The 70,253-nt window shown below is 45.5% G+C and overlaps 3 protein-coding genes across 4 annotated transcripts; 1 reads left to right on the top strand and 2 right to left on the bottom strand.

Annotated features, from left to right (window-relative positions):
• The first annotated feature begins 13,963 nt into the window (after positions 1–13,963).
• On the top strand, positions 13,964–27,382 carry ATG4D (autophagy related 4D cysteine peptidase). The gene is made up of 11 exons (XM_083420238.1): positions 13,964–14,141; positions 15,624–15,925; positions 18,369–18,452; positions 19,604–19,777; positions 20,250–20,583; positions 21,544–21,608; positions 21,750–21,898; positions 22,955–23,033; positions 23,908–23,984; positions 25,274–25,393; positions 25,981–27,382. The coding sequence occupies exons 2-11, from the start codon at positions 15,706–15,708 to the stop codon at positions 26,161–26,163; spliced, it is 1,485 nt and encodes a 494-aa protein (XP_083276364.1). The 5' UTR covers positions 13,964–14,141; positions 15,624–15,705; the 3' UTR covers positions 26,164–27,382.
• Positions 27,383–28,660: 1,278 nt separating this feature from the next.
• Positions 28,661–40,140, bottom strand: LOC310667615 (galactosylceramide sulfotransferase-like). The gene is made up of 2 exons (XM_083420363.1): positions 39,382–40,140; positions 28,661–30,945 (listed from the first exon to the last, which is right to left on the bottom strand). Exons 1-2 carry the CDS (start codon positions 39,498–39,500, stop codon positions 29,805–29,807), a joined length of 1,260 nt encoding a protein of 419 aa, XP_083276489.1. The 5' UTR covers positions 39,501–40,140; the 3' UTR covers positions 28,661–29,804.
• Positions 39,922–68,477, bottom strand: KRI1 (KRI1 homolog). 2 transcript variants are annotated; one of them, XM_083419849.1, is made up of 19 exons: positions 68,332–68,477; positions 67,105–67,178; positions 65,455–65,560; positions 65,183–65,288; positions 61,497–61,548; positions 61,058–61,092; positions 60,366–60,462; positions 57,886–57,963; positions 55,612–55,739; positions 54,538–54,658; positions 54,228–54,323; positions 52,696–52,866; positions 50,857–50,932; positions 49,200–49,312; positions 46,805–46,946; positions 45,557–45,687; positions 44,130–44,194; positions 43,572–43,667; positions 39,922–41,950 (listed from the first exon to the last, which is right to left on the bottom strand). In XM_083419849.1, exons 1-19 carry the CDS (start codon positions 68,414–68,416, stop codon positions 41,521–41,523), a joined length of 2,202 nt encoding a protein of 733 aa, XP_083275975.1. In that variant the 5' UTR covers positions 68,417–68,477; the 3' UTR covers positions 39,922–41,520. The 2 variants fall into 2 exon arrangements, with proteins under 2 accessions (XP_083275975.1, XP_083275976.1); XM_083419850.1 differs by having other exon boundaries at positions 65,183–65,285.
• Positions 68,478–70,253: the final 1,776 nt, after the last annotated feature.

Here is a 70,253-nt window from a genome sequence, read left to right as displayed (position 1 = left end):
AGCACAGCAGATAGAAGGTACGCTTCAGTGTCTCTTTCTGTTTCTAATTTCCTCTCTCTCCGTTTTTTGTTGTTTTTTTTTAAGTTGAAAGTTCTCAGGTCCCTAAATGACACCACACATTTTGTGGCCTACATTCTGAGTGTCAGCATTTACCCATTCCAGCATTGCCTCACCTTGTGGTTACACCATCTTAGTCCAGTTTTGTTAATCTCAGCAAGCAGCTTCAGCAGTAACCTCCACATCTTATCTCTTCCTTTGCTTAGACGCTACCTCATCTTAGAGTCCCAGAGTGAGAAACTATATTTTCTTAGCTCGTTTCATCTTTGCAACAGCTCTGAGGTATTTCCTATTTGAGCTCTCTGAGGTCTGAACTCAGGATTATCAGGTTTAAAGTAAGCACTGTCTGACTCTCTGAAACTTCACACAAGCAGTGAGTTTCCTGAAGGACAGGCTTGCCAGTTTTTTAGCAGTATGTGCGGACAGGGCCAGCCCACCCTCTGAGGGTCTTCTGCTGGTGAGAAGCAAAGTTACAGGGAACTAGGCAGAGGGCCTTCTCGGTAGTGGCACCCGCCCTGTAGAACGCCCTCCCAGCAGTTGTCAAGGAGATAAAGAATTACACAACTTTTAGAAGACATTTGAAGGCAGCCCTGTATCAGGAGGTTTTTAATGCTTGATGTTTTTATTATGTTTCTAGATATGCTGTAAGCCGCCCAGAGTGGCTGGGTAAACCCAGCAAGACGGATGGGGTATAAATACTATTACTATTATTATTATTATTATTATTATTATTATTATTATTATTAGACAGTGAGGTGAGGTGACCACCTTGGGTTGTGACAGGATCAATAGGGGTAGCAGATCCCGATGGAGATCTTTATTCCATCCTTGCTCCTGCTGTGGATCGTCGCTCACCCCTTCTTCCCTAGTGGACAGGGGGCGCCATTTTGTGGCTCACCTCAGGTGCCAAAATGTGTGCAGGTATTAGTAGGTGGTCACGTTTATTTTCAAAAGTTTCACAGTCTGTAGTTGGCTAATGTTAAAAGGCACAAGAAAAGGCTGGGATTCTTTTGACCAGTTACCCAAACCACTGAAGGACTTTCCTGTGAGGAATTATTCTTTGCTGGGGGGTTTTCTAGAAAAGACACAGCTACCTTCCTGGAACCTGAGACAACAGCTCCATATAACTGCTGTGGACCTCATATTTTCTAGGGACCATTGCACAGCTGGGTTCAGCAGAGAAGTCCACCAGCAGACAGAAGACAGCTTGCATTTTCATTACGGAGCTGCCTTTGTGTACATTAAGGGCAGGGGTTTGTGTGGTGGGTTGCAGCTCCTATGTGTGTTTGCGTTTGAGAAAGAGATTTATTGCATACTTGTATCAGAGGGGAGTGAGAGGGTCTGTTTTGTGTTCTATTTTTTATTTGAGTGGTTTTGGAGAAGGGAGAGCATGCCATAGAGCATATTTTGCAGCACTCAGGATGACGACAGCAGGACTTTGCGTGCCTCTTTATCACTGCTGCCGACAGGGCTAAAAATGAGTGCCTGAGCAACTGACACACTAAACCCCCCTCAGTTCACATCAAATCCAGAGAAACAGGATTTATTGGGACCGGGGAGAGAAATCTTCCCAGGCTGCATCTGTGCTACATTGAAGGACATCATGTGGGTCTTGGGTCAGGAAACACAGAGTCTCCTACTGTGGATGTAACAGACCATATTTTTGGCTGCCCACTCAGTTGTTGTCCTTTTAGGGGCATCTTAGAAGATCTCTGGCCCCATGTGGAAGAAATTAAATAATGGTGCGAGATGAAATCCCAGATTGCCTCACAGATGCAGTCCCAGAATGCTTCACAGGCAGAAGCAGTAAAAGGTAAAGGGACCCCTGACCATTAGGTCCAGTCACGGATGACTCTGGGGTTCTGGCGCTCATGTCACTTTATTGGCCAAGGGAGTTGGCATACAGCTTCCGGGTCATGTGGCCAGCATGACTAAGTCGCTTCTGGCGAACCAGAGCAGCACATGGAAACGCCGTTTACCTTCCCGCCGGAGCGGTACCTATTTATCTACTTGCACTTTGTTTTTTTAAATACTTTTATTGGTTTTTAACATACAAAATTATAAAACATACCACACAATTTATCACAAATACATTCTTATTGGACTTCCATCAGCACCTCTGATAATCCTCCATCTTAATCACTTCTTACGCATTTCCTAACTTAATATTGCCTTTACATTCTGAACATATCACGTCTCCTTCTCCATTTTTGCAATATTTCTAATATTATTCCTCACAGAACTTCTTGCAAACCTACAAACGTCGTCTGGTCGTCACAAATACTTTTCAAATAATCTGTAAATTTACTCCAGTCCTCGGTAAACTTCTGGTCCCGCCGGTTTCGGATCCTTTCTGTTAGTTGGTCAGGTTCCGCATAGTCTATTAATTTCATCCTCCATTCTTCCATTGTTGGTAATTCTTCTTGCTTCCATTTTTGGGCCAATATCTACTTGCACTTTGACGTGCTTTCGAACTGCTAGGTTGGCAGGAGCTGGGACAGAGCAACGGGAGCTCACCCTGTCACAGGGATTCAAACTGCTGACCTTCTGATTGGCAAGTCCTAGGCTCTGTGGTTTAACCCACAGCGCCACGCAAATAGGCATCGAACCCAGGAGTCCTGTCCCATTTCTCAAAGCACATCTCCTTTACAGAAAAGGAGGGAAGATGTGCTTCCCATGGTTTCTGTTATGTACTGGGCCAGCAGGGGGATACTGTAGATAGCTATGCAAATGAAGGATCGAAAGTGACATTCAGTGATTGGATAGTTTGTATGCAAATGAAGGATCGAAAGTGACATTCAGTGATTGGATAGTTTTAGAAAATAGCAACAGTTACATTGTTCTGGAGCTCTATATAAGCAGGCTGACTGAGCTCCCCAGTTAGTTCTGTTCTGCCTCTGAATAAAGAAGAGCTGTTTGAAGAATCGCTGTGTCGTCTGATATGTTCACCCACAACTTAACAGTTTCTGTCTGGGATTCCAGATAGAGATAATGGTTAGGGTTGCCATATTTCAATAAGTAAAAACCAGGACACCCTCAAAGCAGTTGTGCTTTCCCCCCTTTTTTTACAAGAATGCCCCCCAAAAGAAGAAGAAACGATTTTTTGATTGACTTGCCTAAGATCCAGGACAAAGTGCCGCCTTTCGGAAATTCTGCCCGGACGTCAATTCTGCCTTTGAAATCCTGGTAATGTCCGGGAAAATCTGGACATATGGCAACCCTAAAAACGGGAAGAACATTTCCTCTCATATTCTGGCATTCCAGACCTCTCTTGGGACTGCCCATGTTTGCATCTTGCCCTGTCACATCACTACATCAGAGAGACTGTGCGCCCCTTGAACGATCAGGAAACAACACAATTCGAACCCTATTATGCCCCCGGTGACATCATCAGTGGTGTTTCAGGGTCTGAATTCCTGTCCCAAAGTAAGGCACCAATCCACTTTCCCTGGCTGCTTTTGTGGCACTGGCCCCTCCTCCATTGCAAGCACAGTGGTACCTCGAGTTACAACCGCCTCAGGTTACAAATGCTTCAGGTTATAAACTCCGCTAACATGGAAGAGTTACCTCAAGTTGAGAACTTTGCCCCAGGATGAGAACCGAAATCATGTGCTGGCAGCGCAGAGGCAGCAAGAGGCCCCATTAGCGAAAGCACGCCTCTAGTTAAGAACAGTTTCAGGTTAAGAACGGACCTCCGGAACGAATTAAGTTCGTAACTAGAGGTATCACTGTAATGGGACTGGCAGGCAGGGAGGGAGAGAAGGGAGGAATGGAGGTTCTTTCTCTAACCCTTTGCTCCTTCCTCTTTTCATCATCTGCCTTCGCCTTTCACCTACTTTCTTGTCACAAAGCACACACACACTCTAGCCAACCCCCATTCTTGGAAGATTGCTATTGTGAGCTGTGCCAGAGAACTTCCATTGAGGGCCAAGGCCCAGTTCATAACACTGGGGCAGTTTACAAATGTGTCATATTTGTATTTTGGATTAAGCAATTACAGGGTTCAGCGGGATCACTAGTGTGAGCCGGCAAAGCACTACTGAGCCTTCTCTCTGCTTTTAAGCCCTTTGATGCAGCATTCCATCCTTGCCCTTTCTAAAATCAGCATCTGTTTCTCAGCTGCTTCATGCTATGCTTTGTTAAGGGTTGTTGGGAATTGCAACTCTGTGAGGGGTAAACTGCAGTGCCCAAAATTCTTTGAGGGAAGGGCTATGCTAGTTTAAAAGTGTACACATCTTAATTCTCAGATTAGTTGCTTCCATTCACTCTTGGCCTGGGGATTTCTGGTTTGGCTTGTCATTGCTGGTGGGCTTTTTAATTACAGTAGTACCTCAGGTTAAGAACTTAATTCGTTCTGGAGGTCTGTTCTTAACCTGAAACTGTTCTTAACCTGAAGCACCACTTTAGCTAATGGGGCCTCCTGCTGCTGCCGCACTGCCAAAGCACGATTTCTGTTCTCATCCTGAAGCAAAGTTCTTAACCCGAGGTACTATTTCTGGGTTAGTGGAGTCTGTAACCTGAAGTGAATGTAACCTGAAGCATATGTAACCCGAGGTACCACTGTATGTACTTTTCTCTTTGTAGCCGGAGCTACATTATCATCATCACAATTGTATTATCACAATAAAACAAATGAACAAAGACCGAGCAACTAATTAAAGGGCTGAAAGCTAAGTGAACTGAGACTTTTGCTGAACATGACTTCTGAGTAAACGCGTGTTTGGATCTTGCCCTTAGGCTTTGTGGGATTGTTATGGGGAATATACAGTAATGCCCAGTGGAACTATTGTTTGAATTCTGCTTCTGTCAAGCAGTAAAATGCCCTGAGGTGGAAATAAACTATTTCAAATTCTGAACGTGACAACTGAATTTTGACTGATGCTGATTGGGAACCTGTGCCTTTTTCAGTCTTTGTGCCATTTTCAGTAGCTGGGTGGTTCAGTTTTGGATGCCAAGTGATGGCGCACCATTTAAGGATGGATTGCCAATCATTGAATTGCTATATTTGTATCCTCAACTGATGTGATAGTGATGAGAACCAGAAGCTCTCATAATTTCCTTTGTTTTTCTGTGATCTCTTCTTGAGGTACTTAATCTTAACTGCTTACAGTAGTCTGTCCTTTTGAGAAACCTGAAGGCTCCAAAATATCTCATTAAAGACACATTTTTTTAAACCCCCCACAAATAATAACATACTAATCCCTAGCTTTCCTGATTCAGCTTTAAAAGAAGTTGTTGCAACACTTCCAAACAAGGCTCAGAGTCATGTTTGGCAAGTAAGAGGTGCCACGAAGAACATCTCTCTGTCTATGAACTGTTGAAAGTGGGGTGCAACTCAGTTTGTTGAGATATAGGGTTTGCAAGAGGTTAAAACAGACTGCATAGGACAGGCTTCCTCAACCTCAGCCCTCCAGATGTTTTGAGGCTACAATTCCCATCATCCCTGACCACTGGTCCTGCTAGCTAGGGATCATGGGAGTTGTAGGCCAAAAACATCTGGAGGGCCGAGACTGAGGAAGCCTGGAGTAGGAGACTTCCAGCTTCCTAGACTATCTCAGTATATTTGATCTTGTGCTGTGCAGAATGGAAATCTCAGGTTGCATCATCCCCCACTTCCACCCTCCCTCCTCTCTTTGGACCGCAACACAAGGTCATCTGGGATCTAGCTCTCCTGAGAACAAAGGGGGAAGCGTGGATGCCTTTGTTTCTACAACTAAGTTAGTTAGCTAGACTAGAGATCTTCTCTATCCAAATATCTATGTCCAATAACGAAACCATCTTTCTTATTTCCCCATTAAAAGTCTTGGTGTGATTGCTTGTTCCTCCAAGGTATTTCTCTGTAGAAATTCAACCTTCTGTTGATGCACATAAAGTGGATACGCTGTCATGCACCTCCCTCTCCAAACACATCATATAGCTTGAATAGGTAAGAAGATGTTATTGATAGCAAGGGGAAATAACAGAACAGGCAGGGACAGTTGGAGAACCTCCCATAGCTGATTCAGATGGGGAATAGACCTAACTCAGTAGCAGAACATCTGGTTTGGCTGCAGAAGGTCCTGGTTTGATTCCTGGTATCTCCAGATACCCCTGGAAAAGACTCCCTGCCTGAAACGCCGGGCAGTCAGTGTAGAGTCTATTGAGGGAGAAGAACCAAGCGGTCTACTTTGGCAGAAGACAGCTTCCTTTGTAACTATCTCAGATGACTGCCTTCTCCCTTCCTTAAATTACAGTATTCAATGATGGATTTGGAAGCCAAAATATTTCTCAGGGTTTGGGTTTGTTTTTGTTTTTTGCTTAATTTCTTTCCCCAAGTTTTACTTATTTGGCAGAACAGTTAAGAGAGGCCAATGCAACAAGACCTTTCCAAGACTGCATGATGTGCCAAAATAAACAGGGCTGTGAGCCAGCAGGATGAAGCTTATGGAACAGAACCAAAAGCTCTGGACTGGGCAATGGGAACAAAGGCTTTTCCTCGGTGCAAGAGAATCAGCCTCAGCCGACAATCCCGCTTCACTCCGCCCGGAAGTCTGAAGGGAATGGGAGGCAGCAACGTTATACAGACACCTGGTGGCTTGTGACACAACTTGGAGGGCAGAAGCCCAACAGCTGCTGCCACCAGAAAGATAGGGACAGAGAAACCGCTTTCTATTCCAATTAGAAAAGCAAAAAATAGCAAGCAAAAAAGGGGATTATGGAAGCCAAAGGGGAACTGGAAGGGCCAGCCATTCAATTGCCCTATAGTTTCCTTCCTTTACAATGGTTGAAAGGATTCCCTCTCTCCTCTTTCTTGTATCTGCCTTCCCAAAAGCCTAGAGGTGGATAACACTACTTATGCAGGACTGCTGCAATGGCCTCAAACAACAAGGAACAAGACTCCAAATACAGAGCTGCCAAATGTGGAAATCTGGACAAAGTTGTTGAGCTTTTCCTTGGACATTTTGCCAATTCAGCAAAAATCCGCCCGGAAGCCATTTCGCACCCTGATTCCCAGATGTATGGCAGCCCTACCAAAGGCACCCCCGAAATGTTTTGCTTCATGAACCCACATTTCAAGACATGCAGATCCTTCCCTATATCTAGCCCTGGGCACATTAAAAAATAAATTAGAGGAAAACGCGTTCCAAAGCTCATAATGTAAAATCCCAGAGGCAATTTGGATTGCTCTACAGCACCACCTGTTGCTACATGTGTATAGCACAGTTATAAAATATAATTGCAGGTAGGTAAGCCGGTTGTTGATATTTCTTTCGGAATTAAGATTGCCGGAATAAATATCAACAACCTCAGATGTGCAGATGACACAACCTTGATGGCAGAAAATGAGGAGGAATTGAAGAACCATTTAATGAGGGTGAAAGAGGAGAGCGCAAAATATGGTTTGAAGCTCAACATCAAAAAAACGAAGATCATGGCCACTGGTCCCATCACCTCCTGGCAAATAGAAGGGGAAGAAATGGAGGCAGTGAGAGATTTTACTTTCTTGGGCTCCATGATCACTGCAGATGGTGACAGCAGCCACAAAATTAAAAGACGCCTGCTTCTTGGGAGAAAAGCAATGACAAACCTAGACAGCATCTTAAAAAGCAGAGACATCACCTTGGCAACAAAGGTCCGTATAGTAAAAGCTATGGTTTTCCCAGTAGTGATGTATGGAAGTGAGAGCTGGACCATAAAGAAGGCTGATCGCCGAAGAATTGATGCTTTTGAATTATGGTGCTGGAGGAGACTCTTGAGAGTCCCATGGACTGCAAGAAGATTAAACCTCTCCATTCTGAAGGAAATCAGCCCTGAGTTCTTAGTGGAAGGACAGATTGTGAAGCTGAGGCTCCAATACTTTGGCCACCTCATGAGAAGAGAAGACTTCCTGGAAAAAACCCTGATGTTGGGAAAGAGAAGGGGACGACAGAGGATGAGATGGTTGGACAGTGTTCTCAAAGCTACCAACATGAGTCTGACCAAACTGCGGGAGGCCGTGGAAGACAGGAGTGCCTGGCGTGCTCTGGTCCATGGGGTCACGAAGAGTCGGACCCGACTAAACGACTAAACAACAGCCATGTTGGTCTGCCGTATCTGAAGAAGTGTGCATGCACACGAAAGCTCATACCAATAACTTGGTTGGTCTCTAAGGTGCTACTGGAAGGATTTTTTTTATTTTGTTAAAAATATAATTGACAGTCTAGCTGAGTCCTGGGGACGCAAAATCAGAGAGTGGATGTCAAGCATCCCAGCCTGCTTCTTCTTGAGGTCCCTTCATATTTCCTTTAACTAGGAATGGCTCTTGACTCTCCTGTACTTTTAAGGGGCAGAAATTATACACACATGATATATACATTCACAAAAGCAGATTCCCCTAGACTTCCATGAAACAAAGCTTCAGAGTCTTTCTCTCGTTCGCTCGCTCTGAAAAACTCTCAGATAGTTTCCTGGGGCCTTTGCTGTTTCTAGAACTCTGGGCTTAATTATAGTCTCCTACTTTCTGGCAGATGTCACCCTCTTTGTTTTGCTGGGCTCAATATCTGGCTGTAGCCATGATGGTATGAAAGCATTTCAGCCCTCTCATTTTTCATCTCTTCTACCCTACCAAACCACATGCTGGGCAGAAAAAGAATTCTATGGCAAAACTTGATCCACACGATTGTGGGAGACAAACATTTCCAGAGCAAGGGATGGTGATGGAAAAATATCAGAGGACCTCAGCAGATCGTTAAGGTAACAGGACTGATTTAGAGCTGCAATGTGTTTTACTGCCCTAAGAAATAATATTAATAATACCAGTCCTCCTCCTCCTACTAATAATAAAAAGGTAAAGGTACCCCTGTCCATACGGGCCAGTCTTGACAGACTCTAGGGTTGTGCGCCCATCTCACTCAAGAGGCCGGGGGCCAGCGCTGTCCGGAGACACTTCCGGGTCACGTGGCCAGCGTGACATCGCTGCTCTGGCGAGCCAGAGCCACACACGGAAACGCCGTTTACCTTCCCGCTAGTAAGCGGTCCCTATTTATCTACTTGCACCCGGGAGTGCTTTCGAACTGCTAGGTTGGTAGGCGCTGGGACCGAACAACGGGAGTGCACCCCGCCGCGGGGATTCGAACCGCCGACCTTTCGATCGGCAAGCCCTAGGCACTGAGGCTTTTACCCACAGCGCCACTCAGAGAGGCATGTAGCATAATAATAAAGCCTGCATAATATCTATAAGAGTACAAGGAACAAACAATTTCTAAAAGCAACAGAAAAACGATTTCTGAATCATGGCTGGAATGAGATGACCCAGTTTGTTTTGGAAGGAATCATTTCAGTCCTCCAGAGAGGCTCACTTTCAACTGCATATGACTCAGAACCTGATAGATGACCGCAGACATTTTAGGATTTTGGGGCCCTCAAAGAATGGATACTGGGTGGGAAGTCTCTGGGTCAGGGGTGACGACTAGTCCCCCACACTGAGGGGGCCTGAGGTCACATGACATCACATACAAGTCATGCGCCCCTTTGCATGTTCCACCCCTGCCCAGTGGCGGCGGGCTGTGGGGGATGGCAGCCCCTTCAATAATGGGGGGGCTTACCTCCCTACCCACAAATATTGAAGGAGCTGAAGCCCCTTCTGCCCCCTATAGTTGGCGCCCCTGCTGTGGCTCAATTCAGACTTTAGCTGAAGGACAGTCCTTTGCAGTGACTGCTACATGCATGAAGATGGGAGAAAACTGTTATGTGCTGAAGTTCTCACCCTGGGCCAGCAGGGGGATACTGTAGATAGTTTTCACTCAGGTCCACATATGCAAATAAGGAATTGAAAGTGACATTCAGTGATTGGATAGTTACATAAAGTTGTTACTGTTGCTATATAAGCAGGTTGGCTGAACCCTTCAGCCCAGTTCTGTTCTGTCCTGTGAATAAACAAGAGCTGTTTGAAGAATCGCTGTGTCGTCTGATACGTTCACCCACAACTTAACAAAAACAAAGAGGGTCACAGTTGGAAAGAACACTGTAAGACCCGCTCAGAAATGAAATAAGCTGAAATTCCTTGAAACAGGACCCAAGTGCCTTACCAGGAAGGACTGACTTGGGTAGCTATTGGCTGATGTTGAAGTCAGCGGATGTCTAACTAGAAAGCCCTTAGAGCTTTTTCTGTCTCTAAGACATGTTGATACAAAGAAAGCGCAAGTAAGACAAATAAGCAGATATTTAGAAAAGGTAATGACAACCGCCTGTCAAGGAAGAAGCAAAGGAAGGGCTTAGCAGAAAACAAGTTTGTGCTGCCCTCAGATGCTATCAGGAAGTTATCCTGATAACACGGTAGTGTTCAATTCTTCTCTACCAGCTAAGGATGCAGATTACATCTCTATAAAGCTATCTAATTGGGACCAAGCCATGTACAGCTATTTAGGACAAGAATGACACGTCTCTGATCTTTCCCCCCACTGATATATATCTCCGTTTTAATTGTTTATCCAGCACTAATAGCTAGCTCTTCCAGGCTAACCTGTTCAGGAGACTTCACTGCCCTTCTGTGACACAGAGTTTTCCCAGGCTTAGCAAGCAAAACCCAAGCTGTGTACCACTAAGAGGGCAGAAAAGGTAATGGCTGCTATAGCAATCCTATGCATATTTACTTGAGGATAAATCCAACCAAACTCAATGGGACTATACTATTAAAACGACCACCGTTTACCCCTGTTCAAGCACCAAGAATTATCCTATATTATACAGCCTATAGTATGTGTTATTGCCCCAGCTCTATTCATTATTTTCATTGCAATGATCCTACACTTTGTTGAAGGGAAATTCCCCACTGGAGTAGAAATCATATATCGAACAGATGGAAAGCTCTTCAATCTGAGCAGGCTGAAAGCAAAGAGTAAGGTTATCGTAACTTCTATCTTAGAGCTTCAGTATGCTGATGACAACGTAGTGTGCACATGCTCAGAGGATGACCTCCAAACCATGCTAAATATCTTTGCAGAAGCTTATGAAAAGCTTGGCCTATCACTCAACATCCAAAAAACCAAAGTGCTGCACCAACAAGTACAAAATAACCCCTCTGCAGCGCCACAAATCCAACCCAATGGTGTAACGTTGGAAAATGTTGATCACCTCTCCTACCTAGGCAGTTATCTCTCCACAAGGGCCAACATTGATGCCAAAATCCAGCATCGCCTGAGCTCTGCAAGTGCAGCTTTTTCCTGACTGAAGTGCAGAGTGTTTGAAGACCGGGAAATTTGCAGGGAAACCAAAATGCTTGTTTACAAAGCTATTGTACTACCAACCTTACTGTATGCTTGTGAAACATGGACCACTTATAAATGCCATCTCCAACTCTTTGAAAGATTCCATCAACGGTGTCTCCGAAAAATTTTACACATCACTTGGGAAGACAGGAGAACTAATATCAGTGTACTGGAAGAAGCAAAGATCACCAGTGTCGAAGTGATGATTCTTCACCATCAGCTTCATTGGACTGGTTATGTTTTGTGGATGCCTGATGATCGTCTTCCAAAGCCACTACTCTATTCTGAACTTAAAAATAGAAAGTGTAATGCTGGTGGTCAGCAAAAGAGGTTTAAAGACTGTCTCAATACAAATCTTTAAAAAATGTAGTATAAACGCTGACAACTGGGAAACACTGGCCTGTGAGCGCTCCAGTTGGAGAACAGCCTTTACCAAAAATGTCATGGGCACTCAAACTCAGGACGCAAGGGAGAAACGTGCTAGGAGGAAGGCACGCTTGGCAAATCCACACTGTGATCAGCTCCTGCCCGGAAACCAATGTCCCCACTGTGGAAGGACGTGTGGATCCAGAATTGGCCTCCACAGTCACTTACAGACTCATTGTTCAAACCGTGTTTATGGAAGACAATCTTACTCAGCTACGAGTGATCGCCAAAGAAGAAAGAAACACAAGGAAGAATGAAATAAGCCATGGGGTGGGTTGGATACCAAAAAGGCATAGTTGGCTTACTAGAACCCTGACAAGGAGCATCCCATACTGCAACATGTTGTTGCAGGTCCCACTTCTAAATCTGAATTGTTAATCAACTCTCAAATTCCCGTCTTCTCTCTGAGATAAGAACACAGTATTTCAGCAACGCGATGGCTGTGGTATTCTTACTGGGGACTTGTGCCTCTGTTCCAGAATTTTGACTGTACATCCTTTGAGACTGGGGACCTTTTAATTTAGTTTCCCCCTGCCCCTTGCTTTTGTTACTATGTAAAATACCAAGTACACTGACTGAACTACAAGAAATCAGCAACCTTATTCCCAGCAGAGGAAAGCCTTCTGACTTTGCACTGCAACCACAGTGTGATAGTCCCTCTTCTGGAAATACGGCAATGCAAGCCTGTCCTCAGCTGTCCTTTTCGGGAAGTGAGAGGGAAGAACCAAAGGCCGTGTTCAGAAGTTCCTTATCCAACCCCGACAGTGGAGCTAAGGATTTCATTTCCCTATTACTAAATTGAAGAACTCCGGTCATTGAGAAAAGGTTGAAGAGCTCCACATAGACTTCCCATTTACAATTCATGGACTCTTCTGTGCACTGGTGAAAGCGATGACGTGTCCAAGGCTGGCTCTACCATTAGGCAGAGCAGGGCAGTTGCCTCAGGCAGCAGACGGAGGAGGGTGACAGTAGCAGCATCAGGCAGATCCGCCTCCTGGCCGTTCCCCTTGAGGCCTTCTTTGGCCATTCACCCCTGTTCCAGACATGAGCTTATGGTGTGCCACAGCCTGGGCCAGCCCCAGTTCCCATGCAAAAGTATATACAGTTGTACTCCAACTCCCAGAACCATTCGAAAACCAAGGCACGGCTTCCGATTGGCTGCAGGGGTGTGCTGCAGCCAACCAGAAGCCACAGAAGCTGTGTTGGACGTTTGGCTTCCGAAAATCATTCGAAAACCGGAACACTCACTTCCGGGTTTCCACCGTTCGGGAACTGATTTGTTTGGGAGCCAAGGCATTTGAGATTCAAGATATGACTAGAGAGAGAGAGAGTGGTTTCAAATTGAACAGCGCACACCGTGAATCTGGTTTGTGTGTCTATTTCATCCTTTAGTGCAGCTGTCTCTCTGTCATGGATGCATCAGCTTAGATTTCTGAAATTATATATAATGAAATGAAAAAGACGTTTAAAATAACCTTTGCAAAAAAAACCCAGAAGCTTTTCTTTTGGGAATTATAGGAACAGAACTACCTAAAATGTATAGAAACTTATTCATGTATGCTACTACAGCGGCAAGAATGTTACTTGTCCCAAAATGGAAAGAAGCAGAAGTCCCAGCGAAAGAAAAATGGATACATAAACTTATGGATATGCAGAAATGGTGAAACTTACCGGAAGAATAAAAAATCAAGATAACAATTTTTAAATAAAAGAATGGAAATGGTTTATTGAATATTTACAGATAAATGATAAACAGATAAAAACATTGGCAGGATTATTGTAATAACCGGCAGTTTCAGAAGGGTATATATTTAAAGAAGATGAATAAATGAGCAAATTTAAAGAAGATGAATAAATGAGCAAAATATGCAGATGATATTAAAAACAAATTTAAGGAACGGCAGAAAGAGGGGGAAGGAAGTCAAGTTTTGAAATGTTAAAATGATTGCTAAATTAGTGCAATGTATAAAATTAGTGAAACATATAAACTTGAAAAGTATAAATAAATAAACTATATATATATGATTTCTGAAATTGCAGGGGGTTGGTGGATCCCTTCCAATTCTATGATTTTTGCTCAACCTTGAGCCGCCCAAGATATTGTTGGACTACAACTCCCATCATCCTTGACCCCTAGTCCTTCCCGCTGGGGATGATGGGAGTGGTGGTGAGGCTCTCTAAGGTTGAGCTTTTCGTCCTCTACATTTCTATCTCTAGGTTCGCAGTGGGGAGAGCAGCCACTTCCGGCAGCCGTCTGAGGGCGAAGGACCACTTCCGCCCGGACGTCGGGTTGCTTCTCAGCTGCTTCCGGGGATCTAAGATGGCGGTGGCGCTGTCGCTGCCGCTCGCGGCGGAAGGGTCTCCCCAAGTCATGGCGGACTGAACGGCGGCTCGCCCCGGGGAAACGGGCTACCTCGTCCCATGCCCACCCAGGTTGGGTGTGAGGGGGTCCGGGGGGAAGCGGGGCTCGCCTGGGCCGTTTGTCGCTGCAGGAGGGAGAGGGGAAGGTTCCGTGGCGGTGGAATGGGCGCTGGTTGCTGGGGGCGAGTTGGGTTGCTAGGGCCACGCTTGCTGGGTTGAGAGGGAGAGAGCGGGAGAGGGTTCCTCGGCCGCTCCCGCATCTGCGAGGACTCGGCCGCTTAGTGGGGCATCGCCTGCATCTGGGAGCTCTCTGCCTATGGAGATCAAGCAGGCGCCTTTCCCTTCACTCTTTCTGCGACGCCTGGTGAAATAATAATAATAATATTAATAGTAATCATAATGATGATATGATTTATACCTCGCCCATCTAGCTGGGTTTCCTCAGCCACTCTGGGCGGCTCCCAACAGAATATTAAAAACACATTAAAAACTTCCCAATACAGTGGTACCTCGGGTTACAGACACTTCAGGTTACAGACACTTCAGGTTACAGACTCCGCTAATCCAGAAATAGTGCTTCAGGTTAAGAACTTTGCTTCAGGATGAGAACAGAAATCGTGCTCCGGCGGTGCAGCGGCAGGGGGAGGCCCCATTAGCTAAAGTGGTGCTTCAGGTTAAGAACAGTTTTAGGTTAAGAACGAACCTCCAGAACGAATTAAGTACTTAACCCGAGGTACCGCTGTATATTGCTTGAAATATGGTGCCTTTCACTTTCTCCCCCCACCCTGTTGTTACTGGTTTAGCTGGGGAGATGAAGGTGGTCAGTCTTTGGACTGATAAAAACCATGATTTACACCAGGGGCAGGCAACCTAAGGCCCATGGACTGGATGTGTCCCAATCACCTCAATCCAGCCTGCGGACAATCCGGAATCAGCGTGTTTTTACATGAGTAGAATGTGTCCTTTTATTTAAAATGCATCTCTGGGTTATTTCTGGGGCATAGGAATTCGGTCATTCCTCCCCCCACCCCCCCACCCCAAAAATATAGTCCAGCCCACCACATGGTCTGAGGGACAGTGGACCAGCCCATGGCTGAAAAAGGTTGCTTACCCCTGGTTTACACAGCTTTCATTTAAAGGAGGCAGAGGGTGCTTGGGGGGAGGGGGAGCTGTAGGATTTTCTCTGATTCCTTTCCACTCTCTTAGTCCAGTCTAAGATGAGCCACCTGCACAGTTGTTCTTAGTTCTGGTGCAAGAGATCCTTTAAACTAGAGATGCCAGGGATTCACAGCCATTGTTTGAAAAAGAGACAAGAGTTTGGGTGAATTCTCCCATTTGCTCTTTACAGCTTAGCGTCCCTTAAACGTTTTTCCTTGACACATCTCATACAGCTGAGCATGAAGGTTTGAGTCAGACAGACAGAGCAGGAGGTGGGGGTAACATGAGTCTTGTTTGCAAATGCATTGATTTGTACTTTAAAATGTTTGGGGCCTTTGGGCTTCCTTAGTTGCTTTGTTAGTGAGATTCTCACCCTTGTTTCTGATGCTTCTGCAGTTCTGCTTCCCTGGCGAGGCACATGGAAGTTTCATCCCAACCCCCCACAGAAGACGGAGCCTGCACTGGTCCCAGTTGTTAAATGAATTCCGTGTCACCCACCTCAGTGCAGTACTTAAGCCAGGATGAGCTGCGCCACTCAGACGGAAGGCAACTCTTTAATCCCAGGTCCAGCAGTCAAGGGGGGAACTACCCAGGGCTCTTCCCCGGAGGGGGTGCCGCACGCAGCCAACATAGCGAGCCTGACGAAGTGGACAAAATCAAAAGCAAGCTCTTCTCTGTCTGGAACAATGTGAAGTATGGTGAGTCAGACTTACAGTTGTTGCATGGAAATTAAGGGAAATTATCCTTCTTCTGCTTAGTCCTCCACTTGACAAGTTTAAATAATGTTTGTGCTTCCTTTAAGAGGGAAAACCCCACCAAAGTTGGCATACAATTAAATTGCAGCATCGTACAATTATAAAAATATTAAAAGCTAGAAAAATGAACCATAAACTTCTAGCCCCAATATTCCAAAATATAGTAGCAGTTTCTGGTTTTAAGTCAGAACAAAAAGGGGGGTAGTGGTTGGATTCTCTTTTTCAACAATGCACCCTTATCTTAAAAAATGAACAATTGAAAATTGTTTATTGAGAAAGCTTTGTTAGCCACTAATCATCTATGTCTAGAATCTTAAACCAGAAATTAAACATGTATGCATCTCAATTGTGTTTTAATCAGGTTTTTAACTTAATGTTTAATTTATTTTTAAAATATTTTAAATAGTTGTTTTGAACTAATTTTGTTTTATTGTTTTTAAACCACTTTGAAGGTGTTTGGTTTTTTTTTGCAATCAAGTGGTATATAAATTTTATGGAATTAAATACTAAATTGGCAGTGTGCTAGTTTTAGCCTACAGTGACATAGAAGGTATGGCTCTGGGAGTACTCAGTAGAATTATTAGCATTTGGCTTTGTATGATTTTGGGAGACCCAGGATATCCCCAGATTTCAGTGTCATAAGGCTTGTGGGTAGAGGTTGTCTTTGAGAATCAAGATGGCCCCAAACTTCAAGACAATTTATAGCCTGCACTCTTGAGAGGCCTGATTCTCATGTTGGCCTTTGTCTTGTTGTGCCATGAAGTGACTTCCTTTATTTGGCACGACTTGTCGTGCCATGGAGTGACTTCCTTTGTTTGTGCTGCAAGAGCTCCTCTGAAATTCCTCCATATGTTGAGATCTGGAATTCTGCCATGTCCTCTGGGATATGGCAAATCTCCAGGTCTTGCAACAAAAGCATTCATTCATTGACAAAAGGCACTTTCATGCCAAGCTTACCCAAAATCCCTGTTAGATTTGGAGGCTGAGCACAGGCTTTTGATATGTCAGTATTTGTTTCTGAGAACAGCTGCCAAGTGTGTTTTTTACGAAAAGAGCAGAGAACAAATGTGTGTAGGAGGCTTACACACCTTGAACAAATATGGCTAGCCTTACTGGTCATGGGGTGGGGAAGATAATACGATTTGGAGAGCAGGTTCTACTTCTGTTTTCTTGTCATTAGCCTCTGCTGGGCTAATAAAGCTGTCACCTCTTGCATGCTTTTCTGGTTGGTTTGAGAACACCTCCCCTGCCAGCTTCTGCTTCTGCATTAGCTCCTTGAATCATGGCTGTGGAGAGTGAATGTGAGCACAGGTCTATCTGGGTTGGTGAAAATGTCCTATTAAATTCTACTTACAACACTGATTGTGTGTTTTGTGTTTACAGATAAGGATTTCATATCTTACCCCATGGCATTTAAAAACTAATCCAAGAGGCAGGGGTGGGGTTGGAGAGATTTAGTTCTGCTTTCTTTTTGTGTAATGTTTAACTTGATTGCTTTATTCTGGCGGTGGGAGCAGAAATCCACCGTATCTTCCCTCCCTGTATTTTCTCCTGCACTAAGAGCACCTGCATTGTATGATTCCAGGTAGCTTCTCTTGTCAGGCTTGTCAGGAATGAACAGGGGCAATTTGGATGGGGTTGCTTTTAATCTGTAGTTGAGAGGCTGAAAAAAAATAAAACATTTATAGTGCTCTTTCTACACCTGAGCACTGAGCTTCAGCACATTGTAGAATTTCCCATTGCAAGCACATGCTGGTGAATACTTTATCTGTTCATTTAAGTATTTATAAACCACACTTCTGTAGTAGTAGTAGTAGTAGTAGTAATAATTATAATTACTAGCCAGTGTTCACCATACAAAAGATACAATCATAAGAATGTCAATAAAGCATCAGTAAAAACTTCCATAAGTTGTGGTTGGTTAAAAGAAAATTCCCATTTCAAAGGCCTGTCTAAATAACACCAGGTGAGACTTAACAAAGTTGTTGCATGTGGAGAACGAGATCTGTTCATGCAGGCTATTCTTGGAGAGATGCTCCCAACTACAGCCATGCATTCACATACGTGAAGACTGAAGTGAATGTGAGAACGCAAACTGCAATAAATAACATTTGAGGGGTGGCTTCTAGTGCATTGGTGGATGTTTATTGGTGGGTAAGCTCTATGGAAGGCAACGTCTTAAGCAGAAGTGTGCAGGGAAAGGTGTTCCCTGTGCAGATTGTTATGCAGTCAGGGTGGGTGTGGGGAGTTCTGCCACTGGAGGCCACTGGTTAGGAGGCCAGGTCAAGCCTGGATCTCCATACGAACCCGCAGGAAGGAAGTGGAGGCCCAGTGTTGAATGCCACATGGCTTGTAACAAACCTACCTGCCTCCTTTTCCTCCCGAGGTTGGACGGTCAAGACCAAAACTAATTTCAGCAAGCTTTCCCCAGTCTACCTCTTTGGGCACATCTACCGCTTTGAACGTGAAGGTGAGTGGCTTGGGAGGCAGGGTGGAGGGGATTCCCAGAACTTGGGTTCATTTTTGTTTTGCAATGGTATTGTGCGGTTCCTTCATGCAACCTCTGCCTGCCTCTTCCTCTGACCCCCAACAAGACACTATTGATTTGGTGTAAAATCCCTCAGTCGATGACAATGGATGCATTTCTGAAAGAGGCTGCCAATCTTCTTAGCAGTGCAGGAGTACGGATAGGAGATGGCGAATTTGAAGATCAAGGCCAAGAAGTCCTTTCATGCCAGCCCTTTGTTGCTTTTCTCTCTCTGCCTCTTCTTTGTCTTGGATAGCCAAGGAGGGATTACAAGCTCATACCTGCCCTTTATTTCCTTAACGTTTGAGATGTATAGCATTAATTCAGTTTGTTCTGATCCTTATTCATTTATCCTAACTACTTGGATCAGGCTTCCTCAACCTTGGTCCTCCAGGTGTTTTTGGCCTACAACTCCCATGATCCCTAGCTAGCAGGACCAGTGGTCAGGGATGATGGGAATTGTAGTCTCAAAACATCTGGAGGGCTGAGGTTGAGGAAGCCTGACTTAGATGAAGAGGATTATCTTGACAGTACAGCTAGAGAAAGCGGGTGGGGAACTGGATCTGCCAGCAGATCCTTTGTGGGCCAGATTTGACAAGTGGACATGGTCACCCACCTGATGATCATCTGATGTCGCAATGACATTAGGGCAATGTTTCATTGGTCCAGCTGTTGTTGGACTACAGCTTCCATCATCCCTGACCGCAGGTTTGTGAAAAACCGCGTTAGGGGACAGGTACTCTGAATTGTCGGGACTTGGTGAGAGCCCTGTTGGGAACTGGCTGACCGCCTGTAGCACAGCCAGCTTAGCCAGTGCACAATCAGGACTTTGGGACTCACATTTGTGCACTGGCAGCCACAGTTCCGCCTGCCCATAAGATGTTAGGTGCGGGGCAGGTTTGGGGAAAACAGCCTCACAGGCCAAACTGAGACCTCTGCTGGTCCTGAACTTCCCCGTCTGTGAGCTAGAGGATCTCCCTGTAAATATGGCTGGGGGCATTGTGATGCACAAAGGAGAAGTTCTGCCTCTGGGCTTGTTTGTGTGCTGCTGTTGGCCGGGCCTCTTCCTTACCGGTCTCTGTTCTGCCTTACAGAGGATGTGGAGTGCTTTCAGAAGGACTTTGCCTCACGCATCTGGCTAACCTACCGACGGGAATTTCAGCAGTTAGAAGGCACTATGTGGACCACTGACTGTGGCTGGGGCTGCATGCTGCGCAGTGGTCAGATGCTGCTGGCTCAGGGTCTCGTCGTCCATTTCCTTGGCAGAGGTGAGAGGCACGGCTCTGTGTGCGTCATGTCGTGAGGGGATCCCTCTCGCCCGCCCCTTCCCATTCCCCTGCCCCTTCTTAAAGCATGCATTCACGCATGCAGGTATCTGCAGTGTGCCCCAGAATCCCGGAGCGTCCCAAAGAGCCATCTAGACTGAACAGCCCCTCCTCCCATTGCACCTGCCACCCCACCCCAAAATCGATAATTGAAGGAGAGTTGAGCAGTGGAAAAGTTTTTTGCAGGACAAATAGCACTACGAGTTGTACATAGTTGATTTCACTTGCAAAGCCAAATTGCTCGGGCCACCAGATTCAACCGCCATCCCAATCAAAATGTAGGCTATAATTATTTGCAGTCTTGAGCAAGTGAAACGGCCTTGCATTTGGGATGCTTCAATGTTTGGGTGGTTAATGGGAATGAAGGGTGCCCAAGTCCTTAGCCCGCTTTTTGGTTTTCTGTTCCGCTTTTCAGATTGGACCTGGTCAGATGCCCTTTATACCCCCCGTTTGGCGGAGATGGAGCCCATGAAAGCCACCCCTCTGCCCTGCCCCAGCACAGCTAACCTGCACCAGGTCCCACCTATCCCTACTGACAGGAGCAGGGGACCCTGGGAGCTGCAGGCCCCTAGGCGCGCCTGCAGCCCTGATGAACTGGAAAAGGAGCGTTACCACCGGAAGATTATCTCATGGTTTGCTGATCGGCCGCAAGCACCCTTTGGAATTCACCGTTTGGTTGAACTGGGGCACAGTTCAGGGAAGAAAGCAGGGGACTGGTATGGGCCTTCTATTGTAGCCCACATAATCAGGTGAGAGGCGATAAGACACAATCAATGATTTGACTTCCAGGAAATAAGTGGGGGTAGGGGTGTTCGATTTTGGCAAATTTTCACCAGGAATATTTGTGCAATGGGGTGGGGCAAATTGCCAGCTCTGATCAGGAGACCTATATTTGTTGTAAAAGCTCATTTGCCGAACGTTTTTGCCAATTATTGCATGGCTATGCTTAGTGCACAAGACAAATCAAGATGCTCGGCCAAGAATATTTAGTGTTTCGAGATTTGGCATTGCAAAGGCTTTCCAATCTACAGAACATCCAGAAATGGCCTGCCTCTGCCACCCCATTTTGACTGGGTTGTGGATCATCTCACTGCGTATGGCATCAGGCAATTCAAAGTTTAAGCCATGAGAACAGGCAAAGGTTTTATCTCATGAATGGGGCTATGAGACCACAGCGTTAAAATTAAGAGACAAGTCTTGGCCTGCTGCCAAGGATTGCAATCAAAGGATAATATGTGTCCCTCCAGAATGTTAAATTGTGTATTTCTGCACTGTGTGTGTATGTCGTTCTGACCCAGAAGTTTCAGCAAAAGGAACAGTTGGTCTTTTCTGCCCCCTTCCTTCCTTCCTTCCTTCCTTCCTTCCTTCCTTCCTTCCTTCCTTCCTTCTTGTGTTGATCCAGCAGTGTTTAGTCAGTGGGATTCCAGCCTGCCTCCTGCCTTTGAGTCTTTAGCACTTTGGCATTGTTGTTGTTTGTAGGGGGGGGGGGTTGAGGGAATTTTGCCAAGCATCAAAAGCAAAGGAGCCCTGAAGCTGACAGATGGGCTGCTCTGCTGCTCCACTTCCTTTGCTGACCTCGGAAGCTAGAAATCTATAGCTTCTTCCTTTTGTCCTCAATCCTCCGGTGGTGGTCTTGCAGGGATGAGGCTGGCTGGAGAGTGGGGTCGGGAGGCAACGCTGTGTTGAAGTGCACCTTCTCCCCCCTGCAGGAAAGCAGTGGATTGCTGTTCGGAAGCAGGCAACCTGGCGGTGTATGTGTCTCAGGACTGCACAGGTAAAAGGAGCTGAAAGGGGGTGGGGGGTAAGCAGCCCTGCGTGTGGCTCATGAAGCACCTGGGAGGTCACAGCCCAGGCAGCTGGGCTGAGATCCCCTTGGCTGCAGGACCTGAATTCCTTGCTCTGCTGCTTCCCATAGTGTACAAGGATGATGTGGCAAACCTGGCCAATAGAAGCAAAGACAGAACCGCGTGGGACCCTGGCGCCGAATGGAAAGCAGTCATCATCCTGGTGCCCATGCGGCTAGGGGGAGAGACGTTTAACCCTGCCTATGTGGACTGTGTTAAGGTGACTTGGGAATAGGTGTGAGATGGACTCCGGGACTCAAATGGGCACATCCTTGTTGGAATCCAGGCTGATGCCTCATTCTTCTCCCAAGCCAAGAGCAGGAAAAGAGAGGCAGACATGGTGGGGGGGGGTGCCTCTTTGGCTCTATGGGACGTGGGTGGCGCTGTGGTCTAAACCACTGATCCTCTTGGGCTTGCTGATCAGGTCGGCGGTTCGAATCCCCATGACGGGGTGAGTTCCCTTTGCTGTGTCCCAGCTCCTGCCAACCTAGCAGCTCAAAAGCATGCCAGTGCAAGTAGATAAATAGGTACCACTGTGGCGGGAAGCTAAACGGCATTTCTGTGCACTCTGGTTTCCGTCACGATTTTCCATTGTGCCAGAAGCGGTTTAGTCATCCTGGCCACATGACCCAGAAAGCTGTCTGTGGACAAACACTGGCTCCCTCGTCCTGAAAGCGAGATGAGTGCCACAACCCCATAGTCGCCTTTAACGACCTAACTGTACAGGGGTCTTTTACTTCTTTGACTCTATGGGATAGAATGAAAATGTAACAGTTCTTTAAGGAGGATTGTGCCCATTCTGTGGAAGGAAGGGTGGGGTGGGAGGTTCCTTTGCTGTGTAACGATGGCCAAGTTGTGTAGCCGCAACAGAGAAATTGCCTCTCATGAATGCAACTATTCAAGAAGAGCAGTGAATTAAACATGTTTGACTACTTGCCTGCCCACCCAAGTGCACTTACCAGTTGCATTCCTCTTGCCCTGCGTAATGCTCAAAGTGGGTGGTGGTGTTTGGTGTCTCTCCTGGTCATTCTGCATCAGGGCATAGCACAGAGTAGAATCACAGACTCAAGGAGTTGGAAGGAACCACCAGGGTCATCTAGTCCAACCCCCTGCAATGCAGGAATCTTTTGCCCAACATGGGGCTCAAACCGATGACCCTGAGATTAGGAGTATCATGCTCTACCAACTGAGCTATTTGTTTCCTTCCATCACTGGGCGACCCCTTGGAAAGGGAGCTGGTCGAAGGTGGTGTGATTTAAGTTCCTTTGTTGTGCAGGAACTTCTGAGGCTGGATTTCTGTATTGGGATCATTGGAGGAAAACCAAGGCATTCCCTGTACTTCGTTGGATATCAAGGTAATAGACTTCATTGCTGAGGTGCAGAAATGTCTGGTCTCCCTTCTCCTCCTCCAGATGTTGGGTTATTACGTGCTGCTTTGCTTTTCCCCAACAAGGGCAGGCACCCCAAATTCTCCACCAGAATGCTTCACCAAAATTGTTAGCATGACATTCATCCATTTCTGCGCATACATTTTCATCCATACTTGGTCACTCTTATGTGCTCGGTATGGACCAAAATGCAATTGCAGAAGTTACTGGATGTAAGTTAACATGCAGAACGCAGCCATTTTTGTTATTGGTTGTTGTTTCAAACATTGGAACTCGAACATCGCAAACCCAGAAGTAGGTGTTCTGGTTTGCGAACTTTGCCTCGGAAGCTGAACGTCTGGTGTGGCTTCCGATTGCCTGCAGGACACTCCTTAAGCCAATCGGAAGCCGTGCCTTGGTTTCCCAATGTTTCGGAAGTCGAACAGACTTCTGGAACGCATTCTGTTTGAAAACCAAGGTACGTAAACATTCGTAAACATTTCCTAGTGGTGCACAGTTTAAAGGTGTCCCTCCCTCCCTCATACCACCACCACACTCATTCATAAGACAAAATGTTGTTGTTATTTAGTCGTTTAGTCGTGTCCGGCTCTTCGTGACCCTATGGGCCAGGCACGCCTGTCTTCCACTGCCTCCCGCAGTTTGGTCAAACTCATGCTGGTAGCTTCGAGAACACTGTCCAACCATCTCATCCTCTGTCGTCCCCTTCTCCTTGTGCCCTCCATCTTTCCCAACATCAGGGTCTTTTCCAGGGAGTCTTCTCTTCTCATGAGGTGGCCAAAGTATTGGAGTCTCAGCTTCAGGATCTGTCCATAATTGATCTCCCACTTCTCTTGTCTTCCAGATGACACACTTCTGTTCCTGGACCCGCATTATTGCCAGCTCTTTGTGGACACCACTAAGGAGAATTTCCCCCTGGAGGTAAGCAGCTGCTTAGAGCTCCAAGATGGCATGGGAGCCAATTTGTATCATTGCACCTTAGGCACAACTGTGACAAAATATCCGAGACCAGGAGAAGAGACGGTGGAAGAACATTGGAAAAAGTTTAAAATCTATATATGGAAATAATGTAAAATTAATGAGTGTTAGAAAAATGTTGGAAGGGAAATATACGGCTTTAGTAGAAATGTTTTAAGGAATTAAGTATAAATAACTATTATAGTATTAATGGAGAATAAGGCTAAAATATGTTAAGACAATTATATGACAGAAAATAGCGAAAGATGGAAAGGATTTGCTGAAATAATTAATAGAAATGGAATACAAAAAGGGAGGTGAGAGGAGGTCGATGAAACAAGGGAATGAAAGAGAGGATATTGAGATGGTATGATGTGTGTTTTTTGAACTGTTTCTGTTTTTGTTTTGTTTAATGTGTTAATGTGTTGTGTATTGTTTATATATTGTATTGTATTGTTTTTTCTTTTGTTTTTTCTTCTTTTTTCTCTTTTCTTTTTTCTTCTTTTCTCCTTTTTATAAGGTTTAAAAGTAATAAATATTTTTTTTAAAAAAAAAACAACTGTGACAAAATAGTTAACCTTGCATCCGGTGTGGAGAGTTTACTGCTTAACTGCCAAAACATAAATGTGTTTTGTCGCTAAAACGTGAGGAAGCATAATAGCCCTTTTAAGAGAAGTATGGTAAAAAGTAGTCAAAGCAAGAGCTGGTGTTACATTTCTGACGCTTACAGAAGGAACAAAACTGGGAAAGGCATATTTTAATCAATGGAGTGAAAAACTAAAGGCATCTTAATTTTCCCTCAAGGTCAGTTCTGATACTTCGTTGAATTCTCTACATGGAGGAGAAACAGGAGAATCATTGGGTCTATATGCTCCCGATGCATTTTTAAAACATGTTTTGAGATGCAGGGTGATACTGAAGGCTTTACTTGTGCAAGATAATTTCTCCACTTGATTTTCCTTCTTGGCTGAGATCGGACAGGACACACGCGCACACACACACACACACACACACCCTGGTTGAACTTCAGGCACTTGGTAAATGCTCTCTGAAATTTCAGCAGGCATTTTGAACAAGATTTTCTGACTTCATGGATGATTTTAACTGATCATTTGCAACCTCATTATAAACCACTTAGAAGCTACGGTGCTCAGTGATGTATAAATTGGCGGTACTAAATACATAGTCTCTGGGTCACCTTGATGTGAGACAGCTCTGTGAACATCACGTTTTGCTGTGTCCTCTTTTTCCAGTCCTTCCACTGCAACTCACCCCGGAAAACAGCCTTCAGCAAGGTGGATCCCAGCTGCACCATTGGCTTCTACGTCAGCCACAGAAGGGAGTTTGAGGGCCTGTGCGTGGAATTGACACAGGTGAGGGTTATGTTTGCCTTGAGGCAACTCCAAGCCCTGCCAGTGGGGCCAGCTTTGAATTGATGTGTGGATCTGAAAAAACTCAACACTCCTAGGGTTTAGTGGGAGCAGGGTTTGCAGAATTCTGAAATGTGGAAATGTTGAGGGTGAGGATCTGGTTGAGGTGATTTGAGGCAATGATGGAAGTACATTGCCTCAATGGCACTCGTACATATTTGCTCCCGAATGCTGCAAACCCAGAAGTGAATGTTCCGGTTTGTGAACATTCTTTGGAACGTTCAGCGCGGCTTCCATAGCTTCTGATTGGCTGCATGAGCTTCCCTGTTTCCTGTTCATGGGCATTGTGAACTATGGTGTGTTTTTTTATGATAACTCACAAACGGAGAGGAAGATGTGCAAATTCTGTTGTACAGGGGTTCTACCACAAGGTGTTAGATCCCTGTAATTCTTCCCTGTACTTGGACTATCACAAAACAGAGAAGAAATAGACTCTAGCTATATTTTGTTCCGGCATAGAGACCTTCTCATGTTGTCTCTGCCTCAAGTATTCGGATTGTGCCAATTGTCCTCCTTTGTGTCTACTGCAGGTCCTCAATTCTGCGGCTGCCAAAGAGAAATACCCCATGTTTTCCATTGTAGATGGCTGTGCTCAGGACTATGGTTTAGAAGAGCTCTGTTCCCGATTCTCCCAGCAAACTGTGCAAGGGCAGCGGCCCAGCAAGAGGGGCAGGGCGAAAAAGGCAACCACAGAGGATTTTGTCGTCTTATGATCGCTGGCGAGGCAGCCCCAACACCACTGACATATTTATTTTTATTTATGTAGATGCCTACGGCAGCCCTCTCCCTTTTTGATCCAGGAGAGAGGGAGAGTCTCTGTGTCACTCTTGCAGTGACTTGTCTTCTGCTACTCCAGCCTGTAGCAGTCAGGTAGCACTCCATGTCAGAGGCTGCAATTGAAATGTCTTGTGGGGGTTACCAAACTCCTCGATCGTTAGGATGCTGCTAAAAGGAAGTCAAGACACTGGAATAACCCGCAGAACATGGGCAAGCGATATTGAGCACTGAAATGACTGTACAATGGCGAGAGCCAAGGCAGTTCACAGTGAGGAGAGGGAAACCTTTAGCAAGGTGGTTCTGGGTTGATTTTCTAAAAGTAGGTTTCTGTCTCTTCGACTGAGAGTTCAAGGCAACTTCATTAACTACACAGAGAACTCAGTCCTGAACTCAGGGCCAGGCTATTAACCCGTGCATTATTGCGCTCAAGTTGAGGTTCTTTGCTACTCTGCTTGTGTGGTTGCTTCTCCCCATCAATTTGTTTCAGTGCACTCCATAGGCCCATAAAAGAAGAGGGAGGGGCACAGCTTGTCTTGTCTATTTTTTAACTGAGGTGTATGTATAGAGACAAATCTGTATTCACTTAAGTTGAGGGATGAAGACTTTACAAGCTAGAGGTTGTTCACTGCTTAACAGGTGGCTGGGGAAGAACAAAAGAGACACAAGGCCTGCTTGGTTAATGATGTATTGGGTGGACTTGAATAATTAGTATTATGACATGGTTTCAAAGTGTAGAGGAAGGAGGCTAAAGAAGAGTGGAGGGGACAGTTCAGGTTAGTATCGGGGGAGAATAGGATTCCCTACAGAGATGCATCCCTGGGATAGATAGAGCCTTGCATATTGGTTGAGAGATCGGTGGCAAAAGGGTATTAAACAACCACCTGTATACTTTACACTGGAGACAGTTGCTTGAATTCTCTTTCCCCTCCCTGCACTTCCTCCTGCCTTATCAGTCTTTCTTCAGCAAAGGTTAGACTGACAACTCTCAGAAGTGGGCTTGGGTGCTCTTCTGCTTTTCTTAACTCAGGTGTGTTTGTGGTCAGCCAGGTTTGCTGTGTGGATGACTCTGCTGGCAACCCAGACTCCCCCCTTCAGAGGCAACACTCCTCCTTCCAGATCTGTTTGATCAATAAAAGCTCTGCTCCAACAGGTGTACTTTTACGGTGTAGCTTTTCATTGACCTGGCTACGACTCAGGAACCAGTTTACTGGCAAAAATCCTTGCTTCTCCAAACCAGAGACTGCCTGGTCCAACCCCCTGTTCTTGTAGTGGATTTGGATTTGATATCCTGCTTTATCACTACCCTAAGGAGTCTCAAAGCGGCTAAAAATCTCCTTTCCATTCCTCCCCCACAACAAACACTCTGTGAGGTGAGTGGGGCTGAGAGACTTCAAAGAAGTGTGTCTGGCCCAAGGTCACCCAGCAGCTGCATGTGGAGGAGCGGGGAAGCGAACCAGGTTCACCAGATTACGAGTCCACCGCTCTTAACCACTACACCATAGATGCCCATAAACAGGGTACAAGCCAGCAGTGGAGCTAGCCACTCGGACACCCTGAGCGTCACACATGCTGTTCACCCAGGGGTGGGGCAAACCACCCACGGGGGCAGATCAGTGCGGCAGCAATCCGCCCGGGGGGATTTTGTCATCCCCCCTCTGGGTTGACACCTGGGGCAGACCGTCCCCCCTTCCTACGCCCCTGGTACAAGCACAACAGCCGCTCCCCTGCCCTCCCCCCAAACTCCCAGCCTGTAGAGTTCAGACCATGACCAAACTCGTGGTACCTGCAAAGCAAATTACCAGCTATATTACCTGTGAAAGAGAAGAGCTCTTTGGCTACTTGCCTCCATATTAGGGTGGTTCATAGGCCGCAGCTGAAGCCTGCAATGAAGAAGTGTTTACGCCAAGTTGTATTCAGCATAGCACTAAGGTGAACATTCTCTCCCACCCATGGTGCCAGTTTGGGAACAGCAAGGGACATGATAGTGCAGAAGCCTAATTGAATCCTGCCCTTTGTTACGTTCCTAATGGGATCGACTCCTTGTAATCGGAAATACCATTAAGAGAAGCCTCAAGATCTCCTCCTACTCATAGACTTTGCCCATCTTCCTGAATGCACTGCTTTGTCCTTGAAAGTTCTCCAAGGCAGGCAAGCCAATCGCTTTGGAATTGACATGATGGTCCCTTCCTTTCTGAATCTAGGTGAATAGGCTGGGAAGACAAAGAGGAAGCAAATGCACTGCATCGCAGGCTGGATTGTGGGTGATAGAGTTTGGACTTAAACATTAGAACTTCAGATTTTTCACAGTTTCTGTGCTGGTGAACAAGAGACTAGTGTTAAAGGGTTCTTAACCAGAGGTGGCAGAAGACGACTTCAGGTCAGTGGTTCTCAAACTTTTTTCATCTGGACCACACTTCCAGAATAAAAATTTGCTTGCAGCACTCCAATTTTTTAATTGATAAAAAATACATTGGAAAACCAAAATAGACAACTAGCAGTGCTTGATTTATAACATAGAACACAACTACTTTATAATACGATCATGGGACATCCAGGGAGTATAAAACAGTGCAGCTACATAATAACATGAATATAATATAATAATAAACAAGCCTCTTACAAATGTCCCTCAAGTAGGTATACAAACTCAATCAGAGGCGTGAGCTTGCTTTTGTCAGGTAATCATTTGTCAGGTAATCTCAATTTGAGACAAACACTCATCAGCACAAAGAAGCCTTTCTCTTTTCTGATCTTTCATATTTGAAAATCCCTGTTCACAACAGTATGTTGTGGAGAACTGTAGAAGAAAAGCCAGTTCTCTTTGGTCGTCCAAGAGAGGCTTGGATTCTGTCTCTGTATAGCAGGGCACTAGATTGAAATGGATCGAGTGTTTTATCCAGGAGTATCTTTGACATTTGCTTAGTTGTAGAGTCTACAACTAATCCAGAATGTGGCAGCTAGACTGGTGGCTGGAAGTGTCCGCCAGGACCATATAACACTGGTCCTGAAAAACCTACAGTACATTGGCTCCCAGTACATTTCCGAGCAAAATTCAAAGTGTTGGTGTTGACCTTTAAATCCCTAAATGGCCTTGGCCCAGTATACCTGAAGGAGCATCTCCACCCTCATCATTCAGCCCAGACACTGAGATCCAGCTCCAAGGGCCTTCTGGCCATTCCCTACTTGGTATAAGTGAAGCTACAGGGAACCAGGGAGAGGGCCTTCTTGGTAGCGGCACCCACCCTGTGGAATACCCTCTCATCAGATATCAAGTAGCTATATAACCATTAGAAAGCAGTCCTGTCTAGGGAAGCCTTTTAAAGTGTAATGATTTATTATGTTTTTATATAGGTTGGAAGCTGCCCAAAGTGGCTCAGGCAACCCAGTCAGATGGGTGGGGTATAATTGTTGTTAAGTCAGAAAGGATCCCTAGGATCATTTAATCCAAACCCCTGCAATGCCGGAATCGCACCCAAGAGAACCAATGGAAAACAAATGAGTAAGACAGGTGAGGTCAAGGGATAGAGAGGGGAGCAGGATTGCACCCAATATCCCCCAAATAATAGCCAGGAACCCACTAAGGGCGCATGTCCCTCCCATATTGCCTGTAATAGAGGTAAGTGTGATACTGGAGCTCAGGCAGGATGATACGGAAGCAGCCGTTGTACTGGGCATAGGTGAGGTTCTGTTTGAGGCTGTAGCCCAGAATGGTGACACTGCCCGGCTGCCAAGGCCGCAGCTCATCGGTCATGCGCTCAGGTCCTACAGGCTCCCCCGACAGGCACCTCGCCCCTGTCTCCCTGAGCAGCGCATGGAAGGCGTCCAACTCCCTCTTCATGCGCATGTAGCCATAGCGCTCCACCTTGTGCCAGAAAACGCCCTGGAAAAACCTGTAGATCTGCATGTCCAACCAGTTCCAGGCCTGGATCTTCTGCACCAGCTCCTTGGGCAGAGGCTCGCCCTCTTTGTGGCGCACGTTGAGCCTGACGTACACCAGCTCTTCCATGTCCAGCCCCAGCAGCTCCCTCGCCAGGAGGAGCGACTCGTCAAAGTGCTCCGCGATCATCACCAGCTGAAAAGTCCGATTCAGCCTTTCCAGCTCTCCCAGCCACCGGCCACTCGGCGCTTCTTCCTGACTGGCGTTCAGGCCTAGGTCAAAGGCCATGGGGTTTTTGGCCAGTCCATTGCTGGCATCCCTGGCATCGTAATAGCGATCCGATGCCTCCAGGAAAGCCATCAGTGGCCGGGAGTAGTTGGCCAGCATCTGGAAGGCAGGCACGACATTGAGGTAGTAGTAGAAGACGGACTCGAACGTTTGAACGGGGTGGCGCAGGATCGTGAGGAAGATGCTGTGTGGCGGCATGACCGCCTGCACTTCGCCAACCGCCAGCCGCATATGGCTGCAGAGCAGGTTGAAATGGGTGGCCCCAGGGGGGAGGTCCTCCACAAACGTCCTGGAGAAGGCCTCTGGGTAGGCAAACTGGTAGGAATAGAGCGGAAAGGCCACGGTCAGGTTCCGCCGCTCTCCAGCCCGGAAGAGGATGTTCTGCACCGTGCTGCCGCCTGTTTTGTGGGTCTTCAGAAAGACAACATTAAGGCCCACCGGCTCTTCCAAGCCTGTCTTCCCCTGCAGCTGCTGAACAGCCAGAGAGCGAGTGGATGCGTTTTTCCGATGCAGACTCAGCAGTTCTTCTGCAGGGCTGATCCGCAATATTTCTCTGCAAGGTAAGGTTTAAGAAAAGGTAAAGGACCCCCGGATGGTTAAGTCCAGTCAAGGCTGACTATGGGGTTGCGGTGCTCGTTTCGCTTTCAGGCCGAGGGAGCCGGCGTTTGTCCAAAGACAGCTTTCCGGGTCATGTGGCCAGCAGCGGAACACTGTGACGGAAGTCAGAGCGCACAGAAACACCGTTGGATAGCCACATGTTTCCTACCACTGATCTTCTGGGTATCTAGAAGTTGGAAGCCAGGCAAACTGGGTTTCACATGAAGAAATTGCTCCTGACAGCAAGCTGCTATTGCTCTCCTCCACAGACAGAAATTTGAGCCCAGGAACAGAGCTGGCATGAACTACAATGCTCTCCAGCAGTTTACTAGTAAAGGTAAAAAAAGGTAAATGGCCCCTGGACAGTTGAGTCCAGTCAAAGGCGACTATGGGGTTGTGGCGCTCATCTCGCTTTCAGGCCGAGGGAGCTGGTGTTTGTCCACAGACAGCTTTCCTGGTCATGTGGCCAGCAGGACTAAACAGCTTCTGGCGCAACAGAGCACTGTGACGGAAACCAGAGCACATGGAAATGCCTTTTACCTTCCCGCTGCAGCAGTACCTATTTATCTACTTGCACTGCTAGGTTGGCAGGAGCTGGGACAGAGTAACAGATGCTCACCCCATTGCAGATTCGAACTGCCGACCTTCTGATCAGCAAGCTCAAGAAACTCAGTGGTTTAGACCGGAGTGCCACAGCAAGAGGCCACAGCAGCACAGTTACTTTGGCACAGCTTGGGGTAGGGGTCTTCGGGGTATTAGGATATTTTTGTAATCATCTGTCTAGTCACTTTAAGGATAATGTATAAGTAGGACCAGCCTTGGGATTACTTTATACTACTCTGCCCCTCGGTGATGGCTGAATGGCCAAACTCCTTGCTGTACATACCAGAAATGATCTGAAGCTTGTCTTGAGTGGGTTAGAAAGAAAACTTTAAAATGGAAAGTGTAATGCTGGTGATCAACACAGTGGTGAAGCTTGTTGTGCTCATTACAATAGCTGCTGGGTGCATCTTCATTTCAATTATCTTGAGATTGCTACTTGCGTCGGCAGCACGTATACTAAAATTGGAGCGATACAGAGATCAGCATGGCCCTTGCACAAGGATGACATGCAAATATCACTGATATATATATTAGTGGTTTTTAACCAGTGTGCTGTGGCACCCTGGGGTGTCTTGAATGATGGTCAGGGGTGCCTCTGGCAACACTGACCTCTGTCCCTCTTCCTTTCCCTCTCTCCTCTCATGTCTACTTGTGTGCAGAGCTGTTGGTTGCAGCAGCCCTGGCTACAAGCTCTGCAGGTGAATGGTGCCTCTGGGGCTGGCCTGGGGGAGCTTCCCAGGCCCCTATGGGGCAGTGTGAGGAGGCACCTCTCTTTGGCTGGGGGGGGCGCTCAGAGATTGGGGCGGCAGCAGCGGCTGCCCAGAAGACCCCCCAGGAAAGGGGAGAGGAGGCTGAGGGAACCCTAGACAAGGGTGTTCAAAAAGGTATGAGAGGCTGCCAGCTCTGTGGGAAAGGGTTGACATAACTGGGCTCCTGAGCCCCCCAGTGGTGCCGCAGAAAGGAGTTGGTCAAGGGAGCTGTGCACCCAAAAAGGTTGAAACCCTTTGAGATATCTATCATCATCTATCATCTATATCATCTATCACCTATCATCTACATCTATCTATCTATCATCTATCTATCATCTATATCTATCAACTGGAAGTTCAGAGTTTTATTTGACACTTAAAAAAAAAAGAAACAATATTGTTCAAGGAAAGATGGATCAGGTAATGAATAGACCTAGTGATAAATTACAGAGCCTTTTACAGAACTGCTGGGCCATCAACCAGCTCCACACAAAGTATAAAGAACTAAGAACAGAAGAGGAAGAAGCTAAAGGTGCAGAAGGAGGTTTGGAATTGGAAGAGAAAGAAGAAGAGAATGGGAAGAAGACGGAAGAGAAAGAAGAAGAAGAAGTAGAGAGGTTATAAGAAAGCGTAACAAACTTATTTAATCAGAAACTATCATGGCGATAAAGTTATGGAATTGGAACATCAATGGAATGAACGAGGGGGGGAAAGGAATAAAATTGAACAATTAAAAAAAAAAGAAAAATCTGGACATTATATGTTTACAAGAAACTCACGTGGCAAAAAAGCACAGGAAAATTTTGATTAACAAAAGATTAGGAAATGAATTTATATCTTCAGATAAAGAGAAAAAAGAGGAGTTGTTTTATACATCAAAAATAAAATCGAAGCGCAACAAATTTTTAAAGATGAAGAAGGAAGAATTATAGCAGTCCGGATCAAATGGTAAGGGGAAAATTTGATAATTGTCGGGATCTATGCACCTAATGGAAACAAGACGGACTTCTACAAATCCTTGGATGAAAAACTGTTTGAATTTATGGATCAGAAAATCATAATAATGGGAGATATGAATGGGGTAGTTTCGCTGGAAATGGACAGATTAAGAGATGGAACATCAAAAGAAGGGAAACTACCCAAGTCTTTCTTCTCAATGGTTAAAAATTGTAATTTGACTGATATCTGGAGACTTAGACATCCGCTGGAGAAACAATTCACAATTTTTTCTGAATCGAATCAGTCAATGTAAAGAATAGATCAAATATGGGTATCGAGCAAACTGACTCCAAGAATCCTACAAGTTGAAATACAGCCTAAAATAATTTCAGATCACAATCCAAGAAAAATGGAATTAAAAGGTTTTGAAGAAAGATCATTTAGGTGGAAAATCAACGATTATCTCCTGGACGACCAGGAAGTCGTAGGAAAAGTACAAAAGAAATTAACTGATTACTTTGTTGACAATTGCAATAAGGGTACAAAGATGAGTGTTGTATGGGACGCAAGTAAGGCTGTGATGCGTGGCTTTTTTATCCAGCAGAATTCATTGAAGAATAAAAATAGAGAAATATGGGATAGGTATAAAAACCTATTAGAACCAAGAGTTCCACACTGGTTATCTCCGTTAGAAGTTATGAGTGTAAAGAAAATTAATATGAGAGGTAAATGGATTACTTATGGTGAACTGACAAAGAAAGAAGGAGGAAAATGGAAATTAAAACCATATGCACAAGTTAAAGAATATGTTTATGATTGGTTGCATTACTTTCAGGTTAATGAAATGTTTAAAAAAGATATGAAAGAATGTGGTTATGCAGAAAAAGACTCCAAGTTTCAAATTGACATAATAAACAAAGATTGTAAAATTCTGTCAAAAATGTATAAGATATTGTTGGAATGGCATACGAAAGACGAAGAAGTTAAGTCGGTAATGATACAATGGGCCAAGGATTTTGGTCATAATATACAATTTGAGGATTGGGAAAAATTATGGAAAGATAACTTAAAATTCACTGCATGTACGGCGTTAAAGGATAATGTGATGAAAATGTTCTATAGATGGTATATAACACCAGTTAAATTGGCAAAAATGTTTAAGACGTCTAATAAGTGTTGGAAATGTAAAGAAAAAGAAGGAACATTTTATCATATGTGGTGGGATTGTAAAGTTAAAAGTTTCTGGGAGATGATATATAACGAGCTGAAAAAGATGTTAAAGTATACATTTGTAAAGAAACCAGAAGCTTTTCTTTTAGGGATTACAGGAAAAGAGATAAGAAGAAAAGACTGCAAACTCTTTCAATATGCTGTTACAGCTGCAAGGATTCTACTGGCCCAGAAATGGAAACAAGAGGAAATACCAACGATATAAGATTGGAGATCGAAACTGGCGGACTATGCAGAATTGGACAAGCTAACTGGGAAAATCAGATATCTTAAAGACCAAACGTTCATCGAAGACTGGGGGAAATTTGTAGAATATCTGAAAAATCTATGTGATGTGCAAACAACGTTAGTGGGATTTAAAGAAGCATTGTGAAATTTAAGAGGTATTGTCAAAAACAATAGATGTGGGAGGGAAGACTAAAGACAATACTAGAGGAGAAGGAATGCGTAACTAAGAGGTACAGATGGATGATTGTCAGAGAAGCTGAAGGAAGTCCAAAAAGAGAGAATTTGTTTGTTAAAAATTGGATAAAATTGTATATTTGTGTTGTAAAACAATAAAAATTACTATATATATATATAGAAAAACACAACCAGCTCCACACATGGACAGGAAAGAGACCATCTGGACGCTTGGAACCAAAAATTACAGAGTGCCATCTCTAGAGCACATCTCTAGAGCTACCCAAAAGAACCAACAAACCCAAAAGGCAGTTTTGCAGAAGGCAGCTGCTAAGGATACCTCAATACCAAGGATTAATTTATTTCTCAGTCTTCTTACACAAGGCTTACTTTCTAATTGTGCCCTGAGCTGCTTTGGGAGGAAGAGCAGGATAGGGATGTACCATATTATTTGCTCTATAAGACTCACTTTTTCCCTCCTAAAAAGTAAAGGGAAATGTGTGTGCATCTTATGGAGCGAATGCTGGCTGCACAGCTATCCCAGAACCCAGAACAGCAAGAGGGATTGATGCTTTCACTGCGCAGCGATCCCTCTTGCTGTTCTGGCTTCTGAGATTCAGAATATTTTTTTTCTTGTTTTCCTCCTCCAAAAACTAGGTGCGTCTTGTGGCCTGGTGCGTCTTATAGAGCGAAAAATACGGTATTTATTAAACACACACACACACAAAAGTGAGGATGGAAGACATTTCTTGCAGACTGGCAATCCTTCCCTCTGGGACCAGATTCAAGGAGCTGGCTGTGGTTATTCCGCAACACCTGCTCAAAAACACATCTCTTCTGCGTTGGCTCTGAACCCCTTTTTCAGAAATCAAGCAGAGAGGTGAGCAATGGTCTTTCAAGGTCAGGATCGTACCAGTACCAAGACATGGACAAGAATCGACCAAATTTGGATTACTAGAGTGCTGGCACCAAAAATAAAAAAAGTGGAAATCTGCCCAAAGACTTGCTCCGACCATAACACAGTAAAGATGGTGATGAACTTAATACCTATTGGTTCCTTTAGATGGAGGATGAATGACACTTTGTTCAGAGATGAGGAAGTGACTAAAAAGGCCCAGAAAACCTTGAGAGATTACTTCGAGATTAATTTGAATTCTACAATTGAGAAAAGAACAGTCTGGGACACAAGTAAAGCCGTTATGAGAGGGTTCTTGATACAACAAAATGCATTAAAGAAGAGACTACAACAGGAAAAGAGAGAAAAAATTCTGGAGAAGATTAAAGAAGGAGAAAAGAGATTAAGAGCAAAACCAAAGTCACAGGAAATTTTAAGAGAGATAAAGTTATATCAAGTTCAATACATGCAAATGATAAATCAAGAGATAGAATGGAAAATTAGACAAATGAGACAGAAGACTTTTGAATCGGCAAATAAGTGCGGGAAATTACTAGCGTGGCAAATGAGGAAGAGACAAAAGGTGAGCAATGGTATTTCAAGGTCAGTATCGTACCAGTACCAAGACAGTTCTCTCTACAAAGCTCCCTTGTACCCCACATACCAATACTCACTGCTTGGTCAGTTGCCTGAGGAGCAGCAGCAGAAGCAGGAAAATGGCACCCAGGAGCAAGGAGCGGTGTCTCCAGATGGCAACCGAGAGGCAAAAGCAGTTCATCTTCAGAGCAGTGGTTAGGCAAGGCAGCACCCCTCTGGAATTTCAGGGCCCAGGGTAGAGGCTCCCCACGCTCAGCGCAGCTCGGCTCCGAATAGTCACCAAATCACGCTTTTCGCCCAGTGGCCACGTTAAGCCTCTCAGTCAATGGGTGCCTTACCTCGCCTCACCTCCCTAAAGCGGCTCAGAACTTCCACAGACTATTACGAGATACGAAGCAGCCAAACAAGCAGATGGAAGATTTGACGCGTCAATGTCTCCTGGCCTCAAGAGAGCAGCTGTTGGGCACAGGGGCTGAGGCTTCTTAAGCAGGGGGACCGAAAGGACAGGACAGCAGCCTGACCCTCTTCGTGAGAGGCTAAGGAATGACACATCTCACCCAACAAGGCAAGGCAGTACCCAAAACCTATTAACTAAACCCAGCCGCTTGCCCCAAGTTCTGAATAAAATGCAGACTGAGTTGCAAAGGAGTATCGCAGCCTCCCTGGGTGAGGAGGGTTTCGTGTTATCTGAAAGGCATCAGAAAAGGGAGATGGGCAGTTCAGGGAACAGGTGCCCCAGGTCCTGGAAAAGGTGCCCTGAAAATAATACCTGCAAGGCTGCAAGCGACAGAAAGGACTTCAGTAAAAAAAAACAACAGCCCAGAGTGCTGAGATTTGGTGGGAATCAAAAAAGGTTATTTATGTATGCTACTACAGTCATCGGGACGCAGGTGGCGCTGTGGTCTAAAACACAAGAGCCTAGGGCTTGCCAATCAGAAGGTCAGTGGTTCAAATCCCCGCGACGGGGTGAGCTCCTGTTGCTCGGTCCCTGCTCCTGCCAACCTAGCACATAAAAGTGCAAGTAGATAAATAGGTACCGCTCCAGCGGGAAGGTAAACGGCGTTTCCGTGCGCTGCTTTGGTTCGCCAGAAGCGGCTTAGTCATGCTGGACACACGATCCAGAAGCTGTACGCCGGCTCCCTCGGCCAATAAAGCGAGATGAGCGCCACAACCCCAAAGTCGGCCACGACCGGACCTAATGGTCAGGGGTCCCTTTACCTTTTTACTACAGTCATACCTGGTTTCTGAACAGCTTAGTGACTCTTCTGGTTTGTGAACTATTTTTGGAAGCCAAACGTCTGACGGGGCTTCCGTGGCTTCCGATTGGCTGCAGGAACTTCCTGCAGCCAATCAGAAGCTGCACTTTGGTTTCCAAACGTTTTGGAAGTCGAACGGAGTTCAAGAATGGATTCTGCTCAACTTCCAAGGTACGACTGTACTGCGGCCTGTGTTTGGTTAGCCCAAAAATTGAAAACGAGCGAGGTCCCAAGCAGAGAAGAACTTAAGTTGAAAGAATATGCACAACTCACAGACTTAACATATAGAATAAGAGAACAAGAAGAACATACGTTTAGTGAAGATTAGAAAACATTTATTGAAAATATTGAAAAATTTGTGTACCGCTGAAAATGCTGGCAGCAGCATTAAGATAAATTCATCAGCGTTAACAAGTTTTGATGGATGCAATAATGGAATACTGAATGGTATAGTTTTTGTAAAATATGTGGGGATTTATGGTATGTAAAATGAACCGTGGAAAGAGAAGGGAAGTTGTTGATATTTTAAGGATGTAAAATGAGTATTTTAAATTGTAAAACAGAAAATGTAATTAAAAATATATATATAAAAGAGTATTTGGTGGGAATTGTGTGGTCCTCCGGACTCCCAACAGCCCTAGCTAGCATGGTCTGGGAGAATAGGGCCTGGAGCCCAACAGCAGCTGGGGGGGGGGGAGGTTCTTGTCACCAGTTCCCCATTCCTGCTGCTCAACCACACCCAGTTTCCACCTTCATGTCAGCACAAGCTTCAGGATCCCACAGCTGCATAGCTCCCTGAAAGCAGAACTGATTCCAATGCACATTCTCAAAACACATCAGAAGTCGGTAGGCTAAAGCTGAACAAAAATCCAGAGGTAGCATTATCATCAGTTTACGATGGGGTGGAAGGTTCACAGGCTGTGAAGGACTTGCTCACAGATTTATTCGCAGCTGCACGGATTATGATAGCTAGGAAGGGGCAAGCAAAATAAATATAACAGGGAAGAATGGTATAAAGAGGTAAGACAGGGGAATATGCAGGAGAAATTATTTTCAGGAGGTACTGAGGGGGTTTGTAGAATTTGTACCGTTAAAATGGAAAGGGGTCAAACTATTGCAAGAGGTGTTGAAATTTTGGGAGGTTGGTTACAATGGAATGGTCTTGGGGGTGGGGTGCACATTTTTATTCTTATTTATGATTATTACTTTGTCAAAATAAAATTAAAAATTAAAAAAGAAGCTTGCCGGTTGTTTAGTCCCGACACACATTTACAGCTGTTCTTATTATTATTTATTAAAATTGTATACCACTCTATACCTCCCAGTAGTGCACAAATCTCAATACAGTGGCACCTCGGGTTAAGTACTTAATTCGTTCCGGAGGTCCGTTCTTAACCTGAAACTGTTCTTAACCTGAAGCACCACTTTAGCTAATGGGGCCTCCTGCTGCCGCCGGAACACAATTTCTGTTCTCATCCTGAAGCAAAGTTCTTAACCTGAAGCGCTATTTCTGGGTTAGCGGAGTCTGTAACCTGAAGCGTATGTAACCTGAAGTGTATGTAACCCGAGCTACCACTGTATAACACAAAATGCACAGCTGTTAGGGATGTTAATAGACTTAGTGGCCTAAACACAGCATAAGAACGCACTCAGGGAAAAGAGGCGCACAGCTGCCCTCCGATAAAAGATGCTACGTGTTGAATTTCAAGAACCGAACTGACCTGTTCTGGGTCCCATCTACGTGGCATTTTCCTCTCTGCATTCTCCCCTGGCCTCCCCCTGTGGAGCAATACACCCACTTCAGGATTACAGCTCCCAAGGACATGTTTAATGCCAGCATCAAGCTGCCTTAGCAAGTTCTCTCGAGGTCACAAACCAGAGAAGCCAGCGGGAGAGGCCTGCCTTCTGGGGTTTCTTAAGAAAAGATGGGGGGGGGCACTCGCTTTCTGTGATTTCATGCAGTCCAGTCAACCAGATGGGCTGAACAGGGCCTAGCTTGAATCCCACCTTTGTTTTGCAGATTGTATGTGTGAATGAGTGCTCGAGTGTCCAGGAGGGAAGGGCAGCTTTTGATCTGCTCGCCTCTCATTAACTATATTTTCTTTTCTTTGGTGATCACTCGTGGCCGAGCAAGATTGTCTTCCGTGACCACGGTCTTAACAGTGAGTCTTTAAGTGACTGTGGAAGCCAATTCTGGACCCTCCTGGTCTTCCCACAAAGAAAATATGTGAATCTTATTTTGAGCACAGCCTCTTGGATGGTTTTTGATTTTTTAAATAAATTTTATTTTTGCATTTTTCTATTTTGCATAAACAAATGAGTTAAACACATAAACATATAAGCTCTTCTGACTCACCCTCCCCCCCAAATTGTGGATCTTAACATAACAATTTCCCCCTCTGCACCTCTATCATAACTCTTGTTTCTTATAAATCCTTTGTCAATCCATAGTTCAATTCTTTACAAGTTTTCTGTCAATCCTACCAATGTATGTAATTGTTTACAACAGCTTTTCAAATGAATTATAAACTTTCCCCATTATTTATTAAAGACCTCTTCCGATTTCTAATTTTTCCTGTAAGCTTTGCCATCTCGGCATAGTTCAGCAATTTTGTCTTGCCACTCTTCTTTGGTCGGAGTTGCACCATTTTCCCATTTCTGCACTAAGAGAGTGCATGCAGCCGTGGTTGCGTACGCAAATAGTTTCGTCTTGAATGGTTTTTGGAACAAGTTACAAAGGGATAACATCTTGCAGGACTTGCTTGCTTGCAACTAGATATCTAATACTATCTGCTTCACTTTTGCACTGCCCAGGAATTTATTTTCTATAATTAGGTGAAAGCAGAATTAAAATGAAGGCTCCACATAGTACTTATTTCAGCAGATCATCCAGCAATGCCCTTCCCTTACAACCATGAGCCTTCTGTAATTTTAACTCTCAAGCAAGCCTGGGTGATGTTCACAGCCTGGTTTTATTGCTTCCCCACGAGCAGCTAGGCAGACAATTGGTGACAGCCTCTCCGTTGCCCCAATGTCAGCATCAGTTTCTGTGGCTTTTAATTCACGATTCCTTCTCCCGCTTTTAAAAATACTGCTATTCAGCTATCCAAAAAATAAAATGGAAAAAGAAACCAGGAATTAAAGGCCCCTGCAGCAAGATAGTGGAATTCAAGAGATATTAAAGGACAAATTAATGAGCCATTCACCACCAACCTCCTACACATACTGATGAGGAAGAGGAAGAGGAAGAGGAAGAGGAAGAGGAAGAAGAAGAAGAAGAAGAAGGAGAAGGAGAAAAGAGAGAAACGCTTCATTAATGTCACAGGAGCTCTGGAAAGTTTCGAGAGCATTTTGGCAATCCACATGGGACCCCAGCTGGTTCTGCAACTGCATTTTACGGGAAACCCACCAACCCCAATCAGGTCTTGGAAAGAAATGGTCCAGATGCTGTGTAAGGACTGACGAGAGAACAGACACTGTGATGGGCCCAGACTTACAAGGCTACAAGGTTTCCCAAACTTGGGTCTCTAGCTGCTTTTGGACTACAACTCCCATCATCCCTAGCTAGCAGGACCAGTGATCAGGGATGATGGGAACTGTAGTCCAAAACAGCTGGAGATCCAAATTTGGGAAACACTGGGGTAGAAGAACAGAAGGACGCAATTGAGCCGATACAAAATGCCAAGAGGGACAAAGGTATCAACCTGCTTTGTATTTGAATCATTCTTCCGCACAAATCCTGCCCTGAAGCCCAGAGGCACCAAGCACTACCTTCTGGGCCATCGCTTGCAGCCATCAAACAGGCCGCTTGTCCAAGGAAAGGAAACTTTTGCTCCGAAGATGAGCCGCAGCAGGATAGCTCAGACCTGAGCTGCTTTCTTGGCCTGGTCTCGAGTGCCTTCCTTAGGCTTCCTCCGCCGTTTCTCGCGGAGAAGCTGGCGGAAGTGCAGGCGCTTTGCGTTGAGGCCGTAGGCCTGGAGTCGCTGGCGGCTGAACTCCAAGCGGCCCACCCGCACCCGCGCCACCCCCTTTCTGCTTCTCTTCTTCGGCCTCTGGACTCTGGGGAGGGCAGGAGAGGGGTCCTGCGGAGTGGCAGTCTCCACCCGGCTGCTTGCAGCTGGCGCTGGTTTCGGTCCAGGATCTCCCTTGGGAAGCAGGAGCCGTTCTTCCTCACATTCGGCGCCGGACGGCTGCAGCTCTTGAGCAGGCAGCTCCTGGCGCTTGGCCTTGTCCCTGCTCTTCTTTCCCTTCTTGCCTGGCGTTTTCTTTTCGCTTTCCGGCTCCTCCGCCCTGAAAGGGGAGCAAACGGTTGAATGAAATAGGACGAAAACATCGTGCGGATCTCGGAGGGCTACTGCTGCATTGCAGAGTGAAAGAGATGGCCTCAGGAGGGAGCGTAATCGCAGGGGCAAGAAATCCTTATGCTCGTAAGTGTGAGGAGGAAAGAATACCTTCCAAGGAAGAATGGCTGATAGAAGTCAAGGAATACGCAGAAATGACTAAACTGATGGCACTGATAAGAGACTCAAGCTTAGATCCTTGCAACTCCCATCTCTTGCGGGGGCGCAATTAGTGCCAGCACCGTCCGTTAAGAGTTTGGGTGTAATCTTCGACACCTCCCTTTCCATGGAGGCGCAGATTGCAGCTATAACAAAAGCAGCATTTTTTCATCTCCGCCAAGCTAAGCAGTTGGTTCCTTACCTCTCACCTTGACCTAGCCACTGTGATCCACGCGACGGTCACCTCCAGACTTGATTATTGTAACTCACTCTACATGGGGCTGCCCTTGAGACTGACCCAGAAACTCCAGCGGCTGCAGAATGCCGCAGCGAGACTCCTTACGGGGTCCTCGCTGTGAGATCACATTCACCCGGTGCTATACCAGCTGCACTGGCTCCCGGTGGAGTACAGGATCAGGTTTAAGGTGCTGGTTTTAACCTTTAAAGCCCTATGTGGCCTAGGACCCTCGTACCTACGGAACCGCCTCTCTTGGTATGTCCTATGGAGGACCTTACGATCTTCAAATAAAAACATCTTGGAGATTCCGGGCCACAGGGAGGTTAGGCTGGCCTCAACCAGAGCCAGGGCTTTTTCGGCAGTGGCCACGATCTGGTAGAACTCTCTGTCACAAGAGACTAGGGATCTGCGGGACGACATCTTTCCGCAGGGCCTGCAAGACAGAGCTGTTCCACCAGGCCTTTGGCCAAGGCACAGTCTGACCCCCTCCTTGGGTAATCCCCACAGAACTCTAGTCCAATGGTTGCCATGAATTTGATTCTGAATTGATTTTAGAATGAATTGATTTTAGAATGTTGTGTTACTTTTATTGTTGTTAGCCGCTCTGAGCCCGGCTTCGGCTGGGGAGGGCAGGATATAAATAAAATTATTATTATTATTATTGTTGTTGTTGTTGACAGGAGACCTTTCCTAATTTACTTAAAACAGTGGTGTCCAAACTTTTTTCAATGAGGGCCAAATTTGATGATGTGAAGGGCCGTGAGGGCTGACCAAAGTTGTTGGCCTTTTTTTAGGATTGAAGTTGTGGAGCTTTTTTTTAGGATTTTACCCCAGGAAAATAAACTGCCACGGGGACTGGATTAAACCAACCAGTGAGCAGGATTAGACCCCCAAAACGGACTTAAAAAGTTATTCTTTATACATGAAGTCCACAGTGGGGTTTGAAGTTTAAGGGGAAAAATAGTAGATTATATTAAGAAACCAGTTAAAAAGGATGAAGCTTGACATGTGGGTACTTTAAAAAATGCAGTTATGTGAAATTATATTTATGAACTTTGAGAATGAACAAGCAGAAAGTCATTAGCATTGAAGGAGTAAAATTATTGAGTGTTAAAATGCAATCTTGAAACCAAATAAAATAGCAATATAGATAGATATAGAATAGAGCACATACTCTGACTGAAGGGATTTGAGAACCTGCTTCTTCTTCCAAGTATTCTGGCCTTTCTGCTCATAGGCCATCTTGTCTCGCAGCTCCTCCTTCTCAGACCTGCATGGAGAATACACCTGTCAGGTGCCACATGCAAGATGCCCTCCTTGCCTGCCTCCCCACCCTGATGGGGCTGGGAGGGGAAAAGCAAGGAACAAAACCATCTCATCGTAGACAACAGCATGGCAGGTAGTGGATGGTGCCTTGTGCAGGCGCAGAACCCCCCAAAAACCAAGAGGTCTGCAAAGATTCCTCTTTGCTAGACACTGGAGCTGCAGTGGATTGCTCTGTGACTCACCTCCGCCCCATTCCCAAACTTGCAGGCCCCTTTGTGCATTGTCGCTTGCCAGAAAATCTTGAATTCTTCAAAAAAACTGAAGCACGAGTCGCGGCGACCAGCGCAACCAGAAGTGGGCTAGAACCCAGGAGTCCTGGTCCCCAAGCCACACTGCACACAGCAGGACCCCCCCCCTTAATTCGGTTTCCAGTGTAGACAGACACCACATCCTTCCTGCGCCTCACCTGTACATACAGGTCTTCCGCAAAGAACACCAGCGGTTCAGCTCCTTGTCATCAGCTGCCAGGATCTAGGGAGAAAGAATCATTCATTTCTTATTTTAATAATAATAATAATAATAATAATTTATTATTTATACCCCACCCATCTGGCTGGGCTTCCCCAGCCATTCTGGGCAGCTTCCAACAAAATATTAATACAGTAATGCATCAAACATTAAAAGCTTCCCTAAACAGGGCTGCCTTCAGATGTCTTCTAAAAGTCTGGTAGTTGTTGTTCTCTTTGACATCTGGTGGGAGGGCGTTCCACAGAATCAGCGTGTTTTTACATAAATAGAATGTGTCCTTTTATTTAAAATGTACTTCTGGGGCATAGGAATTCATTCATTTTTTTCTTCAAAATATCGTCTGGCCCACCACATGGTCTGAGGGACGGTGGACTGGCCCACAGCTGAAAAAGGTTGCTAACCCCTGGTCTTGAGCAACCTGGCCGCCGCATTCTGTACCAGCTGAAGTTTCTGAATCGCCTTCAGAGGCAGCCCCATGTAGAACGTATTGCAATAATCTAGCCTGGAGGTTACGTGAGCTTAGATGACAGATGTTAGGCTATCCCTGTCCAAACAGAGGCATGTGTGGGCCACCTGCCGAAGCAGACAGAAGGCACTTGAGTCTCAAGCAATGGGTCCAGAAGTATCCCCAAGCTACGTACCAGCTCCTTCAAAAGGAATGTAACCCCATCAAGAGCAGGTCATCTTCCATCCATCCAGTCTAGGGAACCGCCCACAAACAGTGACTCAATCTTCTCTGGATTGAGCTTCAGTTTGTTGCATCTCATCTAGTATACAGTGGTACCTCGAGTTAAGTACTTAATTCGTTCCGGAGGTCCGTTCTTAACCTGAAACTGTTCTTAACCTGAAGCACTACTTTAGCTATTGGGGCCTCCTGCTGCCGCTGCACCTCCGGAGCACGATTTCTGTTCTCATCCTGAAGCAAAGTTCTTAACCTGAGGTACTATTTCTGGGTTAGCGGAGTCTGTAACCTGAAGCGTATGTAACCTGAAGTGTATGTAACCCGAGGTACCACTGTCTGACCAAAACAGACAACGGTCCTCCCCACCCCAGCGGGAGAAAAGAAATCTGCCTCAGTCTCTGCCAAAGGGTCAAGTTACTGTATTTTTTGCTCTATAAGACTGACTTTTTCCCTCCTAAAAAGTAAGGGGAAATGTGTGTGCGTCTTATGGAGCGAATGCAGGCTGCGCAGCTATCCCAGAAGCCAGAACAGCAAGAGGGATTGCTGCTTTTACTGCGCAGCAATCCCTCTTGCTGTTCTGGCTTCTGAGATTCAGAATATTTTTGTTTTTGTTTTCCTCCTCCAAAAACTAGGTGCGTCTTGTCGTCTTGTGCGTCTTATAGAGCGAAAAATACGGTACCTACCTCCTCAGTTGAGAGCCCATAGCTGCAGGGGACCACGGTTCGGTATTTGAAACGGCAAGGCAAGTCCCCTATCAGGTCTTCATAGTCCAGGCGGTAGAATTCATCTAGGTACTGCTCAAAGGTCTTTGTCTCTGCAAAGAGAAAGAGAGAGAGTTTTTAATAACCTTTGTAAAAACAAAAACAAAAAAACCAGAAGCTTTTCTTTGGGTAATTATAGGGACAGAAATACCTAAATTGTATAGAAACTTATTGATGCATATTTTTCCCCAATGTAAAAAAATTTACAATGTATTTAAGAGAACACTGTAAACAATTAAAAACTTTGGCAGGATTGCAGTAATGCTTGCAACGTACGAAAAACTATCGTAAAAAATGGATTGTTTCTTTTAAAAAAATAGAGAATATAAGGGAAGCAGTTGAAAAAAAGATTGATAATTGTAACCATGGAAGGGCGGAGGGGAGACGAAGGATTCAGAGAAGCTTAAATGATGATGTGGATGTTTAATGTCTGAATTTAAATTCGTTAAATAAAATTTAATAAAAATATTTTTAAAAATAAAATAAAAAGGAACTTATTTATGTATGCTACTATAGCAGCAGGAATGTTACCTGCCACAAAATGGAAAGAAGCAGAAGTCCCAGAAAAGGAAGAATGGACACAACAACTTGTGGAATATGCAGAAAGGGCGAAACTTACCGGAATAATAAGAAATCAAGATAGCAAACTTCTTATAAAAGAATGGAAATGGTTTGTTGAATATTTACAGATAAATTTTAAATAGATAAGAACATTGGCAGGGTTATTGTAACAACCTGCAGTTTTATGAGAGTATTTAAAGTAGATAAATAATTGAGCAAATTAAGGAGAATTTGGATATGCAGAAGATATTAAAATTAAATTTAAGGAACCAAAGGAAGACAAATTTTGAAACGTTAAAATGATTGTGAAATTAATGAAATGTATAAACCTGAGAAGCATAATTTTTTTTAAAAAGAGAGAGAGAGAGGGAGGGAGGGAGGAAGAGAAAGATGTTTGGCTGGGCAAGAAGATTTTCACTAAACGGGGAATCTGAAAAATGCCCAGAAGCATTCAGTCTCTCAGGGAAGCCTCCATCCCCCAAAGAGAGCAATTCCCCTTCTCTCTCAGTTCCAACAATTCTCAAATGCAACTGACGCCACCTGGCCTGGGAGAGGTTCTATGGGCAAAAGACACCATGCAAGTAAGGCTGGCTCAGCTACCATCCTTACCGGGGTCAAAGGGTTTTTTCTCCCGACTGACAGCCTCTGCAAAATGCGACTTGCGCTTCTTCTTGCCCAGAAGGGGAACCTCCAGCCTCCGTTGCTTTCTGGATGGGCCTGGCTCCTGGGTGGGGTCGTAATCGGCATCCATCTGTAGAGGTGGTTTGTGGAGGGGAGCAGAGAGGAGAAAAGCAAGCATCATTTCACACGGGTGTCGCAAACCCCAGGAGGAAAGCAGAGCCAACCTCCCTTCTCCCCTGGTGCCAGAAGTCCACACAGGGTAAACAAGACTAGAACCCAACCAGACACAGAGCAAGAAGCTGCTGCTTATCGCTCACCAGCCCCTGCCCCCATAAAATAATCTCTCAAAATGTCATGTTGGTGGCATTTTACCATTGTACTGTTGAGTGACTTATGGTCTGTGTGGTTTGGGAGCTGCACGGCCAGGGAAAAAACAATGTTGTCCAGGGTTGTAAAGACTGCGGAAAGAATAATTGGGTGCACTCTTCCCACCTTGGATCAAATCTATGCTTCCAGGTGCCATAAGAAAGCTGCAGAGATAGCGCAGGATAGTGTGCACCCCAAAAATGATCTCTTTCAGCTTCTGCCTTCTAGAAGAAGGTACAGGGTTATAAAGACTAGGATTAGCCGCCTGAGAAACAGTTTCTATTCAAATGCGATTTTGGTTTTAAACGTAGTGTAAGGTAGTCTCTGTGGGAGTATATTGTATATAATTATGGGGTATCAGAGTTTTTAGGGGGTTAACCAGGCTGGGATAGCAGGCTTGTTGGTTTCTGAATGTCTGATGTAGATTTTCAATTTCATTGTTCTATATGTGACAATGACAATAAACATTATCGTATCGTATTTGCAGGGGCATCTCTCCTGCTGCCCACTTCAGCATACAGAATGCCAACTGCACCCCTATGGTTGTGCAAGGCTCCTAGGAAATGCAGATTTCACCGCTCTTCATTAAATATGTTCCCAGTCCTCAGGGAGGAAAGCAGGGATGCGACAGCTGCATCCAAAAATGCATCAAATCCTGGCATCACCTCATGAAAGATGTTGCCCAAAGTCTGCCCCCTTTCCCCACCTCTAGCCATTACATGTCACCGTTTTTGCTAAGTGTCCTCAAATCCTCACACTGACCAGAGACTATGGCTTTCCCTCATCTATTTGTCCATTCCTTCACGGGCACCATCTTCTGCCAATCCATAGCTGCAGTGCATGAACGGGCGCGAGCACAATTCAAAGTGTTTCCGAGCGCAATTCAAAGTGTTGGTGCTGACCTTTAAAGTCCTAAACGGCTTGGCCCAGTAGACCTGAAGAAGGGTCTCCACCCCCATTGTTCAGCCCAGACGCTGAGGTCCAGCTCTGAGGGCCTTCTGGCAGTTCCCTCTCTGCGACAAGTGAGGTTACAGGGAACTGGGCAGAGGGCCTTCTCGGTGGTGGTGCCTGCCCTGTGGAACGCCCTCCCACCAGATGTCAAGGAAATAAACAACTATCTGACTTTTAGAAGACATCTAAAGGCAGCCCTGTTTAGGGAAGTTTTTAATGTTTGATGTTTTATTGCTTTATTATTATTATTATTATTATTATTATTATTATTATTATTATTATTTACTCTGGCTCCAGCCTGGTGGAACGCTCTGCCTCATGAGACCAGGGCCCTGCAGGATCTGATTTCTTTCCGCGGGGCCTGTAAGACAGAGTTGTTCTGCCTGGCCTTTGGCTTGGACCCAATTTGATTCCCTCCCTCTCTTTCTTTTTTCTTTTCCTTTCTCCTCCTGTGATGAGGCTACATTTTAATATTTTAATGTTTCAATATTTTAATGTTGTATTTAAGTTGTATTCATTCAACTTCTTTTTATTATTGCTTGTTAGCCTCCCTGAGCCAGGCCTTGGCTGGGGAGGGCGAGGTATAAATAAAAAATTATCATTATTATTATTATTAGTAGTGGTAGCAGTAGTAGTAGTACAGTGGTGCCTCGCAAGACGAAAAGAATCCGTTCCGCGAGTCTTTTCGTCTTGCGAAGCAAGCCCATTAGCGGATTAGCACTATTAGTGCTATTGGCAGTTTAAGGGCTATTAACGGCTATTAAAGGCTTAAGGGATTAGCGGTTTAGCTGCTAAAAGGCTATTAGCAGCTTAGCGCTTTAGAAAAAGGGGTTGGGGAGCGGAAAAAAACCTCAAAAATCGCAAGACATTTTCGTCTTGCGAAGCAAGCCCATAGGGAAATTCGTCTTGCGAAGCGCCTCTGAAAACGGAAAACCCTTTCGTCTTGCGGGTTTTCTGTCTTGCGAGGCATTCGTCTTGCGCGGCACCACTGTAGTAGTATTAGAGACCCGCACCACCTCAGCAACCAGAGCTGGGCCTCCTGGTTAAGAATGCAAGCCAGACATACCACAAAGTCAGGATCCTCGCAGTGGGGGTGGTATTCTTCGTCCTCCTGCAGCCCCAGGTCAGCTTCTGCTTCAGTTCCATCGCCTCCTGTCCACTTGTCCCAATTCCACTCATCTGCATTCGGGATGAAGACAAAAAAGACATTTTTGCTTTCTAAGCTAATGATTCCTTTCGTCCCATTGCTTTCTGAACCTCACCCAGGAACCGGCCTGCAGTAATGCCCAAGAATCCCTCGACCAAAGTTGGGGTGGATAAAGAAACAGAGTCCCCCTCTTAAGGCATCTGAAGGCATGAAACGAGCTTCACGTGCTGGAAATGTAATGAGGTTGAGGGTACGTTTTATCATATGTGGTGGACGTAAAAGGGTAAAAGAGTATTGGGAAATGATATTTAATGAATTGAAAAAAATGTTTAAAAGTACTTTTCCAAAAAACAAAAACAAAAAACAGAGTCCTTTTGGTTGGGGATAATTCAGAGGGAAATTCCCAGGTGTCAAAAAAGGCTATTTATGTATGCTACGACTGCGGCTCATGTTTTATCAGCCCCAAAATAGAAAACGAGGAAGGTAACAACCAAAGAAGAATGGCAATTTAAACTGATGGAATACATGCAGCTTGCAGACTTAACATATAGAATAAGAGAACAAAAAGAATGTAGACTGGAAAAAGACTGGAAAATGTTAAATGATCACAATTTTCACCCATATATTAAGTAAAGAATGCTGGTAGCATTAAGATAAATTCAACAGTGAAAATAAGTTCTGATGGATGTAAATAAGTTTCTGATGGATAAAAATAAGTTCTGATGGATGGATTACTGAATGGTTTAGTTTATGTAAAATATGAAGGATGGGTGGTATGCAAAATGAACCATGGAAAGAGAAGGGAAGACATTGATTTAAGGTTGTTTAAATGAATATTTTGAAATGTAAATCAGAAAATTTAATAAAAATTATATATACCGTATTTTTTGCACCATAACACTCACTTTTTTCCTCCTAGAAAGTAAGGGGAAATGTCTGTGCGTGTTGTGGAGGAAATGCCTGCGGGTGGCATGCCTACGGATTTTCCTCCTCTAAAAACTACGAGCGTGTTATGGTCGGGTGCGTGTTATAGAGCGAAAAATACGGTAAATAAAAAAAAGAAACAAGCGTCACGCAGGAATACACCAAATGACTCCTGAGGATCTCTAAAGCACAGTACTCATTTTAACATTCCAGGCAGATTCCACATTACATGGGCAGCTTCTGCAAAATACTCCCGGCTTGCTTGCCTTCCTCCTTTCATGTCCCCAACTCATGTTCTCTTCAGCAAAAATTCTCCCAGCCAAAAGCATTCTGCAACAGATCTTGCATGCGCCAAAAGGAAGACTAACAAGAACCTTGCTGGATCAAGCCAAAGTAAATCCAGTTTCACGCAACACTCCACAAACACATCATTAAAAGCCACCTGAGCAGGTGCCCATCTAAAGCAGCCTTTCCCAACCTGGTGTCTTCCAGATGGTTTGGACAAACAGATCCTGCCATCCTCACCCAGAAAAAGCACCAGGTCGAGGGGGTACTGCTCTGGAATTGGGGATCCCAATGCTGACCTCACAAGCAAATTTGTTTTCAGACCGAGGGCAAGCTGCCCATGTGCCAGGGCATCTTCTCGACATACCGTCAATTCCTTCCTCTGCCTCAAACTGCGGTTTCTCTTCCTCACCAACTCCGTAATACTCGTCCCCAAATAATTTCTGTAGGAAACAGAGAATGATAATAAATAATAATAATAATAATAATAATAATAATAATAATAATAATAATAATTTTTATTTATACCCCGCCCTACCCAGCCAAGACCGGGCTCAGGGTGGCCCGGTATGCCAGGTATAAAAACAATTGATGGAAATACAACTTAAAAACAAGATCAAAATACAACATTAAAATGCAGCCTCATTTCAGTAGAAACTCAAATCAAAAACTTTTGGGGGGATGAAAAGGTCAAGTCTTCACCAAGGCCAACTATCCAGACTGGTCCTACGTGGGCCAGGAAAAAAAAAAACCATGGAAGTCCCCAAATAAGGAGTTTCATCACCGAAGGAGAAAGGAAAAAGGAAAGAGGGGGAGGGGATCAAGTTAATTCCAAGCTAAAGGCCAGGTGGAACAACTCTGTCTTACAGGCTCTGCGGAAAGAAATCAGATCCTGCAGGGCCCTGGTCTCATGAGACAGAGCGTTCCACCAGGCCGGAGCCAGAGTTGAAAAGGCCCTGGCTCTGGATGAAGCTAATCTAACTTCCTTAAGGCCCGGGACCACTAGGGTGTTGCTATTTATGGACTTTAAGGTCCTCCGTGGGGCATACTGGGAGAAAGGTTAGACTAGACGGTCCTCAGGGTCCCATCCAACTCTACAAATCAATTCAAGCATTGACTACTGCCTAAACCAGTGATGGCCCAACTTGGCCCTCCAGCTGTTTTTGGACTACAACTCCCATCACCCCTGGCTAACAGGACCAGTGGTCAGGGATGATGGGAATTGTAGTCCCCAAACAGCTGGAAGCTCCTGCAGCCAATCAGAAGCTGCGCTTTGGCTTCCGAATGTTTTGGAAGTCAAATGGGCTTCCGGAACGGATTCCGTTCGACTTCCAAGGTACGACTACATAGAATATGGAATAATATGCAGTTGTAAATGTTGACAAGAGGGCCCATGAAGGGGATGAGAGTGAAGTCTCGAGATTCAGAGTAATCTCTATACAGTGGTGCCTCGCAAGACGAAAAGAATCCGTTCCGCGAGTCTCTTCGTCTTGCGGTTTTTTCCGTCTTGCAAAGCAAGCCCATTAGCGGCTTAGCGCTACTAGCGGCTTAGCGGATCAGCTGATAAGCGGCTTAGCGGATCAGCTGTTAAGCGGCTTAGCGGATCAGCTGATAAGCGGCTTAGCGGATCAGCTGATAAGCGGCTTAGCGGATCAGCTGTTAAGCGGCTTAGCGGATCAGCTGTTAAGCGGCTTAGCGGATCAGCTGTTAAGCGGCTTAGCGGCTTGGGGAAAAGGGGAGGGGAGGAAAAAAACCCCGCACGAACTCGCAAGACATTTTCGTCTTGCGAAGCAAGCCCATAGGAAATTTGTTTTGCGAAGCACCTCCAAAACGGAAAACCCTTTCGTCTAGCGGTTTTTCCGTCTTGCGAGGCATTCATCTTGCGGGGCACCACTGTATATGGATACGCATTTGGAATGTTATAAATTTATATTTGTAAAATCAAATAAAAATGATTTCTAAAAAAAAAAAAAAAGAAGTTGGCTAATACCTAGAAGGCAAAAGCACTGCTAAGTTTAAAATCAATTCACTGAGCCGTTTTCAAACGACAAGCCAAATCTACTTCCCTCAATTTCTCGTTGTGGCAGGAGAATGGGGTTCAGCTGACTCAGCCTTAACACGGCCCTACCATTTTGGAGAGGGGCTGGGGCAGTGTCTTCTGGGTGCCAGCCAGAACCCTCAGCACTGGTATACAACATGCACCCACCTCCATGAGCTGGTCATGTTGGGTGGGATCAAAGTCCCCTTCGAGGTCCATTTCCTGGAAGGTGCTGGTTGCACTGCCGGTGATCTCACGCAGCTTCCCCAGCCGTTCCAGGATCTCCCGGCGCTTCAGGTTCTTCAGCTGCTTCAGCTCCTCCTGTTTTTGAGCCTTCTCCTTTTAGGGTGAAGAAAAGCACAGTATTACGGGAGAAGGCCGTTATTTGGCCCATCCGGCACCCAGATCTACGTCTGAAGAATGCTATTCCCAGGGAAATTCGCTTGGCGCCTTTATGCCTGAACCCGCCTACACTTCCCTGGGAGTCCTGAGAGACCTGCTCTCCGCTTTGCAGGACTTTTCCCACCTGACCTGGGAGGGCGGGGTCTGGACTGACTCCAGCTACAAAAGCTGAGGTTGCTGAAGAGACCAGAGATCACCTCGGCTGTCTGAGTGCAGCTCCAGGTCATTGAGCCTGAGCTTCCATTGCTGTCGCCCACCATGAACCACATTGACAGGCATGGCAGCAACAGCAGCGGATATGCTCTATGTTTATATTTTATTTCTGTGCTAGTTATGCTGTTTTAAATGTGCATTTTATACTGGATTTCCTTTAGTAATGTTTTCTTTTGAAATGTTTCAGATAATTTTTGGGGTTAACTTTGCTGCATGAAACGTGTGTTCCGTAGTTTACCTTCTTTGCAATATTTTATTTTGGAATCTTTAACATTTTAGTTTCCCGTTATTTATGTTGCTTGGAATTTATAATTTATATTTGACTTTATTCAGTAACGTTTTATTCTGGATTACTTTTTTTGATGTTTTATTGTAGGTTTGTAAACCGCTTTGAGCTCTTTTCTGAAAAATGTAAAGCGGTACAGAAATGAAATGATTAATTATACACCTTTAGGCACCACGCAAAAACGTTCCGTTTTAACCAGGTCTTTAGTTGATTTGATTTGACACCCTAAACCAGGGGTCAGCAACCTTTTTCAGTCATGGGCTGGTCCACCGTCCCTCAGACCATGTGGTGGGCCAGACTATATTTTGAGGGGGGGGGGGAATGGACAAATTCCTATGCCCCAGAAATAACCCAGAGATGCATTTTAAACAAAAGCACACATTCTACTCATGTAAAAACACCAGGCATGGCCCACAAATAACCCAGAGATGCATTTTAAATAAAAGGACACATTCTACTCATGTAAAAACATGCTGATTCCCAGACTGTCCGCGGGCCGGATTGAGAAGGCAATTGGGCTGTATCCGGCCCCCGGGCCTTAGGTTGCCTACCCCTGCCCTATGCCCTTTTAAAATGTGGGGGTTTTTGGGACGTGTTATTGGGTTGTTGTTTTCAATTTGATTATTTATTTTGTGGTTTTATATTTTGATTTTGTTCTGTGAACCGCCCTGAGACCTCTGGGTATAGGGCGGTATATAAATTCTAATAATAATAATAATAATAATAGGCAAATGTTTCAGCCCTCCTAGGCAGCCCAATAGAGCTGAACATCCTCCGCTTGTATCTGTACAGAACTCACTTTCTTCTTGCGCTCCTGAGTCTCCTGCCGTTTCTCTTTACGGCGCTCGTCCTTCCGGCGCACCGAGGTTGCAATGTTGCGGGGATATGTTTTCATCTGGCGGTACAGGTATCGGAGAAGAGAAAAGAAGAACTCTTCAGCCTCACGTTCTTCAGATGAGCAGAGATCCCAGCAGCACCCCCTTTCATCACCCCAGTCTCCTCACAGAGAGAGGACATCCCTCTTGTCACTCATAACATAATGGCGCCAGGACACCCAGAAGAAAGCCTAACTTCCCAGGCCCGTGCAGGCAGAGAACGTTTCCCCTCACCAACTGGGCCTCAGGCTCCTCGAAGCGGAAGTTGTACTTGCGCTCGAAATCCTCTTGCTTCTTTAAGAACAGCTCGCCCTCATCCGACGAATCCGATATAGCCAGCTGTGCTCCGCGGAGCCTGTGGAGAAGGCAGCACATGAACAGGAAGAGGGAATATAGCGCAAGGACAGTGTTATAAGAAATAACTGCTACTTTATCCCTTACGGGGTACCCAAGAGCCCGTATATAGTCCTTAGGTAGGTTCTCTATCGGTAGGAGAAAATAACAGAGGCCAACCAGAGAATAAAAAGGTAAAGGTACCCCTGCCCGTACGGGCCAGTCGTGCCCGACTCTAGGGTTGTGCGCCCATCTCACTTAAGAGGCCGGGGGCCAGCGCTGTCCGCAGACACTTCCGGGTCATGTGGCCAGCGTGACAAGCTGCATCTGGTGAGCCAGCGCAGCACACGGAACGCCGTTTACCTTCCTGCTGGTAAGCGGTCCCTATTTATCTGCTTGCACCCGGGGGTGCTTTCGAACTGCTAGGTTGGCAGGCGCTGGTACCGAACGACGGGAGCGCACCCCGCCGCGGGGATTCGAACCGCCGACCTGACGATCGGCAAGTTCTAGGCGCTGAGGTTTTACCCACAGCGCCACCCGCGTCCCTAACCAGAGAATATTGAGAAGCAAAGCAGCTAGTAAGCATGATCTTTCCTGGTATTGCTGGTGAAAATCAGAAACTTTAAGAGGAAAGAACACTGTGCAAATAACTTAGCCCATGGACCCATGAACACCTCCCCCTGTGGACCATGTGAGCATGGATGAATTATTTAAAAAAAAATAAAATTTATTTATTAAGGTTATCCTGGTGTCACTATAGAAGGCATACCCACAGATTATCAACCTCCATTAAGTGACATTGTGTTAGATCTTACCCATGAACGTTAGTGAATTAGTGAATGGGGGAAGAGGGGAGCTCAAGAAATAAATTTCCTTTCCATCTACCTTCACCTAGATTGGGGACAGGGGGAGACACACCAGGGAAAGTTATGCCCTATCCTTAAGGAACTCAAAAATCCATCCATCGGCACTCACCCCTCCTCCTCCTCCTCTTCCTCCCCTCCATCATCTGCCTCCTCGTAGCGCTTGTTCAAGATATAATCTCGCAGGAACCGCTCCCCCTCATCAAGTTGTGGGTCGTTCCAGTATTCTTTAAGGGGAGCCTGGGGAAACAGAGGAAACCCGAAATGAAGTCACCCGCCTCAAGACCCGAGCAAGGCTCATCGTACCATCAAGGCCACACCCAAAAAGGATTCCGGAAGACAGGGACAGTGCAGAAAATCCCCCAAAGGACCATTTCATCCTAATAGGGTGAGATATACATTATAAGTAGGGCTGCCTCTGAAGACGGTTCAAAAACTTCAGCTAGTGCAGAATTCAGTTGCTCACCAGAGTAAGATGGTTTGAGCATACTACACCGATCCTGGTCTGACTGCACTGGCTACCAATTAGTTTCCGGGCCCAATTCAAAGTGCTGGTTTTGACCTATAAAGCCTTGAACGGCTCAGGACCACAATACCTCAAGGACTGCCTCTTTTCGTATGAACCTGCCCGGACCCTGGGATAATCTTAAGAGGCCCTCCTTTGTGTGCCTCCTCTTCGAGAGGTGCGGAGGGCGGCAACATGAGAACGGGGCCTTCTCTGCAGTGGCCTCCCTGTCTGTGGAATGCTCTGCACAGGGAAGTTCGCCTGGCACCTTCATTATACACCTTTAGGTCCTTTTTAACCAGGCCTTTGGTTGACCTGATGGACATCCCGTACCCTTTTAAAATGTGGATCTTTCGGGGGGGGGGCTGTTATGGGGTTATTGCTTTTATTTTTATTTTAAATACTGTGACCTTTTCTGTGGACCACCCTGAGACGTCTGGGTATGGGGCAATATATAAATTCAATCAATCAATCAATCAATGGGACAGACACATGCTTTCCTGGAGCAACGTGGGGAAGTGCCTGCTCACACAGAAAAATGTTCTGCTAGCCTCAGACTAGCAGAAAACAGCTCGAGGTATGGATTTAGCAGGACTCAGGAATTAACGGAGCCCAATCCTTTCTGTGTCAAGATGCCTGTTTCTGTTCCGTTACTTTATTGAGGCAGCTGGAAATGTGGGTTAAACCACAGAGCCTAGGGCTTGCCGATCAGAAGGTCAGCGGTTCAAATCCCCGCGACGGGGTGAGCTCCTATTGCTCGGTCCCAGCTCCTGCCAACCTAGCAGTTTGAAAGCACGTCAAGTGCAACTAGTGAAATAGGTACCGCTCTGGCGGGAAGGTAAACGGCGTTTCTGTGCACTGCTCTGGTTCGCCAGAAGCGGCTTAGTCATGCTTGCCACATGACCCAGAAGCTGTACGCCGGCTCCCTCAGCCAGTAAAGCGAGATGAGCGCCGCAACCCCAGAGTCAGGGGTCCCTTTACCTTTTAAGGAAACAGCAAATGGTCAGATCCCTTCTCCTAGCTAACTTGAGACTCTCAAGACCAAGACCAGCACACTGAGCATCTTGGCAGAGGCACTGCAACCCCAATCATGCGTTTCTGGGAGTCGCAGCTGTTCCTGAAGCCTGCTGCAAAAATCTTGTCTAGGTCTGAGGGAAACAGTGCCTTAATTCATTAGGAAGAAGCCACAAACCAGACAGTGGCCATACAGAGCCAGATGGGGCTGCCCATCATTGTAGCCCATTTTTCAGTGTCGTCCAAAGTGACGGGTCCCCAAGCCCATTGCATACCAGGTGGTATTTGACACCTACAAAAATCTGAAAAATGTATAAAACTAAATCCAGCTTATGCTGGAGGTGCAACAGATCAGAGGGCACACTTATACACATGTGGTGGCAATGTGAAAAAGTTAAGGGCTTCTGGGACTTGGTCTTTGAAGAAATGAAGAAAATCTTTAGATACAATTTTTTTGTAGTGATTTTTTGTAGTGATATAGTGATTATCTGAAGAAGCAATGCCCCACATATTACTTCTTGGACTTGATTTAATTAACTTCTGTAAACTGATGTATGGTTAGAATAAAGACAATCAAAATAGAAAGCAAGTTAAGAAGAAGATCAAAGAAAGCAGATTACCATGATTGATATTAGACCCATGTAGAGGACGAAGGAAGTCAACAAAGAAAATGGATTCAAATTTAGGTTAACACATATCTTATTTTTGAGATACGTTCTTTGCTTTTCCCTTTTTGCTCTTTTTTCTATTTTTACATTTATATAGTATTTGTATTTTGTTTGTAATATATTGTACATCTATGTATTTTATGTTTGTTTGTCAGCATATAAATAAATATATATATATAAAAATAATGATAAGACATACCAAGTCCTGGAGCTCTTCCTCTGCTTGTGGCTTCTCCTGACCTTTTAACCAACTGATGTAGTCTGCCTCCTCGTGCTCCTGAGAGAACAGAAGGTAGAATCGAGGCAACAGTGTCATGGATTATACACAGGGCTGCCTCTGAAAACTGTTCGGAAGCTTCAGCCGGTACAGAATCTGGAGGCCAGCTTGCTCACTGCCTTGGGCACAGAACACCGATCCTGGCCTGACTGCACTGTCTGCCAACTAGCTTCTGGTCCCAATTCAAAGTGCTGGTTCTGAACAATAAAGCCTTAAACAGCTCAGGAACCCAATACCTATAGGTCCACCTCTCGCCATATAAACCATCCCAAATTCTCTGTTTATCATCCGAGGCCCTTCTTCATGTGCCTCCTCCACATGAGGTCTAGAGGGTGGCAACGTAAGATTATGTGCTTGTTTTTATCCTGTATTTTATTCTGTGAACCACCCTGAGAACTTAAGACGAAGCGCAGTATATAAATCTAAACAACAAAAACAAAAACACACCACCCTGACCTTGACGAAAGGCAGCTACATTTATCTGAACGTTAAAATTTCAAAGTTTAAAGGTAAAGGTACCCCCGACCGTAAGGTCCAGTCACGGACGACTCTGGGGTTGCACACTCATCTCACTCTCTAGGCCGAAGGAGCCGGCGTTTGTCCACAGACGGCTTCTGGGTCATGTGGTCAGCATGACTAAGCCGCTTCTGGCGAACCAGAGGAGAGCACGGAAACGCCGTTTACCTTCCCGCCAGAGCGGTACCTATTGATCTACTTGCACTTTGACGTGCTTTCGCACTGCTAGGTTGGCAGGAGCTGGGACCGAGCAATGGGAGCTCACCCTGTTGTGGGGATTCGAACCGCCAACCTTCTGATCGGCAAGTCCTAGGCTCTGTGGTTTAGACCACAGCGCCACCTGCGTCCTTATTTCAAAGTTTAAAAAGGTAAAGGGACTCCTGACCACTAGGTCCAGTTGTGACCGACTCTGGGGCTGCGGTGCCCATCTTGCTTTACTGGCCGAGGGAGCCGGCGTACAGCTTCCAGGTCATGTGGCCAGCATGACTAAGCCGCTTCTGGCGAACCAGAGACGTTTACCTTCCCGCCAGAGCAGTACCTATTTATCTACTTGCACTTTGACGTGCATTCAAACTGCTAGGTTGGCAGGAGCAGGGACCGAGCAATGGGAGCTCACCTCGTTGCGGGGATTCGAACTGCCGACCTTCTGATCGGCAAGTCCTAGGCTCTGTGGTTTAACCCACAGCGCCATCCGCGTCCCCTATTTCAAAGTTTAGTGGCTATTAAAATATGTATACCCATCGTTCTGCCCCTCACCTCCTGCTCCCGTTAAGAAAGATGTCTTCACCAGGGCCATCAAAAGCCAGGTATCACCAGGGTCACCTTACAGCATGCCTGCTGATGCTCAAGCTTGAATTTTGGAGCATCGCCAGGAAAGCAACTTCTACTGCTATAGGACGGTGAAGGAGTTGCCACCCTTAGCCTTTCAATTTGAGGCATCTCTTTTACATCTCCCTTCTCTTGCAGGGGCCCAATTAGTGCCATTGCCTTCCGTTAAGAGTTTGGGTGTAATCCTTGACGCCTCCCTTTCCATGGAGGTGCAAGTTACAGCAACATCCAAGGCGACATTTTTCCACCTTCGCCGCATCAAGCAGTTGGTCCCTTACCTTTTCCGCCCCGACCTGGCCATAGTGATCCATGCGACGGTCATCTCCAGGCTTGACTAATGTAATTTGCTCTACGAGGGGCTGCCCTTGAAGCTGACCCAGAAACTCCAGAGGGTGCAGAATGCTGCAGCGAGGCTCCTCACGGGGTCTCTGCCATGGGAGCATATTCACCCAGTGCTTTTCAAACCGCGCTGGCTCCCGGTAGAGTACAGGGTCAGATTTAAGGTGCTGCTTTTGACCTTTAAAGCCCTTCACGGCCTAGGACCTTCGTACCTACGGGACCACCTCTCCCGATATGCCCCACGGAGAGCCTCAAGGTCCATAAATAGCAACACCCTAGTGGTCCCGGGCCCTAAGGAAGTTAGATTGGCTTCAACCAGAGCCAGGGCCTTTTCAACTCTGGCTCCGGCCTGGTGGAACGCTCTGCCTCATGAGACCAGGGCCCTGCAGGATCTGATTTCTTTCCGCAGGGCCTGTAAGACAGAGTTGTTCCGCCTGGCCTTTGGCTTGGAGCCAATTTGATTCCCTCCCTCTCTTTCTTTTTTCCTTTCCTTCTCCTCCTGCGATGAGGCTACATTTTAATATTTTAATGTTTCAATATTTTAATGTTGTATTTTAATTTTGTTTTTAAGTTGTAATCATTCAACTTGTTTTTATTATTGCTTGTAAGCCGCTCTGAGCCCGGCCTTGGCTGGGGAGGGCGGGGTATAAATAAAAATTATTATTATTATTATTATTATTATTATTATTACACACACACACACACACACACACACACACCTTCTCCTCTTTACTTTTGGGCCGTTTCTGCAGCAAGGATGTCGAGCTTCCACCTTCATCATCATCTTCATCACTGTCGGCCACAAACTTTTGGAAGCTGCATAGTGGGGGGGGGGGGCAAAGTCGGGTTTAGAAAGCGTGTTAAAAACTCAGATATACAGTGGTACCACTGGTTACAGATTTAATTCATTTTGGGGTGCCATGCGCACCCCAAAAAATCTGTAACTAGAGGTGTTGCTTCTGTGCGTACGCATGGTGCACAGGGACAGTCAACATAGATCAGGCATAGGCAAACTCGGCCCTCCAGATGTTTGGGGACTACAACTCCCATTATCCCTGACTACTGGTCCTATTAGCTAGGGATGATGGGAGTTGGGATGATGGGAAAAGCCCAGCTCAGGAGAAGGGAAGGAGTCCATTCTCAGCCTCAGAATCTGTTTTCTGAAAACAACAACAACAACAACAACAACAACAACAAGGGGCTGCTGTGCACGTGCAGTGATTCCCCCCCCCCCCATTATGTAATGGCAGTATACTCCCCCCATGTATGGTATTTGGGAATGGGGCCTGATCCCTTGTGCACCTCATCGCTGGAAAAAGAGGAAAGTCAAAAGTGGGGTGGGGAGATATTGTCCGCAAGCCTGTTATGTTGACGAGTCTGGCTCTCCCCTCCGGCACAGTTCTCGGCTCACCTCTCCTTAAGCTGCTTCTGCTCTTCTACGTAACTCTGAAAAATTGGGGGGGGGGAGGGAAGGGAGAAGGTTAATACCCCGTGCCACAACTCTGCACCTTTCCTAGAATGGGCCATGAATTCCCTTGGCCAGAAACAGCACAATTTCCCAAGAACTGTACAGCAACTGCCGCACCAGTTCACGATACGATACGATAATCTTTATTGTCATTGTCCCATACAGAACAACGAAATTGAAAAAAATCTACATCAAAGATTCAAAAACCAACAAGCCTACTATCCCTGCTATCCCAGCCTGGTTAACCCCCTAAAAACTCTGATACCCCATAATTAAATACAATATACTCCCACAGAGACTACCTTACCCTGCATTTAAAACCAAAATCACATTTGGATAAAAACCGTTTCTCAGGCGGGGATCTCCAGATTCCCAGACTCACCTTTCTGTTTTTAACTGGTTCTCCTTCATCGTTTTCTTCATCTTCATATTTGCTGTAGGAAAAGAGGGATAGTGAGTTGATAGTTCCATTCTGTACAACACAGGGAAGCGTGTGTGGTTTTTTAAATGCATCTTAATTAATTTTTGAGACGACAGATGTAAAAAGTCAGTAAGATGTACAAATCAGAGGAAAGGGGGGGGGGCGACCCTAACTGTAGCTGTGACTGAGTGAAGTGCAGAGATTGTTTGCGTCATCTTCTTCACCTTCAATATTAAGAAATAAACGTGGAGCGGTGGCAGGGAACTCGCATCAGAATGAAATGAGATCAAATGCCATCATCACCAGCAAAATAAAAATCAAGCAAAAGGGATAGTCGGAAACGTATCTAGGCCAGGCAAAAGAATAATCTGTCAGGGGTGAGGCAAGCGCCCCCCCCCCCCAAAGCAAGACTCACACAGAGGGGAGGGATGCTGTTCCCTCTATCTTTGAATCTCTGCTGGACATGAACTGACGGACAGAGGGAGGAGAGATTTGTTTTTTGTTTTGGCTTCATCAGCCTGCGACTTCCCCCCTCCCTGACTGATGGTTTTCAAACCTATTCTCTATGTACTGCATTTTCTTATATAGCTTATTGCTATTAGATCATAATCTTGTTTATATACTAAATTAATAAGTAATACATTTAACCTTACAAACTTCTTGTAACCCTACTAGCAATGTTAGTTGTTTGCAGTTGTCTTTCAAATATAACACAAATTTATTCTAGACTTTCAGAAAAGTCGGATCCTGGTGGTTCCAGAATTTTCCAGTAGGTTTTGCTAATTTGGCATAGTCCAGTAATTTCATCTGCCGCTCTTGTTTTGTTGGTCTTCTTGTTTCCATCTTTGAGCTAATAACATTCTCGCTGCAGTTGTTGCATATAAAAACAATGTTTTATCCTGTTTATATATTTCTCGGCCTAGTATACTTAATAGTAAAGGCTTCTGGGGTTTTTTCATAAATGTATATTTCAACATTTTTTACATTTCATTACATATCGTTTCCCAGAAGGCCTTCACCTCCTTACAGGTCCAGAGGGAGGAGATATTTGTGGCAGCGCTAAGGGAGGTAGATGGGTATAAAGAAGCTGTCTACACAGACTCATGTTCAGTTTGGGAACCAGGTTCTGTGTCAGGTAACTTTGCTAAGTCTTTCAAGTTGTCCGCCTCCAAGGCAGAGTTCAGGTCTGCTATGGAGTCTGGTCTTGGTAGAAAAGCAATGACAAACCTAGACAGCATCTTAAAAAGCAGAGACATCACCTTGCCAACAAAGGCCCGTATACTTAAAGCTATGGTTTTCCCAGTAGTGATGTCTGGAAGTGAGAGCTGGACCATAAAGAAGGCTGATTGCCGAAGAATCGATGCTTTTGAATTATGGTGCTGGAGGAGACTCTTGAGAGTCCCATGGACTGCAAGAAGATCAAACCCATCCATTCTGAAGGAAATCAGCCCTGAGTGCTCACTGGAAGGACAGATCCTGAAGCTGAGGCTCCAATACTTTGTCCACCTCATGAGAAGAGAAGACTCCCTGGAAAAGACCCTGATGCTGGGAAAGACTGATGGCACAAGAAGGGGACGACAGAGGATGAGATGGTTGGATAGTGTTCTTGAAGCTAGCAGCATGAGTTTGACCAAACTGTGGGAGTGCCTGGCATGCTCTGGTCCGTGGGGTCATGAAGAGTTGGACACGACTAAACAACAACAACATGGAGTCTGGGGAACCAGGGCCACTGCCACGACAAGCAAATGGCAAGGGCGATAGTAACCATTTTAGGAAGTATCAGATGCCCCCCCCCCCAAGCTGCACAACAAGGGAAGGTATCTTGGAATACTCGCTTCCTCTTTTTATGGAAAGTTCAGCTTTCCATAAGCATAGCCTGCCAACTAAACAGATGTTCTGTAATATCAAATATTATCTGCGCATCTCAGCCCACAGAAACAATGTTTTCCGAATTAGGTGGGAAACGATAGAAATTTCACCCTTTATAAAGGAAATTTTGAACTACTAAAAGGACTTTGGCATGGAGCTACCCTTTTCAGAGTGCTGTTGGCTTTCCAGCTGATGAAGCATCTTGGAAGATAACTCCCCAGTTTCCTTGACGTAGCAACTTTTTGGGAAGAAAGGCTGCAGGTCTAATGCTCACATCTTTGCCCTCTCACTCTTTAAATCGTTTCGTACCGTTTCTTATGAATTTGCAAGCCTGAGTGGTGTCTGTACACTAGTATTGTGTATGGACGGTGACTATGTATTATTCTTATTATTACTATTATTACTATTACTACTACTACTGCTCTTATTATTATTCTACCCAGCCCATCTGGCTGGGTTGGAGCAGGGTGGCCAGAAGAGTGTGGTGGCACAAAGGCTGGATTTCACATATATAATAATAATTTATTATTTATACCCTGCCCATCTGGCTGGGTTTCCCCAGCCACTCTGGGCGGCTTCCAAAAGAATATTAAAATACTGTGATACATCAAACATTAAAAGCTTCCCTAAACATGGCTGCCTTCAAATGTCTTCTAAAAGTCTGGTAGTTGTTGTTCTCTTTGACATCTGGCGGGGGGGGCGTTCCACAGGGCGGGTGCCACTACCGAGAAGGCCCTCTGCCTGGTTCCCTGTAACTTGGCTTCTCGCAGTGAGGGAACCGCCAGAAGGCTCTCGGTGCTGGACCTCAGTGTCCGGGTAGAGCGATGGGGGTGGAGACGCTCCTTCAGGTATACTGGACCGAGGCCGTTTAGGGCTTTAAAGGTCAGCACCAACACTTTGAATTGTGCTCGGAAACGTACTGGGAGCCAATGTAGGTCTTTCAAGACCGGTGTTATATTGTCTCGGCAGCCGCTCCCAGTCACCAGTCTGGCAGCTGCATTCTGGATTAGTTGTAGTTTCCGGGTCACCTTCAAAGGTAGCCCCACGTAGAGAACTACATGATCAGAGCTACCCATTCCCACTTTTGACCACAGCTATGTAGTGACCCAGTGATTGCATAAGACTTATTCATGTGTTCCACGAGATAAGCATTGCCACAACAACATAGACAGCTTCATCCTAACATTTGTTCCCCACCCCAAGTAACGTGACCAAATACAGTGGTACCTTGGTTCTCAAACTTAATCCGTTCTGGAATTCCGTTCCAAAACCAAAGCGTTCCAAAACCAAGGCGCGCTTTGCCATAGAAAGTAATGCAAAGTGGATTAATCTGTTCCAGACTTTTTAAAACAACCCCTAAACTAGCAATTTAACATGATTTTTACTATCTAACGAGACCCTTGAGCCATAAAATGAAAGCAATAAACAATGTACTGCAGTCACACAATCAATCAATCAGTAGCTGAACTGGGTTCCACAGTCACAAAAACAAAACAAAAAGAGCCGCAAAAACGAAAACGCAAAATAAACAGCAAAAACAGACAGACCTCAGCGTAACACTCAAAACGGAAGCGTGGCACTCAAAACGGAGCACGTTCAGCTTCTGAAAAAAGTTCGCAAACCAGAACACTTACTTCTGGGTTTGCAGTGTTTGGGTTCCAAGTTGTTTGAATACCAAGGCATTTGAGAATCAAGGTACCACTGTAATAAGAGTTCGAGACTCAAGACCCCAGGTTAACACGTTTAACACGGCAGGCACCCTGATTTTCATGTCTTACCCTGCCTTGTCCAGAATGACCTTCCTCTCATAGTCCTTCAGAAACATGGGCTTTTCTTTCTTCCTGGGGGGCGGCTTCTCGTCTTCGCTATCCGAAGAAGAATCTGCTGGCAGAAGCAATCATAGATGATCCAACAGACAATTCCAGGGAAAAAAGCTGCTCTGGGGACCCAAACTAGATCAGAAAATCCTCCGAAAAGACTCCCTGGGCCAAGCCAGAATGTTCCACAGCTGCCCCCAAGGCAAGAAATCATAACCTGGATCAGCGATTACCTTCCTCACGGTAGAAAGTGACATCCTTCTGATAAATCCGGGGGTCTTTGGTTTTCAGCAATGCCAGCGTGCTGTAAAAAGCACGATCCAATCTGGGATCCAGCTCCTGCCGCAGGAGAAGAGCACAATTAAGATTGGATATATTCTGAAAAAGATATTCAGGAGGACCTGCCTTCCTGGCCTTCTCCAATAAGAACAAAACCCAAATATTTCCATCAACTTAGTCCAAGAATTACAAGAGCTGAGATTTTGCCAAAAACCCTATCTGACCATAATTCGGTACTAATTGCCTTTAAAGGTAAGGATAAAACATCCTTTAGGTGGAGATTAAATGAAAATTTGTTAGATAATGTGGAGACTTTTGAAAGGGCTCAAAAATATCTTCCAGAATATTTCGATTTGAATACAAATAAAGGTACTGATATTGGCATAGTTTGGGACGCCAGCAAGGCAGTGATGAGAGGTTTCTTTCTGCAGAAGAATAGCATGTTAAAGAGGGGAAAAGACAGAAACAAAGAGGAGATATTAAAAAATATAATGGTTATTGAGAAACAGTTGATTAATAAACCAGAAGACCCCCAAGTTACAACTTAGTCCATCACTATGCTGAAATGGCTAAAATGACCGGAAAGATCAGAAATCAGGAAGATCAAAACTTTAATAAGGAACGGGGAGAATTTACGACTTATGTTAAAGACCATTGTAAACAGTTAAAATCGTTAGTAGAATTGGAATATCACTTGTTGCTGAAGGTTGATTCTGGACATAATGGAAGAGGTAAAAGGTTTGGAGTACAGTGGTTGGGGAGGTGGGGGGGGAATAATGAAGATGATGTGTTTTGTTAATTTGTTATGTTGAAATTGTCAATAAAAATAAAAAACAACCCTCAGCTGCCAGGACTCCTTGCCCGTTGTGGGGGCACCTGATTCCAACCCCTCAAAAATGAGCGCCCAGGGCCATGGCCCCCCTGCCCTCTCCCACTACGTCTCTTCTGTGTTATAAACATTGTAAACAGTTAAAATTGTTAGTGGGTTTGGAATATCACTTGTAGGGTGAATTCTGGACACAATGGAAATGTAAAATATTTGGGTTATCATAATAAGATGCAGGGTGGAATTATTATTATTATTATTATTATTATTATTATTAATTCAACTTATACACCGGCCTATACCTGGAGGTCTCCGGGAGGTTCACAACAAGACCACAACATATAAAATCAAACCAAAAACAATAACCCAATAACACCCCCCCCCCAAAAGCCACATTTTAAAAGGGTATTGGATGTCAATCCGGTCAGCCAAAGGCCTGGTTTAAAAGGAACGTATTTGCCTGGCACCTAAAGATATGAAGGCCCAAGGGGAACTTCTCTGGGGAGAGCATTCCACAAACGGGGAGCCACTGCAGAGAAGGCCCTGTTCTCGTGTTGCCACCCTCCAGACCTCTCGATTAATAACAGGACCCACAAAGGGGAGGATGTAAGTCCAGGAGATTCCTTGCCTTGGAGTCTTGTTTTTATGATTTATGTTTGAAAAAAATCTCTTTAAATTTTTAATATGAAAAGCCAATTTAAAAAAAAACAAAAAAACCCAAAGTTTTCCCAGCAGAGAAAACAGAAACTTCTCCGCGGCTGAAAACAGAAGGACTCACCTCGTCTTCAGAACTGGTCTCAGACTCAGAACTCGACCCATCACCTTCGCCTGCATCTCCATAGCGGTCCTGCACTGCAGGGGGGGAAGGGAGAGAAGGAGGGAAGGAGCCGGGCAGGATGTTAGAGGAACAGTAAAAGGCGACCCTCCCTCCAGCCCCTGAAGGTTCTGGGTTCAAGCCCAGGCAGAAGCAGAGCCAGATTTAGGTTTGAAGAGGCCCTAAGCTACTGAATGTAATGGGGCCCTTTATGTGTCCAGCTGTCTTTTGTCAACAACAAATTGTCGCTGTTTTTTAATAATAATAATAATTTTTTATTTATAGCCTGCACTCCCCGGGCTAACAACAGTAAAATTACAGGTTAAAAATACAGTGGTGCCTCGCAAGACGAAAATAATCCGTTCCGTGAGTCTCTTCGTCTAGCGGTTTTTCCGTCTTGCGAAGCAACCCCATTAGCGGATTAGCGGTTTAGCAGCTATTAGCGGCTATTAAAGGCTTAAGGGATTAGCGGATTAGCTGCTAAAAGGTTATTAGCAGCTTAGTGCCTTAGAAAAAGGGGGTGGGGAGCGGAAAAAACCCCCCAGGAATCGCAAGGCATTTTCGTCTTGCGAAGCAAGCCCATAGCAAATTCGTCCTGCGAAGCACCTCCAAAACGGAAAACCCTTTCGTCTAGCGGGTTTTCCGTCTTGCAAGGCATTCGTCTTGCGGGGCACCACTGTACAACTTAAAATGCAGCCTCATTTTAATAGTAGCCCATAGATCAAAACCGTAAGTGGAAGAAACATAAGGGTCAGACAGAGTCCAAACCAAAGGCCAGACTTAACAGCTCTGTCTTGCAGGCCCTGCGGAAAGATGTCAAGTGTTGAATATATGCTATATGGTAATTTATGGACCAAATAGGTATCTAAAGCCATTTGCACATAACGAATGGGAGCCTACACAACACAAAACACTGTTGTTGTAAGTAGGTTTTATTTTATTTGTTTTTTTATCTTATATTTTGGAAATGTATATCCAGTCCCCCCCCTTTAAATATTTTGGGGGCCCCCAAGAGAGTGGGGCCCTAAGCTATAGCTTGTTTAGCTTATACGTAAATCCGGCACTGGTTCGAGCCCAGGCAGCGCTGGGAGAGACTCCCCTGCCTTGAAATCCCGCGGAGCCGCTGCCAGCCAGTGCAGGCAACACTAGCTGCTCTGGCTCGCTCCGCTTCCCTCCCCGCCCGCCACTCACGCCGCTGCAGCTCCTCTCGCCGCCGGTAGCGCCCGTAGCGCGCCGCGAACGCCGCGTTGATCTTCAGTTCCTGCTGCGCCGACATGCTCCCTCCGCTCCGTGTCTTCCCGCACGTGGGCACGGGGCGCTTCCGGGTCAAGGCGGCACGTGAGGGCGCGCGGCTGCGAAACGCGCGTTCTGCTCCGCCCACCGCGTTAAAGGGAAAGCAGGAGGAGAAGAACACTGCAGATCGGGCGGCTAATTCCGATTTAAAAGTCTTGAATCGTGGACTGGAGCCAGGAAAACAATATTCGGTTCGTCGCCGAGGATCTGGGGCGTGGAGGAAACCGCATGCAAACACTGGCCGATTCAGAAATATTTTTAACCTTCGTATGTTTTAAAAGTATGGTTTCGGATTTTTTTCTTTGCTTTCTCGTTTTAAGTATAAATGTTGTGCAGCAAATAAAATCATAATGATTTTATCCCACTATGTATGTGTGTGCGTGTGTGTCAAACTGTCATGTAATTATATAGTTTTGCAGTGACTAACGAAGCAGAGCTATTAAAGTCTTAAAAACTTTTCAGTCTCTGCCTTCTTCACCTTCAAGTCTGGTGCTCTAAAAAAACTAACGCACGAAAACACATCATGAATTTCTACGTTTTTCCAGACTGTAGATCTGATTGAAATACTTCCCCACCCCCCTAGTTCACTGCTTTGCGGTTCTTGTAGGTCATTTTCAAGTGTGTTTACTAAGAAGTAAATCCAGCTTGGTGGACATTGCTTCCATTTAAGTCTGTATGAAGCTGCAGTTTTAATTCTAGTAAAATATATAAACCTTCGTACTATTAATTCTTCGTTTGTATCAGGGGTAGGCAACCTAAGGCCCGGGGGCCGGATGCAGCCAAATCGCCTTCTCAATCTGACATGCGGACGGTCCGGGAATCAGCGTGTTTTTACATGAGTAGAATGTGTCCTTTTATTTAAAATGCATCTCTGGGTGATTAGTGGGGCATAGGAATTTTTCACACACACCCCGAAAAAAATATAGTGCAGCCCACCACATGATCTGAGGGACAGTGGACCGACCCAAGGCTGAAAAAGGTTGCTGACCCCTGATTTATATGGACCAACGAGGCTGCTAGCTAGCATTTATTTATTTATTTATTTATTTGGCAGGAAGCTACTGTGTGCTCAGTGGAGCCAAGCACAATGCAAAATATTTTATTTAGAAAGGTAAACTAATCTGTATTATGTGAGCACACCTATCTTGAGAGCCTCTGGGCTGAGCAGTGGTCAAGTCTACCTTTTTCTCCTGGCATCAGCAGGCCCTGCCCCTCCCACCTCAATGGTTGGCTGGCATCCGGGAGGCAATGGAGTTCACCTTCGGGGGTGAAGTCAAACCGTTGGAGAGTTACAGAGACTAATACAGGAGAGACATGTTTTGTTGCAGCTGGGGCAGATGTGCTGGTGCAGGTGGACCTTCTCTACCCTGGCATGGTCACGTCCACAAAAGGGAAGATGGCAGGTTCCTCAAGGACGTGGTCTACGGGGAGCTAGCTTCCGGTACCAGGCCCGTTGGCAAACCAACTGTGTTACGAAGATGTCTGCAAACGTGACACGAAGGCTGGGAACGTGTGGGAATCCGTTGCAGAGGACTACAGTGCTTGGAGACACACAAATCAGGTCATGCCTCCATTGTTGTTGTTGTTTAGTCGTTTAGTGGGTCCGACTCTTCGTGACCCCCATGGATCAGAGCACGCCAGGCACTTCTGTCTTCCACTGCCTCCCACAGTTTGGTCAAACTCATGCTGGTAGCTTCGAAAACACTGTCCCACCATCTCGTCCTCTGCCGTCCCCTTCTCCTTGTGCCCTCCATCTTTCCCAACATCAGGGTCTTTTCCAGGGAGTCTTCTCTTCTCATGAGGTGGCCAAAGTATTGGAG

The sequence above is a fragment of the Podarcis tiliguerta genome (assembly GCF_965153285.1).
Source record: "Podarcis tiliguerta genome assembly, chromosome: 17".
NCBI lineage: Eukaryota > Metazoa > Chordata > Lepidosauria > Squamata > Lacertidae > Podarcis > Podarcis tiliguerta.
This window is presented reverse-complemented; position numbering and strand designations above follow the sequence as displayed.

Bases quoted from the DNA above. Each gene is read 5' to 3' on its own strand.
- ATG4D (XM_083420238.1), top strand. From the start codon at position 15,706: ATGAATTCCGTGTCACCCACCTCAGTGCAGTACTTAAGCCAGGATGAG. The intron at 15,926-18,368 runs GTGAGTCAGACT...TTTCCTCCCGAG, and splicing joins CTGGAACAATGTGAAGTATG to GTTGGACGGTCAAGACCAAA. The intron at 25,394-25,980 runs GTGAGGGTTATG...TGTCTACTGCAG, and splicing joins TGTGCGTGGAATTGACACAG to GTCCTCAATTCTGCGGCTGC.
- LOC310667615 (XM_083420363.1), bottom strand. From the start codon at position 39,500: ATGCTGGCATTAAACATGTCCTTGGGAGCTGTAATCCTGAAGTGGGTG. The intron at 30,946-39,381 runs GTCAGTTCGGTT...CTTACCTTGCAG, and splicing joins GTAGATGGGACCCAGAACAG to AGAAATATTGCGGATCAGCC.
- KRI1 (XM_083419849.1), bottom strand. From the start codon at position 68,416: ATGTCGGCGCAGCAGGAACTGAAGATCAACGCGGCGTTCGCGGCGCGC. The intron at 65,561-67,104 runs GTGAGTCCTTCT...CTCCTGCGGCAG, and splicing joins AGACCAGTTCTGAAGACGAG to GAGCTGGATCCCAGATTGGA. The intron at 52,867-54,227 runs GTGAGTTCTGTA...TCACCCTAAAAG, and splicing joins CTCAGGAGCGCAAGAAGAAA to GAGAAGGCTCAAAAACAGGA.